This window comes from Phodopus roborovskii, unplaced genomic scaffold (genome assembly GCF_943737965.1).
Source record: "Phodopus roborovskii unplaced genomic scaffold, PHOROB, whole genome shotgun sequence".
NCBI lineage: Eukaryota > Metazoa > Chordata > Mammalia > Rodentia > Cricetidae > Phodopus > Phodopus roborovskii.
Window position 1 is genome coordinate 25965917 of NW_026126459.1, and position 69461 is coordinate 26035377.

Sequence of the window (69461 nt, forward strand, 5' to 3'; positions counted from 1 at the left end):
GGGCCTTGGGAGCTCTGCGGGCAGATTTCGTACAAAAAGACACACACAATGATGATCCCCAGCCCAGAGCTGAGGGATGAGGGCCGGACGGTGCTGCCGGCTGGGCCAAGCTTCACAGGCAGGCTGGTGCCTGAGGCTCATACAGAGCAGTGTTGTCCCTCTCCAGCATCTGTCCTGTAATGTGCTTCTGTTTGTTACAGTAGAACAACTGTTAATATATCGAAGTCACTTAAAAAACCAGAAACCCAACTGCATCTAGTTTTTGTCATTATTTCTCTTCCTCCGTGGTTCTGTGGAGGAGACAAGTGCTTAAATCCTCTGAGGAAAGCTGGAGCCAGAGAAGGGGCTCCCTCTACCTCAGAAGGGCAAATGCCTGCAGCATCTCTCTAGGCAGGGCAGAATGGGGGTGGGGGTTCCAGGGGAGGGGTGGAGGCTGCTGAGGCAGAGGCCTAGCTTATGCCTGCCCCGGCTGGCTGCCTTTGAGTTTCCTAGTGGCTTGATGGAGCGTGTGGGGAAACACTGCTTGAATGGTTTTGCTGGCTGTAATTAATTGTAGTAATTTATGAGTACATGAGATCGGAGAGAAGAGATAGGTGAAGATGAAAGTTGGGTGCTGGGTGAAGGCCCAGGCTGGCTTCTTGCCTGGTTGCTTTGGTGCTGTGGTGCTTTCAGGATTGGCTGAGAAAGAAGGCTAGCAAGATGCTCAGCTAGGAGGAAAGGCCATGCAGGCCTCAAGGGACACTGGGGGACAGGCTTGGTGTGCTGAATGAGAAGGGGAGGAGGAGGAAAGAAGAGATGAAAATACAAGAAAAAGAAGACAGTAGGGAGGGGGAGGAAGAAGCAAGAAGGAAGGAGAAAATAATGAAGAGGGAGAGGGGAAAACCAGATAGCAAAGTCAATATAATAATTTCTTCCCAATGGATTCATTCCCAGCTCTTCTCTCCCCTTCTACTTCCCACCCCCATGTTTAACTTGAATGTTGATAAGGATGACTCCGGTCATGCTTAGTAATACTGCTAGGGAGTGGTGAAGCCAGGCTCCGAGGAAGCTGGTTAGGGATTAGCCAGGAGTGGGATGCTCTCTGGTGGCTGTTGAACCCCAAGCACAGAGGTGTGGTGATATGTACATAATAGCCTAGTAGGGCTGGGTGGTTGCACTACAGCCTTCTCTAGAACCTTCTCTCTCTGAAGCTAGCAGTTTTCATGGGGCTAATCAGAAGCAGACAGGGCTGCTGAGTCTGCCTCAGCCCAGCACCCCTTTTCTGGGAAATCCCCCAATCTGGAAACTATTAAAATTAGACTGTTTGAAATATAGCCCTTTAATATCTCAGGCTGTCCACTCTGCCAGAGACACTACCCGGAGGACATCATCTAAAGGAATATAATTGGGGGTCCCATTTGTTGCTCCCTCCAAAGCATCCCCTGGTAGCATTGGTGGGCACTTGTAGGGACAGCCTCTGCCCCATTATTTGAGTCACCTACCCTATTATTCCAGTTTGGAGGGTTGGAGGAAGGTGAGAAGGATCGAAACTTTTGTTTTTGTTTGTTAATATTGGGGGGCAGGCAACCAAGTGGCAATAACAGATGTGGCAGCCTTTAATGTATTCACTATTTCCTGCTTAGTAGACTCCACTTGCACTCCTGAGCACTGATTCCCTGGTCTTTTGGAAAGATGTTTGCCTAAATTTTTCTTACTACCTTACTCTTCCCTCTGGCCTTTCTGCTGTTCTGCAACCCTGGCCTAAGTTCCTCACTTGATGGAAGCCAAAACACCCTTCTCTCCCTTAGTCTGAACCACCAAGAGCCAGGATGTGGGCTTCTCTCCTGCCTGAGCTCAGCGCTGTTTCCGGGCTTCTACCCCGCCCCTGCTCCAAGGCCCTGAAGCCTCCTCTCAGTCCATCAGCGTGGCCTGCTTCCTGAAGTCTGCCCGCTGGAAAGAGTACCTCAGAGCTTGTAGGACCCAGAAGAAGGTGGGTTTTAGAGGAGGCCCACTCTTTAATCCCAGATTCTACTTCCAGGTTAGGATTAGATTCTATTTTATTCTTTTCCATTTGTGAATTAAAACAACACAACACACATCTGGGGAGAGAAATGAAAGCAGGCCAGGAGAGGGGCTGGAAAAGCCCTCTTCCCCCCATGCTCCCTCCCACCTCTCCTCTGCTCCTTTGTCAGAATCACAAAACCCTAAAGGTTGTCCCACTTGGGAAGGCAGCAGATAGGTACATTTCCGTAGCCCAGAAATGCCACTTTTATGGCCCTGTTTGTCTCCCTGCTCTGGGTTCTGAATGGGGCCGAACAAAACAGCAGCGCGGAGCTGGCTAGACGTCTGGGCTTAATTGTTTTATGGTTTAAATAAGGTGGACACTCTTTCCTTTGAAATCGGATTATAGGAATGTTTTGTCTATAGCCCACAGAGATCAGGATCTCTCTGACTGAGAGGGAGAGGTGAAGAGCGCGTACGCATTAGGGTTGGGCTACAAACCAGGGGTGTGTGTGGGGGATCAGCCTGAAACAGAGTCCCACCCCGAAGTCTCGCAGGCAGCAGCGAAATAGGCTTTGCACCGGGTAAGAGGGATAGACAGGCCTGGCAGCAGAAAGTCCTGAGAGCTTCGGATGGCGTGGTGCGCAAAGGGGTTTCTAGACTAGAAAAAGCCTGAATAGAGGAGATTGAAGCTATTCCTTTGCAATGTCTCTTTATTACAGAAAGGAGGGTTACAAAAGAGGACTGTGTGGAACCTTTCACAAGGTTTATTTAAAGAATTTAGAAAACCAAAGAACAGAGGCAACTACCTGCCGGGAAATCTCTATCGTTCGCATCGTTTTAGAGGCTTCTTTCTCTCAACTTGCCACCTTTCAGCTTGGCCTGGGACCTCTGCTGGCTTTTCCTCAGTCAGGTTGCATTGGAGCAAATGGACACGAGGTGGCGCTGTTGCTCAATGTTAGAGGCAGAGGTGCCCCCCAGACCGGCCTGGCCTACTGACATTTGAGGCCAGATTGGAAGCTTCGGCCAGAAAGCCCCTGGTTCCTGCCATCTTCAGCCCCATTGCCTCTGAACAAATCAACCTTCTCACCTGCGAGGTGTAAATAATTCGTGAGTGGCAGCAGGAGACGGGCCCTCGCTCTACCAGAGAGTTCAGGAGGCGAATGAGGGCAGGCATCAAAAATAATCGCTGGTGGAGATAAGTGAGGAGCAGGTAATTAACCCAAAAAGGCGGAATGACCCGAACAAACGAACATAAATCCGTGGTACCTAAGAGGGTGATGCAGGCCTCGGGCAGAGGGACAGAGCGGCCCGGCGAGGATGGCTGCTTGAGGCTCCTTCATTTCCAGGCTCCGAGAGCGAAATAAAGCAGATACGTGTAAAAGAAAAATAAATAAATAAATAAATAAATAAATAAATAAACGAAAGATGAGAGAAGCTTCCAAAGGGGAGACCAAGTCTGACCAAGGCTTACAGGGCTGATGGGTTCTCCGGACAGGCGGTGGTAATGTCATGCTCAGGCCAGCTGCATTCCAAGACACAAAGACCCAGAAGAATAGCTCTGTAGCAGTGTTTTTTGCTGGACCATAAAATCTGGAAATAGATTCCCCCACCCCCTAAAAGATAAGGCACAGGCCTCAGAGAGGATCCGGACCCTCTGAGCCTCTCTTTCCAGTCAGAGAAGAGAAAGTATTTATGACAGCCCCCATGGTCAGATGCTAGGAAACCAGAATCCACTCTGTTCAGCTCTGCACTGAGTAGACTCTGTCAGATCGACAAGGCTGAAGTCAAAGATGCAGCAGGCTCTGGTGGGGTGAAGATGCTCCGGGGTGCCCCCCATTGCTCTGGATCCTAGTGAGAGCAGTAGCTCTGACACAGCACTTCTGGACCCTTCCCTCCAGCTGCTTCAGAGCTGGAGTTCGGTGTCTAAGAGTTTGGGCAGTTCCTAAGTTCAATAGCGGTGGGTGAGTTCCCTGAATGCAAAAGATCCCAATAGGGTCTCTCACAGGGTACCAGTGAATCTCCTCAAGATTCTGGCTGAGATTAATCATTTCCCCAATAAGTATTTAAATAATAAAAGGACTGCTATTCTTTCCTCTATGCCCAGAGCCAGTTCCAGATGGGGATGGGAAAGGAAGAGATCTAGTTTCCTAATCATGTCCTTCCTTGCCCAACCCTGAAACCCCAGGATGAGGAAGAAAAACAGGTAGATTTTTTTTTGATGCAAAAACCTACAAATGAATATATTTATCAAGTATTCTATGGATGTGCCTGGTGTGCACATGTATGTGCAAGTCTGTGAGTCAGGAAGGCCACTTCCAGGAATGTGTATAGCTAGTGTAAAATGAACATATACTTGATATGCCTCTGGGTATGAGGATAGTATATACAGTGTGTGCAGTGTGTGTGTGTGTGTGTGTGTTCTGATTGTGCTCCAGGGTGGCCTAGTAACAGCCTCACATACTGTGGAGGAAGAAGACAGGAAAAAACATCCTTATTCATCTTCATTCACGAGCACAATGGCACGCCGCGTGCGCCTGTGCACACACACACAGACACACATACACACCACACAGACACACACACACACACACACACACTGCTCCCATGCTTTCTTCTTTCCTCCCTGTATTAAGCCCACATACCCATAGACACTATGGCCAGGGAAGGGTGTTGATGGACCAACATTATTTTTTCCCATTAGAATTAACTTGAATTTGTCCAGTCTTAGGCATAGGGATATGTGCCCCCACCCCAAAAGTGTGGGTAAATATTTAAAGAGTGTCTGTTGACAGTTCCCATCCACATCCTGGTCCCAGCAGGGCAGGCTGCCTGGAGAAGAGGAGGGAGCAGGGAAGTCTGAGGGCCCCTCTAAGTTGAGCTGGCATTTCCTATGGGGTGGTGGTTTATAGAACCAGTAAGAGGCCTACTGCTGCCTTCAGTCCAGCTATGGTCTCCTGAACAGAAATGTCTTGTGTCAGGCTAGGCTGAAGCCTAGGCACACAAGCTATTCCTCTCAGTCCCCATAAAGAGCTTTGCTCCCAGATTCTCTCAGCCATGCCTCCTTGGAAGAGCTTCTGCAAGAGTAGTGTGGTCCTGCTGGGGTACATGGAGGTGCCCCACCCACCCACTGCAGCCAAGGCACAAGAGTCTTCAGGATGTAAAGAAGACAGGGCAGCTTCAGACCCTGGGGAGAGGCCAGAGGCTGGAGGGTCTGCAGCCTGAAGGGTCTGGTTAAAGTCCCCAGACTTCAGAAACCCCCAGGTAGCTGTCTTTGGGGTTAAAGGCTCAGCCCTAACTTACACGGAGACTCACTCAATGGGGTCTTCTACCTGTTGAGATAACCTGAGTTGACCTGCTGGCCCAGGTATCTCTCAAAAAGGAAAGAAAAGAGGGTGCACCTTCAAACTAGAGTACACACCTTGGAAAAGCTGGCCTCGGCCATTAGCTGGGGCTGGCTCGCCACCCCCTACACACACACCACACCCCCATCCCTCCCCTCTCCTCCCTCCCGCTCCTCCAGGTCCCCCCCTAGCCCTGAACCCCTCAACCCTCTCCCCCTCTTCCTCCCTCCCTCTCTCCCTCTCTCTCTCTCTCTCTCTCTCTCTCTTCTCTCTCTCTTGCTCGCTCGCTCACTCGCTCGCTCTCTCGCTCGCTCGCTCGCCTGTCTTCATGTCGTGGATTGATGAACGCGAATCGCGTGTAAGCGCCGCCACCGCCGGGAGTCTGAGGAATTCGCCTGGGCTGTTAGAGGAAAGAGCTAAGTGAGAGCGCGCGCTCTACCTACCGACAGTGAGCAGAGCCGCCGCCGCCCGACCCTCAGCCGGCACCGCGCCCCCACCTGCCCAGCCCCCAGCCCAGCAGCCTAGCCCGGGGGAGCCGGCCAGCTTGGGGTTCGGTCCCGGGGGGAGGGGAGTTTCGGGGATACCGGGCGGGGGAGCGTGAGCCAAGGGGAGGGGGCCGCGGGTTTTCATGTGCCCAGCATGAGCTCCTACTTCGTCAACCCCCTGTTCTCCAAATACAAAGGCGGCGAGTCCCTGGAACCGGCCTATTACGACTGCCGGTTCCCCCAGAGCGTGGGCAGGAGCCATGCGCTGGTGTACGGGCCCGGCGGCTCGGCGCCTGGCTTCCAGCACGCCTCGCACCACGTCCAAGACTTCTTCCACCACGGCACCTCCGGCATCTCCAACTCGGGCTACCAGCAGAACCCGTGCTCGCTGAGCTGCCACGGAGACGCCTCCAAATTCTATGGCTACGAGGCGCTCCCCAGACAGTCCCTTTATGGGGCTCAGCAAGAGGCGAGCGTGGTGCAATATCCCGACTGTAAATCCTCCGCCAACACTAACAGTAGCGAAGGACAAGGCCACTTAAATCAGAACTCGTCTCCCAGCCTCATGTTTCCATGGATGAGACCCCACGGTGAGAAGCCTTTTCTCTTTACCCCTTGGTCTCCCGCGCTCCGGGGTCTTCCCCCCTCCCTCGCCTCCTTTTTTGTCTGCTCTTGTTTTCCTTCCTGGCTCTGGGGGTCTTCCCACTCCATTCCCGTGCCTGGGTAGATTCTTGGGTAGGATGGGGGGCACCTGAGACATTGTGAGTGTTGGGGTGAAGGTGGGGGAAAGGTGATGTGTGGGTGCAAAGGGTTAAAAACCATTTCCTCCATTCCTTTTCTCTCCCTCTCCCCAACTCTAAAGTCAAAGTTGGGGAGATGGCTGACAAGAGCATCCTGGGTAAACTGAGGTTATCAGTTTTTGGGGTCGGTAGCCAGTTTTCCCAAAGACAGCCAGTCTGCCATTCCAAGACAGTGACCAGACTGTGGGTGAAAAAGACCCTTTGCTGCCTCCTCCTAGCCAGAGAGAGGGGCAAGACCCTAAGGACAGGCACTCTGACTCGCTGGGTTCTTTACTTCTTCCCCTCAGAGAAACAGCCTGAAGGCCACTACCCCAACTTTTCTTTACGTCCTCCAGTTGCAGAGAAGACTGGAAACCTGAGAAGAAAATCAGTGCTCAAAAAGAGAGGGGGTTATACAAAGTAGGGGCCTCTGAGGTCCAGGAGACTAGTCAGGCTACCCTCCAACCAAGAGCTATGGGGTCTCTTAGAAAGCTGCTCAGGTCAGAAGCCCCTCCAAGGGTGGCCCCTCATGGCCCAATTTCGAAGTACAGGGGAAGCGATAACGACAAGTTCCGGAAGGGATGGCCCTTGATTTATTTGTTGGTTTCCAGTTAGCAATCAGGCAGAGCTGTGATACATTCCAGGAGATCAATTGTTTTTCTTATTGGAAAAGCATTGGGCAGAGATAGTCAAGGAGGAGGCAGTGGGCGAAGACCCCTCTCCTTTAACCCCACCAGCCCTTTCCCTTTCTCTTGGAAACAGATTGTGTTCCTAGGCCGGCTTATTAAATGTCACTCTGCACTTGTAAACAAAGCTGCAAGGGCCAGGCTGTAGGCCTGAAGGACCCTGCAAGGCTCCCTTGCCCACCTCAAGCTCTTACTTTTCAGCCAGCCACATCCTTGCCAACCCTCCCTTCACCCTGGTCCCAAGGTGAAGGGAATCAAATCAAAACATCTATGGAAACTTTTCCTGCCCTTGGTCGCCTTCTGCTGTCGGCCTCATCCACAGGAGGAAGAATTGGGAAGAGCAGAGGGGGAACTTTGTGGGAGGCAGAGTAGCTGTGTAGGGGTGGGGGGATGAAGCCCCTGCCTAGACATAACCAGACTGGGGTTCTATTCTGTCCAGCTCCTGGGCGGCGCAGTGGACGACAAACTTACAGCCGGTATCAGACCTTGGAACTAGAGAAGGAGTTTCTCTTTAATCCTTATTTGACACGAAAGCGCCGGATTGAAGTCTCTCACGCCCTGGGACTGACCGAAAGACAAGTGAAGATATGGTTCCAGAACCGAAGGATGAAGTGGAAAAAGGAGAACAACAAGGATAAACTGCCTGGGGCCCGAGATGAGGAGAAGGTGGAAGAAGAAGGGAATGAGGAAGAGGAGAAAGAAGAAGAGGAAAAGGAAGAAAATAAGGACTAGCAGAGAGAGAGAGAGAGAGAGAGAAAGAGAGAGAACCCCCCAAGCAACTCCCTTGAAGTTTCGTTTTATGGTAGCAGATAAATTGAGAAGTTTACGACTGTCATTTGCTTTTATAGAGAATAGAATGACACTCACAACTCTAACTACCTGTCAGATACTTGCAGCTCTACTTTTATTACCTTTGGACTTCCCCTGCTCTTTATTTGTTTGGAATCCTTGGGGGGGGGGGCTGAGACACAGGGAAAAGTCCTGTTCCACTTCATGCCCAGCACACACTCCCTCGTCCTTGCCTCCACCTTGTAAGCCCATCCTGGATTTTTAGGTCTAAGCCTTCTCACACACCCCACTTCTCCCCATACCCACTTCACTGCTCCTGGTATTTATTTCAAAGGGGATCCCCCTGAAGACCTAGAAAATGGTTCTTGGCTTTGCTTGTATGTTAGGAATTAGAATACTGGATCAATTTTTTTTAAATGAAAGACAAGGGAAAAAACAGAATAAAGGGGGATGAAAGGGGAAATTTTAAAACAAATAAAAGATAGAAAAGATTCCCTTCTCCCTCTGAGGCTCCTTCCTTAAACACCCCCCCCTTGACTTTCTCCAGGAACCTGAGACTCTAGCCATCCCCTTACTGAGTGAGGGGTGAATAGGGGCCTTCAATGGTCTCTAAAATCCTACCTATCCATGCCATAATCACTTGGGCCCAAGCCTTTCTTGCCTTGTCCTTGCTGTTTGATTTCTGTTCTTTTGGGCCAGCTTCCTCTGAGCTATGTTAATGTTTGTGCTCAGAAATCGCCATAATCATGAAAATAATATACTGATTTTAAAAAACCTTAATATACTACCTAAAGGGAACCTGCAATAATCTTGGGGGGGGGAGAAGAGAGAGAGAAAAAAAATCCTACTACAGGAAGGAAAAAGAGAAAAAAAAAGAAAAAAAAAAGATCCCTTCAACGTATTTTATCACTACCTATAGAAAGAAGCCCTGCTTCGAGAGCATTTGTAATGCAGTTTGTTGTCGTTTGTTGCTGCTTATTTCACTAAGAAAAAAAAAAAAACCCAACAACTGAGACTGCCTAGCCCGCTGGTCTTGTGCGCTTTTATTGTGCTTCTAACCCCAGTAGAGTAGAACTAAACTGCACTGAATGTATAGTTACTCTGTCTTGAATTCTCTGTTTATGCAATGTGCTCGAAAGGAAAAAAAACGTTAAAATATATCTATAATAATAATTTTTGGTCATTTGTCTTTATGTCCAGCTATGAATGTAGATTTTGTGTCCTGAAAGCCCTGTTCCTGGTCCAAGTACTTTGTATTGTATATGTGAGTCATAATAAAAAAAAAATGAAAGAAGAAAAGAAATGGAAGCTGGAATGACTTGCTGTTTCTCTACAACTCTCCCTCATTTTCTACTCCTCCCCTCCTTACTCCCTTTCCCAGCCCTGCAAAAGGCCTACACTGATCTGGCTTGGAACTTACAAGGGGAGAAGCTTGGGAGTATGGTGGAGAGGATAGGAAGAGCTGGGAGGGCAGGTGACTGACCAGTGGGGGTTAAGAGGAGAAAGAAGGGAGGAGGGAAAGTCTACTAGAAGAAAGAAGGATTACTTACACTAAGTACCAATGCAAGACAAGGTTTGTAGGTACCAGGAATCCAGTGGGAAGATGGAAACTCATGATTTAGCCCCTTCATTTCTGGGCTAGTTCCATACAGAGTCTGCCCCATGCTCCTCCAGTGACATATGCCCTTCCTTGGGCTATGGGAGAGATGGTGGGGTTCTTTTCTGTTTATGTTACATGTCTCTAGCTTGTGGCAACCCCTTAGCATCCAGTACATCATACTGAAATAGAGGAGAGGATGGGGACATGGGAGTGGAGGTGGGGGGTGTTAGTGTGAAGTTAAATGTAGCTGAGTAGTCGGGAAAGTTTAATTGCAAAATGCCAACGTGTGGGGGGAGGAAGCCTTTGCCTAGGGCAGAGAAGAAGAGAAGGCCAAATGAGTAATCTGGTAGTCCAGCCAGGGTCTGCATCCTGGAATTCAAATTCAACCAACACAAGGCTCACACTGCCACTCAGCCCCCTTGTGTCCACTTAGCCTCTGTTCTGGCTAGCTGGCTTCATTTCGACAATTGGGCAGCTTGCCTGACCACCACAGTGAGGACCACTGATTTGGGAGGATGGGCCTGTTGAGTGGACAGTCCCCAACCTGAGCCACTGTAGGATAAAGGGAATCTTTACATTTTCTAAAATAAAGAGTTCAATGCCTTAATGCTGGGGATCCATCTGGGAAAGGGATCATTCTGGAGGGTCCTAGGCAGACAAATCTGTTTATGCCAATAAAATTCTGCCCAAACCATCCCAAATTCCAGAGATACAAGATGTCTGGCTCAGCCAGGCTAGAGGGAGGGAGAGGGGATGAGAGGACTTCTGGTCTTCAAAAACAGACACCCAAAGGCATACTTTTGAGACCAGGTCAATGATTTTTGACCTAGGCCCAGGCCAAGTGTTTCACCAGGGTCCCAACCTCTGGCTCCCATAAAAGGGGTCAATATTTGTCAGAGGTTTTCCTAGGGGCTGAGAGGCTGCATGGTGCAAGGGCAGGCTGGGGATACTTTTAAGTAGGAGGGGAAATCTGTGAAATTTGGGGTCCCTGCTGACAACCAACTGATTCTGTTTGACTTGGGAGGAGGCATAGGTTCTTTGGCCAGGGGGGCCTGAAAGCATTTCATTTCCTATCAGATTCTGTGGGAGAGCCCTTTCATTTTTAATCGTGAGATTATGATTGTTATTTGTAAAAATATCCTGCCCTGAAGCAAAGCGAGATGAACCCCTCATCAAGCAGCACTGAGGGGCCTCGCAGCTTCCCCTCACCCATCAACACACACACACACACACACACACACACACACACACACACACACACACACACACACACACACACCAAAGCACCAATCCCCCATTCATCCCCGGCCCTGCAGCCCTGCTCAGCAATGTCCGTGGCCCTAAGCCGTCGCGTCGATGGGCGGGTGCGTCTGGCGCCCGGCTTCTCTGGAAAAGCCTGGCGGCGGGAGGGTCAAACCTAAGGAGCCCCAGCGCCCCCGCGTGCGTGTGTATCCCCTTCCCCTGCTCACTACTTCTGTTTTCTCGTTTGGAAAGAAAAGGAGGTTAAAACCCCGTTTTATGGGGGAATGTAATTGCAAGAGCGGGATGCGCTGTTTAGAAATGCATGCTCCTAAATGTTGCTGCCGTCCCATTACTGAAATGGGTACCATTCGGCTGCTGCAGATACGACTTTCTCGCAATCTTTACTTTTTTATTAGCCAATCAAAGTGGCTTCCGAAAGCTATTTGTGATTTGTGAAAAATAGTATCTTTCAAAATGCTGAGTTGAAGCATCTCGCTCATTTCGCCTTGGATTTATTATTCTAATCTCAACGGTAGAGACAGGATGATGCAGCTATTAAGTTGGGGGGCAAATTCGTTTCTCGGAATTAAAAAAATACCTCTGCATTTTCTGTCCCCTCTTTCACTGAATGCCCAAGGGAGATGGGGGTCTTGGAGAAATCTGGGGCGCCAAAGGAAGTAGTGTGCCCCTGAGGGGCTCCCCAGGGATCCCTTGAAGGAGAGGGTGGGTTGGCCTTTGCATTCTCATATTCCTGATATGAGATGTCCCCAGAGAATGCCTGAAGGTTGAAAAGTTACCTCCGCCCCAATTAAAGAGGATTCAGGACAGGTTGTGTGTGCCATAATCTGGAAGTAAAATTTCCGGTGAGCTGCCGGGCAGTGCAGTCCCATTCTCCCTGCTGTCCATTGTGAAAAGCTGGGCCAGCGCTTCCTCGTCGTAATTTTTAACTACCTGTTATAAAATTTATGGGTGGGTTTGTAAAAGAAACGAGGTCTCTGCATCCGGCTGAGGGAACCGCTTAAGTTACTATGGAGGAAGTTTGGGGAAGGGATGAAGGGTCTCCTGTTGGCTGCTCCAGCACTTGAGGTTCCCTTTCCAATTCAATGCCGACCAAGGAGAGAGCTGCCGCCTTTAGATCTCCAGTCAGTGGGGAGTGGCTGGGCTACTGTGAAGTAATTTATTCTGGTCTCCCCACACTAGCCTTACTACCAAAATTGGAGGCCTGGGAAAACGGGGTGCATAGACTTTTAGAGCAGAAGTCAGAATTGACTCTCTTCTGGGGCCTTCGAACTCCGAAGCCAGATCCCAGATGCCCAGATAATGAAGGAGAATCTTTTTCCCCAAGAAAAAGACAGGTGAAAGGGTTTCAAACGTGCCTCGCTCCTTAATTCAAAAAAGGGGTAGCTGAACCAAGATCTTAAACCTTTAACAGTATCTTTTAATTCTCTGAGGATTACAAGTTGCCATTGGAAGCCAGAAAACAAGGAGACCTAAAGCTAGGGATGTCCATCTTGGGGGCTGGGAATGTCATCCTTTCTGAGAAAGGGACCACTTGGGGAATGAAAGTCATTTTAAGGGTCCTTGAAGCTGCTAGGAACTCTCACCCTTCTGCTTCCTCCAAAGAATGGCCAAATCCTGGTCCAGTTCTCTGTCATTTAGACCCTGTCTATGACAGGCTAGGTTGGGAGAGCTGCCAGCGTTCTGAGACTCCAATTCTTGTCTGGTGGGTGGGGAGTGGGGGCTTGCCTGGGGCACTTCGGTAGGAAAGATGTGTTCTCTTTCTAGAAAACAAAGGTATGAGTAGGCACCTTACATTTTCAGCTCCTTCATCTGGCCAGCCTTCACTGCCCCAAGGCTACAGAGCTCTGCAAAGCTTTGATTTTCATCAGATCCAACATTATTATCTTCATTTATTAAGAAAAGTATTTAAAATCGGGACAGCAAGAGGAAGCAGCCGACCTTCAGCATCCGAACCCTCTTCCCTCCCTTCCCTACACCCCCAGTCTGTTCTTGCTGTGATAGCTTGGAGCAGCCAGGCCATAGGGAGTGGGCGGTGGGTGAGGGTGGGGTTGGGGGTCGGGGGATGCTCCCTTTCTGAGAGAATTGGGTAAACATGGCGACCGTGGCGCCCATTTGCACACGCTACACAAATGCATCGCATTCCCGGTTGTTTGCAGAAAATTTACAGCTGAGTAATAAAAGTTTACGATCGACTCACAAGTTGGATTGGCCACAAGAAGTCATGTGGATTCCATCCATGAACGTGAACTTTTTATTGTGGTTTGTCCGTTCCGAGCGCTCCGCAGAACAGTCCTCCCTGTAAGAGCCTAACCATTGCCAGGGAAACCTGCGCTGGGCGCTCTGTTCATTACCAGTAATTTTTTTATTAATCTGATTAATAATTATTTTCCCTGTTTAATTTTTTTCCTTCCAGGTGGAGTTGCCGGAAGCTGGGGGCACCTGGGGAGGGCGGGGTGGGAGGGGAGAGGCAGGAGTTGAGAGCACCTCTCTCTCCCTATACCCGACCCTCTGGCCCCCAAGGGGCAGGAGGTACGCGGGTGTGGGAACAGAGACCCAGAGCTGCAGACGCCTCCACCCCTCCCCTCTCCCAGTCTCTCCCTCTTGCCCCTTCCCCGCAACTCTCCTTATTTTATTTGGCTTTTTTTTTTAATTAGGGCTTTTCTTTTTTTTTTTAATTTATGTAAAGTATATGTGTGTGTGTGTGGAGCTGAGACAGGCTCGGCAACGGCACAGAATGAGGAAAGACGAGAAAGACAGAGAGTGGGAGAGAGAGACAGAAAGAGAGAGGGAGAGAGGGAGAGTGACAGCAGCGCCCGGTAAGTGTTTCCTTATTGGTTCAAATATGTAACTAATGGTCCGTAGCTGGGTGGTGGTTTCAAGAGAAGGGCAGCCACGGCTTGGCTGGTCTTGGTTAGAGAGAAGGGGGCTGGTGAGATGGCGGGAGTGTGGGTAATTAAGGGGAGGTAAATGGGGGGGGATGACGGATTAACGCTAAAATACTGGTAACTGGTAGTGGGGAGAATATGTTGTCCTGATATCGCTGTGCGCCGAAGTTGGGGGTCCAGGGCCAAAGAATCTCGACCAGCGGGGCTCAAGTTCTAGTCTGGGGCGCGGGGCCCTCTGCCTGATCCCACAGTGTCTGTACCTGCTCGTTAGAGAGCTTGGCTGATGGACCTGGGATGTGGTGGCCTGGAAACTCAAACTTCAAGGCAGTAGAAAGAATTTGCAGCCTGGGCCCATTGCTCCCTAAGCAACGCCAGCCCCTCAACCCCCAAACAAACTTTCCAGCGCCCCCTCCCTGCCCGGCAGCCCCCTCCTTCCCGGAGAGCTAGAAGCCAGACCTCACACATGCGCAGTGTGAGCCCAGGGCTGGCCGCTGAGCAGGAAGCCGGCGCAGCTAGGCGGGCGGCAGAGCCTGTTAATTGGCAATTAGGGGGGAGGCTGGTGGCTGGTGCGCGTCAGCCAAGGGGAGAGAGTCTGCCCACCCCTGCTCCCGCCCCTACCCTGGCTCGTAGAAGGGTAGGAGGCGCCTTGCGCTGTGGGTGGAAGGGGTGGGGGTGGGGATGCAGCGCTCAAAAGCCATCTTGTGCTCGGAGAAAAGCGGCCTATCCGCCCCCCCTCACAAGCCCGGACCCCCAACCCCCACTTGCGGCCACTCCACCCAGGATGCCACACTAACTTTCTCGTGCGCCTGGCAGACCTGCTCTAGATTAGGACCTGCCTTGTCCTGGTGGCGGTGGGAATGAGAGAGGCCTCAAGTTGGGCGGGGATAGACCAGGCCTTGCCCACAGGGCCTCGAGGGTGCTGCAAAGCCGAGAGCGTTTTTATGGGTGGGGTGGGTGGGGTTTCCATGGTAAGGGCGTCAGACTAAGGTGGCCCGAAGAATGCTGGATCTTCCTAATAATTGGTGCTAATGGTGTGTTGTATAGTCTTAACTTGACACATATGGTTTCATAACACAGTGGCTTAATTTCTTCCAAATGTACGTGGCCCCGACTGTGTTGCAATTTGATATATGACCCCGCCCTGCTCCCAGGCCGGGGTCCGAGGCGACCCCGTAAAGTGTGAGACTGTGTTTATAAAGAGCGGCGTGCACACAAAATGCTTACATACCCAAACAGACACACCTTAGAGCTGGAAAAGCGGCGTTTTCCTGGCGAGGGCCCAGGCACTGGGAGCCAGACTCACCTTCAGCCTGCGTCAATCCCCCCTCATCTCCCAGAAGCTCGACTGAGAGTCTTCGCCTAGCTGTGTGGGGGAGGGGATAGCTCGATTTCCTGTTTAAACCCAGACCCATCGCCTGCGCGCGGGGGTGGGGTGGGGAACAGTGGGTAGAGAACCCTTTTTTTTTTTTTTTTTTTTATCAAATTGTTAAAAGTACAATTCGACTTCATTCAAATCAAATCCCTTGGGCCACAGCCGATGGTGAATCCTCTCTCCCCTCCCCCCACAACCACCTTCCTTTCCCCAGCCCCCCCAAAATTTCCCTTTTACAGTCGACATAAAGGCCTCTGAGGTATTCTCCCGGGGGAAGAAATGGCATTTTCTCTCCCCTTTCCCACCCCACCCCCCAATAGAACTGATGTGTCGGCAGAGGCGTCTGCCGAGGGGCTAATTTCGCGTTCCTTGTTTACGACCAAGAAAAGCGCTTGGCTCTCCCCAAATGGGCCCAGCCTGCTGCCTGCTCCGGCTGCTGCGCACTCTCCTGCCGCCCGAGCCTGGCCCCGAGGCGGACGCCGGGGGAAACCAGGCTAGGGCTGAACAGGACCGGAGTCTGTGGGACCTGAAAAGGGCCAAGGGAGTGCGTTGAGACAGTGGAGGGGTCCTGGAGGCCAGAACGTGAGCCTTTCTCCTGGCGTACAGTGGGAACCGCGATCGGTGAGGCCGCTATTTCTCTCTTCTGCCTGTATTTTTGTCGGACCCTGTCCCTGCGAATGACCGCAATGACGTGGGAGGGGATGTTCAGGGGACACAAATCTCCTTTGTTCCACCCCAAAAGAAAACCGTTTTGGGAGAAGGCTGTTCAGACCAGTATGAATTCATTCACCTGGGATGTTAGAGGCCCCCTCCCATCCGAGGGGCGGGCCTGGTCTAGGCTGGGATATTTCTCTGGGCCTACAGGGGATCTACTGAATGTGCTAATAGCCATATTAAGGTGTTTGGGTGCGAGAGCTCCTGTCAAAAAACACTAGCTTGACATGTCTTTGTAATTTTATTGATTTCATGTTCCTTCTTGGCTATAGCCCTGCAGCCTCCCCCCTTATCTTATACCCTTCACCCCTAAACCCTTCCTTGGTAAGCTGAGAAGCAGATCGCCAGTGACAGGCCCTGGTTTTCCACTTTCCCCGGACCTGGCCAGGGAATAAATCAGACCTCAACACAGCACTCTGCTCGCCAGTTACTTTCGCTTTTCTGTCCCTTGGTTCTTTCTCTTTCTGGCTCTCCAACAGAAGCCCAAGATGGGCCACCAGTGGCAATCCTTAATCTCCTTGCAGGCCAAATTCTGTGTGCATGTGGGTCCTCACTTTAGGAGAGCTCTTTTGATCATCTAATAATAGCCAGGGGGACCAAGAATAGAATTTTGCTCAAGGACTCTGCCCACTCAATGCTGAGGCTAGGCAGTCACTGGATTCAGTGGATCGAGGCTTGGCAACCTCCCCAGAGCCTAGAACCTAGTAGCATTCCCTCTGAGCTCACTTTTTGGGACCCCTCAAGTATACCCCTAAGAGGCTTTGTAAACCCTGCCATCCTTTGTGTTGTATTTCACACCAGGTTCCTAGCAGAAATGGGCAGAACAAACCCTCTCTCTCGATGGTTGTCTCTGACAGTTGTGATCCCTACAGAATTCTACGTTGGTTAGAGAAGGCAACCTTGTTGAGCTGGCTGTTATATTCTGAAACCAGGCTTGTTGGCATTATATATTTATTATACAGTCTCAAATACACAGATTCAGACTCAGGGAAAAATATATAGACTCATATTTCCTCATGGTTAATTGTATATTACGACTATATTTGATCAACAGCGTTTTATGTGCATGCAAAATTTTGTTTGCCTTCACTGGATAAGAGTGGGCTAGGGGAGATATGGACACAAGGAGGAGGCCCTCTGTGCATCTCTGCTGGAAAAGGGTATTCTGGAATCGGAATATGTGGCTTTCAAAAATCCAAAGCAGCCACAGGGCTCTGGTTTATTGCTTTTGCTAACCAAGCCTCTGGCCTGAGAAATAGTACACCCTTCTGCTGTCTCTCTTCATCTCCCTCAGATATGTGCCAACTCACCGGCTATCTTCCAAGGAGAAAACCCAGTCATCTTGAAACTGAAGTCTTTGGGCTCTTTCATAGTTGTTGTGAGACTGTGAGCCATCAGGACTGGACCCTGGAGACTGGAAGCCTCCAGGGTGGTGGCAAAGGGATTGTAGTGGCTAAGCTGATTTCTGGGCAGGGGTCTGGGTGGCTGTAGTGTAAAGTATTTGAAGGGGTTGTGGAGAAGGCAAACCTAAAGGGGCAAGGGTATTTGTGAATAGCTCTCCCTGGCTTCAGATTTGACTATCTGATGGGCTTATTTGTTCTGAAAGGTCCCAGATCTGGAGACTGATGGGGATGCATTTTAATCTTGTCAGTGACTTGAACCAGAGTGAGGCCCACTAGGAGAGAAGGCTGGTGGAGTTCCCTCTAGAATGCAAGTGAGGCTATCTGGCCTGTGGGCCTCCAGCCCTGAGTATGAACCACTGTTGGCAATTAATTGGCCTCCTTTTGCAGCTTTTCTGGGGGGGGGGAAGAGCTGAGAGGAAATCTAAATGTCAGTGGAAAGTGATGACAGGAGCAGGACTGGACTGGGGTTTTGTGACACTCCCAGTATACTCAGGTTCCTCCCAAGAATCTCCTGCCCAGACTTGTGGTACCAGAAGGTTCACAGCCTTTCTGCCTTGTTTCTACCTCAGTGACAGAGGGTGACCTCAGGCCTTCCTGCTCTGGCCACACCGACTTTGGGGTGACACCACCCCAGAATCATGCCCCTCAAGTAGGCCATAGCCTCTGCAGATGCTATCAGACGTCCTTGTTTATTGTGTCTGTGTGTTGTTTACTTGTTTTGTCTGCTGCCACCCTGCGTCAGAAACCCGCCAAACCAGCAAATTCGCTGGGGAGAACAAAGTATAGGGCTCTTTCAAACTCTCTCCCCCTTTCAAACCCCTCCCTCCTACCTTCTGCTGTTCCTCATTTTCCCTTTCCAAAGGAAGGAAGCAGAAATTGTCCTAAAGTAGGGCCGATGTTTATGGGACAAGGGAATTATGGAGACACCATAAACCTCCAGGTATCCTCCTGGTGTTGGAGAGATTTCCAAACATCCATTCTCTTTCGTATATCATTTCTTCCTCCTCCTCGGTAACTGGTTAGGTAAAGTGGCCACAAACCATTAGAACATTTCAGCACCTCTGCCCCTACCCCTCACACCCCCCCCCCCCAGTTCCTCCGTTCCTTTCTGCTTGAGCTTCTCCCAGACATAGATGGTTGGGTTCTCAGCTAGGGTAATGTTGGTAGATTCATAAAACTAGATAAAGCATGTCACCTTCCCCCCTTTCTCTTCTCAGCCCCCCCAAAGTATTAGTGAATTTTGGCAAATCCTACAAAATGAAATTGTCCCTCTGTAAGGGTCCTATACATCCCCAATCCTGCAAGGCATAGAATCAGGGAAGTTGATGTTTGCCTTTAATTTTGCCCCTGGCTATCAAATCTAAAAGAGTATCATTACAGTAAGTAATATTCTTGTTTCTGAAATTAATTTCCCTATCCCCTTCTCTTTCACCAGTATGAATTAAATGGCTCTTTCAGATCTGCTGACAATAAAGGATAAACTTATTTATAGAGAAATGATGATGATGTTTCATTGTTGGCTTATTGTTCTACAACATAATAATATTTTATTTCCAAATGGGAGGAGTTAGACCAGAAGAAGAGGGAGGGGGTGAGAGGAGACTTGGTGTTCATAGATACAACTCTTGCCATACTTTTATGACTTTCACAATTTCCATATGACAACTAACTGTGATATCATAAATACCAAGTTCTCCAATCTTAAATTCTCATTAACTTCCAAATTGGTCCCAACTAAGGCTCTGCATTGAGAAGCACAGGAGAAACCAGAGAGCTGGGGGCTCCTTTGGACTGACATTGAACAGTTCACGTTCACTCCTTGTTGTCTTCCTTCCTCACCTGACAGTCTCCCTGGGCTCTATTTGGGCAATGCAGAGTACCCTAAATATTCTAGTTCTTGACTTGTAATTCCAGTCCAAATAGGGCCACCTGCTTTGCCCTCCTGAAATGTCCCAAGGCAACTGAACTCTCCATTCTTAGTAGGGATGAGATGCTCTCCACAAGCCCACTCCTAGCTTGCTATTTCTGGTGCTATGGTGTCAAGGTGGAAGGCTTGAGGGCCTGGCCTCCAAAAGCCAGAAATTATTTTTTTCTGGATGAAGCTTGAAGGGGTCTCAGAGCAAAGTGTGATAGAATCTGTTTTATTTTTTAATTTTAAGCCAGTGTTGGAGAAACCAGACATGCAAAAGTGGGGTTTTTGTGTCTGCTGATGGTAGTAGCAGTAACTGAAGGGTAGTTAGGAAAGGTCTGGCAGAGAGTCACAAAAACAGAGGAAGGAGAGAAAACATGCCATCATTTAGCAGAGCCGCTCTGTGTACCTTTCTCCAGTTCTGAATTGCAGTAAAGATACAATCAGCTACAGTAGGCTCTGAACCTCTTAGCTTAAAAGAAGTAATCACAGCACAGGCCTGAGAACTATTTAGGCCAGTTCTCAGCAGCTGAACATCCCCTTTCTGGTCCTTTTCTCTTTCTCTCCTTCTTTACCACCCAGCTCCCTTCATCTGGTCAGCCTGAGCCTTGTCACCAAATATCAAGTACCCACAAATTGGATCTATTTCCGAGTTGGGTGTGTCAAATTTCATTTTTCTTCCAGTGTGTCTAAGCTTGACTTTTAAAAGGAGCATTCGTTTTTTTTGGAATGCACTGTATGTACAGAGGGTGTATATATTAGGAAATCTTTCCCTACCATGTCTAGCAAAAACTGGGAGCCCCTTGGGTGAGCTGTGCTCTGGCATTCCCAAGCAGACCAGACCTTGTTCAGGTTCTTTGGCGGCTTGAACCGCTCTCTTTGCAATTCTTTATCTCCGAGGTCCATGGAGATCAAAGAGGCTTGTTCATAAAACACCAGACATTTGGAATAGGCTTATTTTTTTTAAGTTTTTTTTTTTTAATTTAGCTATAAGCCGGTAGAGCTAGCTGAACTCTAGAACAGCAAAGCCTTAACCAAACAGTGCGATTGTGAGGTGAGCTGAACAATTATTGAACTCAGCTTTCTCGGCAAGAGGGATTTCAGCTCCCGCCCAGTGGCACAAAAGGGGCCAACAGGGGTAACAGTTCTGTGTCGCTGGAAATCAAGAACTAGAGGTGGTGGAGGGGCAGAGTCCTGCAGCTGCGGTATCTTTTAGGCTGCCAAGAGCCCAGGCAGGCGAGGGAGCTTGGAGTTCCGCGGCTCTGGCTCCAGCGTTGGAGTGAGCTGTAGTTGGCCTCGGCAGCCAGGAATGGAGTACGTGCGTCTGTGCTGGAGTCAGTCACAAAGATCTTCTCAGAGGTGGGGGGGATCTAGGGAGAAAGGAGACCAGCAGAACACAAAGGAGGACATTCCCCGAAGAATATCCCCAAATAAAAATTTCAGATCTCACCAGGCTCATTTCAAATGTCTGTATACACACGAAATCACGAAATTACCCTTTTTTTTTTTTTTTTTTTTTTTTTTTTTGGCCAGAGCAGAGAAGAAAGCAAAGGCAGGCAAGGTGAGTCCCGCCCATGACATCATCCTAGAAGCTGGAGTCCAGTCTCCCCTCATTCCCCCCCCACCAGTTCAGAGCCATAGGGAGCCTCCAGCCTTCTACTGGCTTAGACTCGGCAAGACTGAAATTCGGGGAAACCCCTAAATGCCCAAACTCCAGTGTAGCCCTTAAGCCTCCAGGCCAGTGATTACACCCACTCAGGCCCAAGAAGCAGGCAGTAAATTCCTCTCCTATAATTAGTGCTCCTGGAAGGCATGTGTTTTGGATGCTTGGGGGGGGGGGTGACTGGAAAGGCGAGTGGCAACTTTCCCCCTATATTCCTTTTCTCAGATTTTTAGATTGTTTTTGAATCCAGTAATTATAGCTCCCAAAGCGAAAATCTGCTCTTGACACCGAGTCTCCTCTCAGTGCCTAATTCAGAAGGCCGAAGGCCCAGGGCACTGCATAGACCAAGCCCGCCTGATTATGGGGGGGGGGGTGTCTCTGATTTCTCTAGGCTTGTTTTGATGGAAACAAAGAACGGAGCCTCCCTCCTTCCCAAGACTTGTGCATATTTACAGAGCTGCATTGCAGTTTTAATAAAACATCTGTTCTTGCTTCTGCTGATGAGCTCCCATAATTGTTTTCAGACAAATTTAACAGGAAAATATAAATATATTTAGAAAAATTCAAGTCCCAGCCCCTCCCCCATAGACAGCCAGTCTTTTGCCAAGGGAGGAAAGAGTACAAGATGGGAAAAGGAAAAAATATTATCCAATGGAGGGAAGATCCAACTCATCTGACCTGTTCTCCCCTTGGAGTGAATCCTCCCAGTAAATTTCAGCTGCATAATTAGAGGACTAACTAAAAGAAATGAGATCTTCCCCCTTTAGGGGTAGAAAGGGATGCAGGAGAGTGTTCTGGAAGTTAATTTCCCCCAAAGTCTTGCAGTAGTGAGAAGACATTTGTGTTTCTGCTTCCCCTGGCCTCCCCCTTCCAGCGTTTCTGCCCCCACCCCAGCAGCTGGTTTCTGTTCATTATAAATCGGTGAGACCTTTCAGTCCCTGCCCTCTGTTTAGGGACGTAATAAAACACTTAACTTTTCCGGGCCTGAGACTTACATTCTGTTCCTCAAGTCGCCCACCCCTGAGTCTACCACCTTTAGGCCCCAAAAGAGAATCTCCCCAACTTTGGAGTCCCTTTTATCTCTGGATATGATTGAGAGAGATGCTCCAGGAAACTCAGGCATCCTTGTTAGGGGGCTGTAGCACATGGTTCCCTCAAAAGCCCCTTTTTTTTCTTTTAAGGTCCCTCCCTTCCCCACACACTCATAAAAGAGATTTTAAAATACACAAAAATCCACACTCATGGAAAGCAAACTTCATTAAGACATCCTATCTTCCATCATTCAATTTGTTTTACATTGCAACAATTTAATATCTTGAAGGAAGTACCACTGACATGATTTATCCCTCTAGCAATCTCATTCTGAAATGGGGGGGGGGATTTACTCTTTTCTTGCCTGGGCTTCTACTTGTTACACCACCGCTATGCTACCCCCAGGGCAGACAGGAGGCTGGAAACTTTGAGAGAGGCTACTGGTGTCCTGGGGTGCACTGACTTGTTCCCTAGCTCAGCCAACAGGATACCCTCCCCTCAGTGAGCTCTCCCCCTACCTTTTGCCCTCCAGGGGGACTGGAGCCCCAGCCAGCTGTTGGGAACCTCTGCCCAGGCACGCCATGAATTCAAGTACAGATGGATTGGAAAGCAAAACTCTACATACTGGTGTCTGTGTTTGGGGGAGTAACTGCCATGTTACCCCCAGATGAGATAACTTTTTTAAATCTCTTATTGGAAGCCTCCTCCTCTGCCCCCTTCATCTTGGAAAGAAAATAGTATAGTCCAAGGGGTAGAAACTTCCACAATTACAGGGATCTTTCTTCTACTCTCCTAAATTCCAGCCAGTTTCCCTCCTTTTTCAAAAGCAGGGGCTGGATTTTTAAAAGCCAACACAAATTGTCTGGCAGGAAGACTCAATCCCCTAAAGAGGTTCATGTGTTAACTAACATTTTGTCAGCACTAGCTCCTACACACTGTCTGCTTTTGGGTTCTAAACTTTATCCCCCCCAACACACCCCCTAGTGACACTCCAGGGAAACCTTAACGTTGCTAAAGATGAATAAACGAGTTTTTTCCCAGCATAGTCCTGTTTATGGCTTTATTGCTACCCATTGATTACTCCGCTTTGTTACACAGAAGGAAAAGATCATAAAACCCGGCGACATCCGGGTTCTTGTTATAGTCAGTCTCAAGAAAAAATTAGTGAGGGGAAAATATGAGCTGCTTCCTGCTTGTACCTCTCCATCCTCTTTGTCAGCTCCAAATATTTCCAGGCTATGTTGATATCAAATTCAGTTTGATTTAATCAGAGGGAAACCCCAACTGCACACCTTCTGCTGTTTTGGTTCACCTAGTACAGCTCGCTGAAGCCTCTACAAAACCGCTCTAATCTTCTCCCTTTTCTCAGCCTCAAGGTGGGGGAGAAAATGGAGGTCAGGGCTGCTGAGAATCCAGAGGTGACTGTCTGGGTGAGAGCCCAAGAACTCCTTAGGAATCCTTTCCTAGGACTTCTAGCATTACAGCTCAGGTCCAGGGGCACCACTCTCCACAGGGCAGTAAATCCAGAGCCTCTGACCTGCACAGAGGCTTGAGCCTGTGGGAAGGTAACTGTTAATTGGAGTAGCACCAGTTTTGTCTTTCAGGCTGAAGCCTATGTGGTACCCCACTGGCCTGAGCTGGTTCCAAATCATAAGTTCTCACCAACATAAACAGGAGTTGATGTCTTTAGAAAGAATCTCAGAGTCTCTCTCTCTCTCTCCCCCCTCTCTCTCCCCTAATGTATTATTACACATGCTTTTTTTAAAAAGCAAAAATGCTGCAAGAATTTCCCCCCAAAGCGAGGTTCTGGGGAACAGCAGTAGGCTAAGAGGCAAAAGAGTGCAGATGCTTACTCTAGGATCTCCACTGTACCCCATGGTCTCATACTCACCCTTTAGATGGACTTGTTGCCCTTTACATCAACACATCCTCTAAGCCAAGACACTTAGCTACACTGCACCGAGTGCACCATGTTTCAGGAAATTTCCCTTTCTTTTTGATTTTTCTAATTATTGGCAAAATATGCTGTCTAGTGATGGGGACTCACTTCATTAGGTGTCAGGCCAGAATGTCTTGTAGAATTTCTGGGAACTTCCTTCCACTGGGAAGGGTTACCTCAAATGAAGCAATCAGGATGTAATTTTAGAAAAGGAGCAAATACTAAAGATGAAATCCGACTGAAAACGCAAGGATTTCACTCGCCCTGCATTTGGCCACAGCACAATAAAGTTAGCAGGGGCGGAGAGATTTCCTGGGACTAGACCCTTCCTTCCGCGGTGTACAAGACCCTGCCCATGGACCTGCACCCCCCCCCCCAGTTCCCTTACATATATATTCTTAAAAGAAACCAAGTCTTACTTTCAAAGCACACACTTAGTCTCAACTAGGGAATCAACAGAGGCAGAAACGATTTTTTTCCCCCTTCTTGACATCTGGCTTGCGATTGGCTGGAAGGGGGTCAGCTGACTTTGTCATTTTGTCTGTCCTGGATTGGAGCCGTCCCTATAACCATCTAGTTCCGAGTACAAACTGGAGACAGAAATAAATATTAAAGAAATCATAGCCCGACCAGGTAAAGGCAAAGGGATGAATTCCTACTTCACTAACCCTTCCTTATCCTGCCACCTCGCCGGGGGCCAGGACGTCCTCCCCAACGTCGCCCTCAATTCCACCGCCTATGATCCAGTGAGGCATTTCTCGACCTATGGAGCAGCCGTAGCTCAGAACCGGATCTACTCGACTCCCTTTTATTCGCCACAGGAGAATGTCGTGTTCAGTTCCAGCCGGGGGCCGTATGACTATGGATCTAATTCCTTTTACCAGGAGAAAGACATGCTCTCAAACTGCAGACAAAACACCTTAGGACATAACACACAGACCTCAATCGCTCAGGATTTTAGTTCTGAGCAGGGCAGGACTGCGCCCCAGGACCAGAAAGCCAGTATCCAGATTTACCCCTGGATGCAGCGAATGAATTCGCACAGTGGTGAGTTTTACAGCTCCGAGATATAAATTAAATAAACTGAACTGGCTTTATGACCGGCTTCCCTAGAAGAACGGGCGGAGAGAGTTTTTTATGGCCCCATAAAAACAATCATGCTCGTCTCCTCGCCGACACCGAGACAGGGCCCCCTCTTCAGCCCCCTCTGCTCACCTCCCGCGCTGGCTCGCTGGGGCCTGGCCCCCTCGGTCCCTGACGGATTGGAGGGCTCCAAGAAGAGCTGAGGGGGCAGGAACAGGGCAGGGGAATGAGGGGAGGGGACAGGAGGTGGGGGAACCCCCCAAAGTCTAGTTAGGCTGGAAAAAAGGGAGGGAGTTAGGAGAGGTCAGAGGAGTGGGGAAAACTTTGCAGCGAACTAGGATGTTGGGAAAGGTGGGGGAACACAGTCCTTGAGAGATGGGGCCCTTATCCCCAGCAGTTGGGATTTTTTTTTTTTTAAATCAGCTTTTAGATGCCCAGCTTTCTATTTTTTGCCCCGCCCCCAGCTTTCTTTGGGACACACATCTCCCACCTCGTGGGAAGACTGAATGGAATTGGGGTCCTGGCTGTACCCCCAGTGGGGGTGGGGCAGAGCAAAAGCGAGAAGGCTAGAGTTCGATGGGGCCTCGAGCTATGGGCCAAGCTGAGAGGGTCTGGACTTGGCTAGGTGAAAATGTCTTCAGAGGACGTCTTGCTGATTGTTTTTAGTGTGTTTTGTGCCCGGATCTCTAGGGGTCGGTTACGGAGCGGACCGGAGGCGCGGCCGCCAGATCTACTCTCGGTACCAGACCCTGGAACTGGAGAAGGAATTTCACTTCAACCGCTACCTAACCCGGCGCCGGCGCATCGAGATCGCTAATGCTCTGTGCCTGACCGAGCGACAGATCAAAATCTGGTTCCAGAACCGCCGGATGAAGTGGAAAAAAGAATCTAATCTCACGTCCACGCTTTCGGGGGGCGGCGGAGGGGCAGCTGCCGACAGCCTGGGCGGAAAAGAGGAAAAGCGGGAAGACACAGAAGAGGAGAAGCAGAAAGAGTGACCAGGACTGCCCTTCCACCCCTCTCTCCTCCCTTGCTCACCCAGCTCCCCGAGTCACACACTCTATATTTATCACTGGCACAATTGATGTGTTGTGACTTCCTAAAACAAAATAGGGAGTCAGACTTGGACCTGAAAGTCAGCTCTGGATACCCCCCCCCCCCCATCACCACTGCACAACTCTTCATCAGCCTCCTCCTCTAGTTCCCTCTAGCTCCTTCTCGGCTTGTCTGCAGGCCCCTTCCCTCGCCCAAGCTTCCGGGTCGAGGTCCCTGAACCTCGCTTCAGACTCTACTGTTGTCCCTCCAAGTGAGCACTAGGCTCCCTCCCCACCCCAGACGCCCTTAACCCCCGCCCCCGCGCAGAGAGCCGGCTACCGGGCCTGGGGCCTTCACTTCAGGGCCTCAGGGCCCGGCCTGGCAGCCGAGGGCGGGAGGCCTCAGGAGGGCGCGCCTTGGCCCCACAACACCCCCACCCCGCCCCGACTTCTCCCCAGTCCCTGCCCGGCCCCTCTGCCCTAGCAAATGCCCAGTTCAGGCAAATTGTATTTAAAGATTCCTGGGGGTCATTATGGCATATTACGAACTGTGACCGTTTCTGTGTGAATATTTCTAGCTGTATTTGTGGTTTCTGTATTTATATTTATGTTTAGCTCCGTCAGTGTTCCGAGTTCATTTTAAAAAGAATTAAAAAAAGAGGGAAAAATAACAAAAAAGAGGAAAAAAAGTGAATGACGGTTGTTTAGCCAGTAGGAGAAAATAAATAAAGAAAAAAATACCCCCCCCTCGTGTTATCCTTCTGTATAAATCCGACCTCTGGATCCGTTCTCGAATATTTAATAAAACTGATATTATTTTTAAAAGTTTATAATCCGCCTGTCTGTTCATTCCCCGCCTGCTGGCCTGCAGCAGAGCGCGGCCTGCTGCCTGCAAGCCCCCCAGCCCTCCTCACTCGCCTGCCCCGCAGCCCAGCCGGGCGCCGACCCTCGGTCTCTGGGTTCTCCTGACCTTGCTGGGGTGCTGAGAGACCTCTGGGACCTCCCCTACGCGGAGCAACACACACCCCGGAAAAGAAAAGGAGGAAAAAGGGCCGCTTGGACTTTCGCTGGGGGCGGGGAAGCCTGAGTGAGCCCGGTTGGGCTGCAAGCCCCACGCGGGCCTTTCTTCCTGCCTGTAGAAGCCTGGAATCCTCTGCTTCTGAGCCCAAAAAGAGAGAAAAGAAGCCTGATCCGAGCACCAGCGTCATCTCCCCCACCACTGTGCGCCCACTTCCAGCAGTGTCCGGAGAAAGAGCAAGCCCCCCGGCCCGCCAGGCCGGCTGGCTGTTGCGAAACGTGGCTGAAGCGCCCTGGCAACCCAAGGACGGCGGGATTTGAGTTGGTCCGCAAGGACTGAGCGATCCAAGGACATCTCTAAGAGAAAGACTGGAAACTAAGCTCTGGGCCGCGCTGGGACTGCTAACATGCCAGACAAAATTCTTCTTTCTTACAGTCCTAGCTTGCCTTGTTCTTGCATCTATTTTCCTCAAATCAAATGTGTAAGGGGAGCAGGAGGACCCTAACTGTTTCTAGGCTCCAGCCTTCTTTCCTCAGGCCTCGCCAGGGAAACCTGAGTGGGCCTAGGGGAGAAGTGGGGTGGGAGGTCTCCCGCAGGGGGAAAAATTCCTCCCGAGTTTCCCAGACTCTCCAGATCCCTGCCACTGCCGCCCCCCTTCCTCCAGAGCCTCCACCAGCGGGGAGGGGGACTTCTGGTAGAGGCAGAGGCGGAGAGATCCTAAAGAAAGGCAGACAGCAAACAGTAGGTTTTGGGACTAAGAAAGCAGGGGAAAAGGACCCAAAGGTTGAAGAAACCCTGGCCAAAGACTGTCTAGGTTGCCCAGTCTCCTGGCCTCCCCACCCCATCCCAATAACTCTGAAGAGTCCAGAAAATGTTCTATGGACCTTCTAGATTGAGGTTGCTGAGAAGCCTTGTCTAAGGGCCTACCCCCAAAAGAGTGCAAGCAGGCCATTATCTCTGCCTTAATCATAATATCTGTGGAGGTTTGAATATTGCCTCTCCATGCCCTGGAGGGTCCTCTATTTGCTATCTGAAATTTGGGCATCAATACCCCAGGAGGATCACACATAATGTAGGAGGGTCCTCTAGACCATTGTGTCTTGTTACACTCATGTGAATGTTGCCTCTTGTCCCTCTAGAGCTCCTAACTTAGTAAAGTAACCGAAGTCCATCTGGCCCCTCCAGTCACATCCCAGAGAGTCCCCAGGACTCGCCTCAGGACTTCTTTGCCTGCATATGCCCACTTAGGAACCCTCCCTCCTCTTGGGTAACTTGCCTACCTCCCAGAGGTTGAGTTCGTTTTTTTCCAAGCAGACAAGACAAGCAGCTCTTCAGCAGAGCTGAGTCCAACCCTCCCAAGCGAGAGGCCTTGATATTTAGTTTAGGTAACTTAAGTATGCCCACCCTGTTGGTTCTCTAGTTTGGACTTTAGCTACCCCAACCCCCTTTCTCTGTCATCTTTGAAGTTTGGAAGGCTCTGGAGGTAGGGAACTGGCACTTTCCATTATAAAAACGACCTGTGTAAATCCTTAATAATTCCTCATCTTTTCTCAAATTTAGACAGAATTTTAAGGTCAGGTCAAGGGTTAGTTTGTCCAACAAGCAACTTCTCAACAATCCAGCTACTAGAAGGCCAAGCTATGCTTCAGGATGCAATTCCTCCAAGTTGACACCAGGTGTCGCTGTGAGCTCGTTGTCCCGACTACCCCCCAATTCCAAGAACCATTTTTTTTTCTCCCCCTTGCCTCTCTTTCTCTCTCAGTCCTCCCCCCCCCCCCAATCCCCGGGTTGGGCTTTGCCAACATATCAAGATGCGTTTCGCCTGCTTCCATCACTAACCTCCCGGAGGTCATCAAGCCAAATTTATGAGTGGCCGCTCTAGTCACGTGACTCTATTTAAGGCTCCCTTATTTGGGAAGAGCGCATAGGATAAAGAAAGAGATATCTCCACCTATAAATTGTGCACTTTGGAGAACAAAAACCCCCTCAACTTCAAAGAGTCACAAATCACCCTTAATCAAAAAGGGTGCAGAAATTTTTTTGGGCCCACCCCGCCATGAGCTCCTACGTAGCCAATTCATTCTATAAGCAGAGCCCCAATATCCCTGCCTATAACATGCAAACTTGTGGGAACTATGGATCGGCCTCAGAGGTGCAGGCATCCAGGTACTGCTACGGCGGATTGGACTTAAGCATCACTTTCCCACCGCCTGCGCCTTCCAACTCTCTCCACGGGGTAGACATGGCTGCCAACCCCAGGGCTCACCCCGACCGCCCCGCCTGCAGCGCCGCAGCCGCTCCGGGACACGCTCTGGGCAGAGACGAAGCGGCTCCTCTGAACCCCGGGATGTACAGTCAGAAGGCGGCTCGCCCAGCGCTGGAGGAGCGAGCTAAGAGCAGTGGGGAGATCAAAGAGGAGCAGGCGCAGACAGGGCAACCCGCCGGACTGAGCCAGCCACCGGCCCCGCCACAGATTTACCCGTGGATGACCAAACTGCACATGAGCCACGGTAAACTTTAGGACTTCATTTTGCGCGCTCGGGTCCGCCTGGGTTTTATAGGCCATGCGGGGCAAATAAAGAAAAAAAACCTGCGGCCATAAATTTTACGATCCAGGCATCAATGGCTCGTAAAACTGTCCACTAAAAGGCTTAGAGGCTGTGTGCGCCCAAATTTACGACGACATAATTGGATCATAGGAACAAAACGTGTATAAAAGGCAATATTCAATTTTTGGGGGAGAGGGAGGGAGTTAAAAAAATAGAGGGATCTAAAGGGTGAGGAGCACGGGGCTCCAGAGTGGGGATCCCCCCGCGGGCTCCCTCCCTCCCCTGCGGAGCCCGCTCGGCTGGTGCTCGCGGCTCCGGAGGATTCCAGCGACTCGGGAGGGGCGGGAGGGGGGTCCCCGGTGCTCGGATCTCGAGGGTGCTTATTGTTCGGTCCGAGCCTGGGTCTCCCTCTTCCCCCCATCCCCCCTCAGCCCCTCCGGCCCGCAGAGTGAAGGCAACGGTGGAAAGTTTCCTGCCCAGGCGGAGGCGCTTCTCCCGGGGTCGGGCCTGCTTGCCTGCGGCCCTTCTGGCCTGTCCCACCGCGCTCACCTCCACTCTCTCCGACCACGGGTGGGGGCCTGGGACAGGGGTGGGACGATGAGGTGCTGCATGGTATTCACCCCTTCCTGGCTGGGGGGATTTATGTTCCAGAGACGGACGGCAAGCGGTCCCGAACCAGTTACACGCGCTACCAGACCCTGGAACTCGAGAAAGAATTCCACTTTAACCGCTACCTCACTCGCCGCAGGCGCATAGAAATCGCCAACAACTTGTGTCTCAACGAGAGACAGATCAAGATCTGGTTCCAGAACCGCAGGATGAAGTGGAAGAAAGATTCCAAAATGAAGAGCAAAGAGGCTCTTTAGAGGAAAGCGGGGAGCCCGCAGAGAGCACCCCAGTCGGCTTTGGTCCCTGCACCCTTCCTTTTCGGTTTTCTTCGTTCTAGATTTTGGGGTGGAGGCTGGAGCACTGGCCCCAGGCCTCCAAGACAAAAGCTCATTTCCTTGGCATTCCTAATCCCCATCGACCCAGGGTTCCGCAGGACCGCCTGCACTGCCCATCTCGCCTCAACTCAGTTGAGCACCCCAGACCCAGGATACACTCTTATAGGGTTTGCCCACAGAGCTGCGGTGTACAGGCGGGCGGGCCGGTGCTGGATGAGCCTCAACCTGGGCTGCCTCTCTCGCTCTCCTAGCCAGAGCTAGGCCAGCCTGAGTTAAGGTGAGACAGACCAGCCTCAACCCCTTAGTCCCGACCTCCACCTCACCCTCTTTGTTCCTGCCTAAGGTGGCCAGGCTGCTAAATGCTGGTTGTACCAGGCAGAGGGTATGACCAGACTCGGGATACTTTCCAATAGCAACTAACCTTTATAGCTTCTAAACTCGTCTTTACTTATTAATGATTTGCATATGAAAGAGGGAGATGAGTGAAAGTGGGCCTGTAGACCTGGAGGTTGTCTCATGCTCTCCAGACCTTCTAATCCTTTCCCCCAAAGCCTGGGAGCCTCCCCAGCGTGGCCTGCTGCATGCACTCAGGTTCACAGCCCCAGCCTGCTACCTAGCTCAACTATTGGGGTCTCTTGCCTTTGGACCCCAGCAAGTGGTTCTTCAGGCTTTTTGCTGTCTTATATATCTTGCCATGACTTTCTCACCCTCCTGCTCCATTGCAGTCGCCCAACTATTTATTGACTCCAGGTCCTTCCTGAAACTATATTTTGTCATATCAAATAAAGACAAGGAAAGAACAAGATGCAATGACTTCTGTCTATTTAGGGCATGCATTAAGTAGACCTGTCTAAATAGGCTCTGAAGTGTATGGGGAGGTCCAGTCTTTGAGCCATCCCTTTAAAAATACTTTTAAACACTTCCAGGAGCAGCAAACATAGGGAAATGTAACTGCGTTCCAAGAAGGGCCTCTATGTTGAAGGGGAGGGTACTTGAGGGTGCTTGTACTGGTGTTTCCCCATGCTGTGGGTGTTTAAGGCACCCAGACCTTTCTATGCCCTATTCTTACCTTGACTAAAAGACTTGAGGCTTCTGGGCTGTCTGTAGTCAGTACTTAATGCCAAAACATGGGAACCGGCTCCGAGGGACGGCTGAGATGCAGGCCCTTCTGGGCCTCAAGATCTCTACTAGGTCTAGGTCATCCCTGAGAGGGTTTACTGCACATACAAGGGAGACTGAGTTCTCAGTCTAGAGCCATGTCTGACCCCAGAAGAGCTCCCAGCAATAGTTGGTGCTGCTTGGTACATAGGTGTGGAGGAGGGGGAGTTGGTTAAGGTTTGAGATGTGCTTCAGTTTCCTAAGATAGTGGATGGGGTGGGGATAGGGAATGCAACCTGCACTGTGTGCATTCCTGCCTCAGAAAACATACAAACAGCTCTCCTGGTTCTAGGGTCTAAGCCAATGAAGGACAATTAACTGGAATAAGAGCTGCATAGACCAGTGTGGGAGTCATGTCTGTTTGCCATCATTTATCACAGTCTGAGATTTTGTATGGAGGGGGAGGGGGCACAGCTAATTCAGGTGGAGCTGGCCTAGGTTTACACTCTGCTCAACTCCACTCTAGGCTCTTGGGCTGGGCTGGAGGAGGAAGTACTTTACAGGGGAAACAAATGTGGGATAGGTCCATAAAACTTTACTGCATTTCTTCTCCAGCCTCCCACAATGGGGTGATTTCCTGGAGCCAAGCCTAGGCCCCTCCACACTGGAGGTGTGGGGATCTGAAACTGGGCTAGGGTTGCTCTATACTAGGACAGAAAGGGGACAGAGTGACTCTGGGGAGGGGAAGGGAGATTTCTTTTTATGATTATTAATCTTGATGCTCCTTAGATTATTAAAGAGCTGGCTTCACTGCATCCCACGTTCTAAGCCATTGTGTCTGTCAGTTTTAGACCCAAGAACCTGTCTTTATCCCACGCTAGCCTGTAGGAGGTCTCAGTGGGTGTTTGTTGAACTGTACCCATTCCCTCCCTTCCTTTCCCTCTGAGCTCAGGCAGGGTTAGAGCACTGTTGAAGTCTCCCCTCAACTTGCACCCTGAAGGCTGGGCAGCCAATCCCCAACCAACTCTCTTCCTCTCCTCTTTCTCCCCTCCCCCCCTGAAATAAAATGTGTGATTTTCTTCAGGGAGTTATTTTAATTTTTTCTACATGCTGAGTTAAACTATTGGGTGAGCACTGAAGCGTGAAGAAGAGCTTCTGCTCAGATGGGTAACAGTTAAGTAAGGAAGAGGCTATGGCGCCCACACTCACCGGTCCCAGCCTCCCGGGCTTCAAGAGGCCCTGTGCTTCCTCCTCAGGGGGGACACATCAGAGCTTGCTGAACCAAGGGTTTGATGGAGAGGGAATAGGAGTGATACTGATCGAACCGAACCTGCCTGGCAAAGTTCACCAGTCCTTCGGTGGATGGTTTGCCTCCTCCAGGCAGGCCTGAACTTCTTATTCCCTGGAGGAGCTAGCTGAAGGACTGTCTCAGCTTGTCCAGGCTTGGGGAGGAACCTGTGCCTACCAGCTCTCCTCCTTTCTGTCACAGGCCTGAGCACTTGTTCAGCCACAGCACCAGCAGGGCTGCTGGCAGAGGCAACCAAGACAAGACACAAAGCCAGAAACCTCCGACCTCTCCTGCATTGGGGGTGGGTGAGGTCTAGACATTTACTTTCTCTTTGACCAGAAGCTTAACTTTTACCCCACACAGCTGCCCCTGGACCAGCTTTCAAGTTCCAGGGCTTAATATTGCTCTGGGGCAGTAAATGGAGGGGCTCCTTGTTCCCAAAGAGTGATAATAGAGCCAGAGCCCACCTCTCTACTTTGCCCTAGAACCCACCCACTCTGGCAGCAGGAAAGAAGGGGAAGAATCATGACTTACCTTCCGGGGGAGTGGGAAGAGGGGACACGGCCCACTCTGAGCAATTAGAGAGGAGGAGAAAATAGGAAGAAAAATATCAACACGACCTCGAAGGCATCAGGTCCTTCTAGAAATAAGTAAGTAAATAAATAAATAAGGATCCACCTTTTCCCCCCTCCCCACCCTGCAAGGGGTACAGGGGAGGGGTAAAGGAGCAGCTCCCGGGCTTTTTAATGTAACTGAGCATTAGAGAAATAGGAAAGGCTTCTATGTGAATTTAGGAGTTTGAAACTTTTGGAGGTTATTTATGTGAATGGCCTGAAGGCAAGCCCGTGAGTGGCTCTTGGGGGACCACGTGATGTCATTAAACCAAGTTTTATGGTGTAGGGAGAGCTGACAAACCCACAATATATTTACATCATATATAATCTTAACTGTCCAGCCACGCAGCTGCTGGTGAGGTTTAATGCTAGGACAGAGGGCCTGGCAGTTAGAGGGGATTACGGCGCTGGGGATGATGGTGAGAGAGGTTACATCTTCGCAAATGATTCCCAGGCGATCGCTGTAAGTTAATTCTCTCCCCCGTTTCTCTTTCAGGCCCTTTCTCCCATTTACCTAATTCCCTCCCCGATCTGAAAGAAGAGGATTCTCACTTATTAAGGGGAAAAAGAAAAAGGCTTCCCTAGATCTCCTCTGATCCGGGTGGGAGAAGAAGGGGGAGCTCCTGGGATGTAGAAAGACGGAGGACCTTGTCTCCCTAGATCAGGCCTCTCCTCTGCAGCCTTCATTCTGCCTGGCTGCTAGTCAGCAGGGTTAGGAAGAGGCCTTGCCTCTTCAGAGTTTTGCAAGGTCTTCCTGACCCTCTGTGGGCTGGGAAGAAAGCCAAGCCAGAGCTAGAAACATGGCTGTTTGGTTGTGGGGCTCTACAAACCCTAAACATGAGGGCAAAGTGCCTCTGGGGTCTCCTTTTCCACGGAGAGGCCAGTTGATCTCTTGGTCATTAGCCAAGAGTACATGCAGAGGAGAAAGCTGGGAAGGAAGGCAGGGAAGGACGGCTTTGTGACTTCTGAAAGAACAAACGAACATACAGGCTGCTGCTTGGACTAATCTCAAAGTCTCACTACTGGGCAGTTACCCCAGCCTCCAAAGTCCAGGGCCTGAGTGTGTCTGGGGCCCTAAGGGCTCATATCTTCCCTCAACTCTAGCTCCTGGGTCCCTTCCAGCATCCCCAACCTTGCCTAGGTAAAGCTAGGCCCTGGAGACCTAGGGGTCTGTGCTTTAGTGTGAAGCAAATGTATGTTGGATGTGGTTAAGCATGGAGACAACTTATTTGCTAGGCTCTAGAAAGCCCCTACCTTGGGGGATGGGGAGAGAAGAGGATGTGGCTCCCTAGAGAAGGAACTAGTGGGGCCCCAATTGTGCAAGGCACCCTGGAGCTCCATTCAGGTTTCTATGGAAGAGTAGCAAAGGAAGTAGGAGCTGGAGGCATGTGCCCACCACACCTGTGAGGTGCACCTCCCTGGTGTTATGAGAGCCAATCCAGAAAGTGACTTGTGAACTGGGGTACTTGTGAACTAGGTGGGAATAGGGAAGGTTTACACAGGCCAGCAGTTTCAGGAAAGGGGGAAGGGGAGTGGAGGGGGCAACCTTCCAGAAGAGAGGACTGCAGTGCGAGAGGGGTCTGTGCACCTGCTTTGTGGAGTGATGCAGTTGTGGGAAAAAGATGGCATGCTGTTTGCACAGTCCAGGGTGCCCTACTACAGAGCAGTACAGCAAGAATCAAGCAGAGGTCAATCACTGGGCAGATTTGGGGATGGCAGAGGCTCAAAGGCAGGGAGAGGCTAAGCCAAGACCCAACTTTATTATATCCTACCTATGCTTAAACTCTCAAGCACTAAAAGCTCAGGCCCTAACCAGGAGGGCTTCTCTGTTGGCCTCTCTCAGGACCCCACCTTTTATGTCTTGCTGCCAAGGACGTTAGACTCTCTAGAAGAGCACTCAGGAAGTTTTCCTCCTTAGACTCTTTGCCTACCCTCTGCCTTCTTCCACTCTCTGCTCTCCCTTCCAATGATCTGTGGTTTTGAGCATTTCTGGAAACTTTCTGACCCAAGCATCAGGAAGATGGGAGTTTCTCTGGATGCCTTGAGAGACTCTTTCCCTCTCCAGTGCCTTAGTGGAATCCAGGAACCAAGAATTTAGTCCCAGCCAAAGCAGCACTCCCTGGTAATACTCCAGCTTCCTCCCTGGCCCACCAATCTCGGTCCTTTCTCTTTCTCTCTGAGTAGAGGGCGAGGTGAGGGTGTCACTGTGTTTTATGGATTTACACAGCATCTCCTGGGGACATTCAATATTCCCCCATAATCTTCAGACTCAAAGGTTCCATTTCAGTATCTTTCCTTCTTTCTTTAACAACAGTTCCTCTCTCCCTTCCCATGTTTTGCTTTGGTCAGGTGTGTGTGTGTGTGTGTGTGTGTGTGTGTGTGTGTGTGTGTGTGTGTGTGTGTGTGTGTGTTGTATGTATGTATGTATGTATGTATGTATGTATGCATGCATGTATTATTGATGTTTTGCTGGTTTCACCTGGAAAGGGGAAATACAAAAGGGAGCTGAGATTCATGGTTTTCTCACCCTCTTTTCTGGACGAATTTGAGACGGGGGATGGGTAAACAATCGGATGCCAAGGATGCCCTAGCCTACCCAGAAAGCTTTTAATTTTGTTCCTAGGTCTTTAACCCAGAAGAAGCAAAACAACCAATCAGAAAAGTGTTTAGCAGAGTCACATGCCCCCACCAACCAATCAGCAAAAAAGTGCTTGGATCAGTGTCTAGATCTGGCCCCCTCCATTAGTCTTCCTCGCTTGGTTTTCAACACTGCCTTAAAGGACCTTAGTGGGCCCTAGCTCTGGCGGCGGCGCTCTGGCGTGAGCCAAGAGTGAAAGGGAGGAGCTATATTAGGCAGATTACAGTCCCCGCCTTCAGTTTTAGAAGCTGTTCCTAGGAGGCTTTTGCATCCCTAGTTTCTAACAAAGTTGTTTGTGGAGTTAAGTCCCAGTTTTTCAGAAACCTGTTTAGGCATCTGGAATCATCCTTGTTTGCTGATGTGACCCTGTTAGATTATCTGGCTTCAGGAGGTGACTCTGAATTAGGCTTCAGCCCCGAATTCAAATTCTGAGTTGCTTCCTACATACTTAGCTTTTTGAGTTTTCATTCTTTTGTAATCCTCTGGTAAGATGGTTAGATGATTAACTTTCTGGAAACGCTCCAGAAATAATTGGCTTTATCAGACTGCCTCAAGCGTGCGTAGTTGGACACGGGAGCGACCCGTGGTTTTTGAAAGTTATGCTTGGTACCTCTAGTTTGTTAAATGACTTTAACCCAGGTAAGGGGGTCTAAACAAATAAGTGGACTCAAAGAACCTTCCTCTATATTCAACAGTTGATGGGGTTGACTAAGCCACCCTCCTTTCTTTTAAACAAGGTATAATAAAATTGGCTTGAAAGTGTGGCTTAAGTAGTAGAGCATTGCTTAGCTCTGAGTTCAAAAATATGCATATATTAATACATGTAATGATAAATTAGATGACTATCCTGTGCTTATGCTGACAGGAGACACAGTTGCTGAAGGTGTGTGTACCAAATTGACTAAGCAAATCAGAATAACTTCTGATCAATAGCTCTGATAGCATAGTGTATGTATACAAAGGAAATACTTATGTTTGTGAGTACTTGGACACTAGTATGTCTAGCCTAGGTATTCTTTTCCTATCTGCAGGGTCTTGCTGGGGGTTAGTGGAGTTTTTCTGCCTTCCCTTCACCTCTGATCTTCTGCATTCCATGAACTAAAGGGTAAGAGCTCTCCATGGACCTCTACCTAACCTCAACAGGTATTAGGGATAGGATAGGATGCACAAGTGGGAGGAACACCCTGTCTGATTGTCTTCTGGGCAGGGCTGATTTGGAAATAATGACATAGGCTATGGTGTAGATTAGGGTGAGGAGTCAGAAACAGAGACCTCTTCTAAAGCACAGGGTACCATTTGCTTCTTTTATGAACTAGTATTTAAGCACATTTCCCTAGTAGAGCCATGTCTAAGACCAACCCTCACCTTCAGTGTGGACCTGTCACATTGGGCTCACTGGGCTTATCATATCCCTTGATAATTGAGGAAAGACAGCAGATGTGCTCTGTCTCCACAGGCCCTAAGAAGAGAGATTTCTCAGAGTGACCCTTCCCTCTTCATCTCCAAGTGTACTGTCTCTCTTAATCCTAAAGCTTTTGAGTTGTTTTCAGCATTTGGAGAAAATGCTGACATATCATTCATATCATAGCTTTAGTTTGTCTTCCTCTTCCTCCTCCTCTTCATCTTCCTCTTTTTTTCTGTATTATTTTGTTGAGAGGATAGAACTGTCACTCTGAGCCTCCTCCAAAGTACAACTAGAGCAACTGAAGCCCTTAGAAAGTGAGAAGAAAAATATGGAATTAGAGTGCCAAGTTAGGGTTTTTGGGTTAGGGACCTAATACATGTGACTATTAGAAGGTGAAGAAAGAAAGCCAACCCCCCTCACCCCCACCACTTTTGTGAGACCCTGGTAACTCCTAGTGGGGTATTTGTTCTGAAAAACATCTCTCTGGGCTGCTTTGATGGAGTTTAGGAGTTCCCCCTCACCAAACTGAAGGTTGTGTGGGCTGAGTATTAAAGTGATGGATACCTTTGTTCTTGAGTCTCACAGGATTTTGGAAGTCTTGTCCTATTCCAAAGACTAAAGGAATGAAAAGCTAGGGAGATTCTATCTCTCTGTCTCTGTCTCTCTCACTCTCTCTCCACAACATGAAACTTAGGAAGGTTGAACTGGGATATTTGTCTAGGGCCTTGGTCAACCTCTAATTGACCACCATTAGAAGCTATGGTGAAGTCACATAAAAGGTTCTGGGCACCATGTGAGGTAGTACAGCAAGGCCTATCTCCCTAGTTCTGCCAAGATATGAGAAAGAGAGAATGTGGAATGTGTAGGGTCACTTTCCTGGGATACTTTCCTATTGCATCCTAGATCTCGGAGAGATAGACCAGACTAGTTCTGCCCTCCAGGATCCTTAGTTCTCTAATCACCTGTCCCTGAACATTAGGTTACCTAAACACAGAAATATATGTATACACCCAAATTATACTTTGATAGAGGTGAGAAGCTTGGTTGGACACAATAAACCAGCCTCCAACCAATTTCCCAGTCCTTCTTTCCTTCTGTTCTTTTCCATTCCTCCTGCTAGCCCAGGATGAAAACCATTTGTCCACACCCCACCCCTCAAGCCCTCAGCTTTTGCTTTACTTTTCTTCTCCCACCTCTGGAAAACTCGGATATTGGAACAGACCCTAATGGTGGCAGCCATGCTCTTGGTGACTCTCAGCATCTTGTTGTCCTAGATTGAGTTTTGAACTATGTGACACTGGGGGGCTTGGAGTGGGGGCTGAGAAACCCCACTCTTATGTAATAGAACACCTTTACTTTCTACTCCAGCAAAGTTTCTTTGCTCAGACTTTAAAGAAAAATATTTTTTAAAAAGAAAATACTTCTTTAACTTTAAAAAGTCAATGTTCTAGTTGAAAAACTTTCAGTCTCTGTCTGTGTTAGTGTGTGTGTGTGTGTGTGTGTGTGTGTGTGTGTGTGTGTGTGTATGTGAGAGAGAGAGAGAGAGAAAGGGGGTCAGGTCTTCCACATCAGATTGTGTATGTGTTCCCCCTCCCCTGTGGAGGATGGGGGTAGCTAAGGTTTTATTGGGGGAGCTTTTCCTGTTGGGAGCAGAGATGGGTCATAAACACCTAAGGAGGCTGTTTTGATCTGGTGAATTCTCAGGAAGCAGCCTGTAAGGTTTTGCTTTGTAAATCACTCTTCTCCTAAGCTGCCTGTTAGATAGGATTGCACTTCCCCAAGCCCACCTAAGGCTCCTCCTAACCTCCCTTCTCCAGTAAACCAAAGAAGAAAAATAAAAGGACTTTCAGAGTCCCCCAAATCCTTTGCCTCCAATAAGAAAAGGGCCAGTCGGTGACTTCCCCCTGCCCCCAAGACACACAGAGTTTCAACTTACGTAAAACTCAAAACTTTCATTTCCTTTCCCCCCATGCAAGCCTAATCACTGAACACCTTAATTACCAAGGAACTAATTTTGAAGACTAACAGCTTCAGAGCCTGAAAAGGAGCAATCCCATGATCCCTGCATCTCTCTGTTAGCTCTGCTTTGGTGTGTAAGAGACAGAGAAGGGAGTGGGACAAATGCAGACCTCACCTGGTACTATAACCATGGAAAGAACATCAAGTCTGTGTGGAAAGTCCACAGCCTGCACACAGATCTTGCTACCAAACTGAATATATTTTACTTTAACAGTTCTATTTTGTAATGATGATTAATGACTCTTCAGGTAACAAATACACCCAAGCCCCCACAGTTTTTTCTCCATCCTGAATGGGTCTACTGAGTTAAAGAAAAATAACAGTCCTCCACCTCTCCCTAAGTTTGAGCAATAATTTTTGTTTTGTTTTTGTTTTTCATAAAGACAGGGTTTCTTTCTCTATGTAGCTCTGACTGTTCTGGAACTTGACCAGGCTGGCCTTGAACTCAGAGATTTCCCTGGTCTCTGCCTCCCAAGTGCTGGGATTAAAGGTGTTCACCAACACACCAGGCTTAGGAGCAACATATTCTCTGGACACTTTCAGAGACCCAGGCATCCACTACCAGTGAAATGTCCTTACACATAGGAAATAAAGCCACTCACTATATAAATTCTTGGATTCTTTCAATACTACAAAGCTAGTTTGCCCTCATCCATTTCTCAGAGAAGTCTGAGTAGGACACCCCAAACCTACAAGCACCAGAAAAACCTTCTAGTTCCTAGAACAGAGACACTGCAACTCATGTGTCTTTATAGAGAGGAGAGTGCACCTATAACACATATAAAAATGTCCTTCTGGACTCCTCTGTGTCTGTATCAGGATATATGCTGCATATTCTTCTCTGCTCCATATTTGTATGCAGATTTATAGAGCTTTAGATTTATAGATCCACAGTGAACCTAACAGTCCTCTGTCAGGTTCTTGTGTGCACATGACCAATCTTTCTCAATAATGGTTGGAGGTATGTGCTGCCCTGTGTTAGGACAGCTCTCTCTAAACATCTAAATGAATATTTGGAGTTTGTCCTCCTTAGAAAGTGTTGTGCATGTATGACTCAGTTTCTATTTTGAAAAATTTTATCTAGATTTATTAAAGATCCTCAGCACATAAAATAGATACATATTGAAGCTATGTGTATAGAAATGTTTATAGATGTTACAGTTTTTCTTCAAACTTAAAATATTTGAACATATGTATCGAGATAGTTCCCACAATACATCTAGGAGTAAGGGCATGAATTTCCCCTAAAAAAAAAAAATAAATAAACTTTCTACAACTGTCTGTCCTACCACAAGCACCTTCTGATCTATAAAATATATGTAGTGAGTGGTAATGGGGATCCAGTATCACTTGAATGTGTTGCCTATTAAAGCAAATGATTTTGTCGACTATCACTAAGATTAGCTTCAACTCTAGTCCAGCTGAGTTATGCGACTTGTGTAAACCCTCTGTGGGGCTCATAGCCTCCTTCTAGGCTGTAGCTGGGACCTAAGATCCCAGCTCTAGCCTCCCAATTTCAGTACCACCCGAGAAAGCGGCCTAGAAGAAATCCAGTACAGTGCCTGTGCTCATAGGGGTGAAGGCAGGCACACACACACACACACACACACACACACACGATATTTGAAACTTGGAAGGAAATGTGTATAAGCCCTAAATATTTTTGTAGGTGCCCAAATGATACCAGGTCACTGTACAACCCTAAGCTCCCCTCCCGCGTTGTTCTTGGTGCCCAGGGCCCAATTAAGCTGGCCGCCTGCTCACGGCAGCCGCGCTCTTATCGGCGGGATTGATGCCTTCTCAGCTCCTGTATATCATTTCCAAGATTTTTTCTGTCCAACTCCTCGGCTGCTTTGGCTTCTGCGGCTTTGACTAATGATTGCTACAGATGCCAACGTCTCCAGAATCCTAATAGCCAGGCAGACGGACTCTTATTTACCCGGCGATGCTACTGTGCAGAAGGGATGGGAAGGGAGGTTTCATAGGTCGGGGAGCAGGAAACGGGTTGTCACCAACCCGAGCTTCTCTGAACTTCCACATGAGAGAGGCGTCCTGACCCCCTTCTCTCTCTGTGGAAAAATTACATAGCATTTAAAAAAAAAAAAAAAAACCCTGCTATTAGTGACTCATCAAAGAATGAACATGACTATGGGAGAAGAAGCAGAGAAGTGTTTATTAGTTGTAAATAAAGAGATTGAGCAGAAGCCCAGCAGTTTTGGGAGGTTGAAAGTTTCTCCTTCCTGATGGGGAAAAAGGAGCAAGAGGTCATTCGGCCTCCTCCTGGGAAGAGGCTGAGTTCTTGACTCTAGTCCTCCACTCCCAACCCAACCCTAACCCACTCCTAAGTTAACACCCCCACCCCTTTCCCTTTCTTGCCTCACCTGCGGCGCCTGCAGTGGAAGAGGCTGGACCGCGGGTCCCGGGGCTTGGGTGACTGAAGCCACCCGGAAAGGATGCTTCCTGCTTCTGGGGCGGCCAAATAGAGTGGCCTCCTGGCTGTGGGAAGACAATAGGACCCCATCGCCTGATGCGTGTTGGGGTCCGCGGCCGGGACCTCAGGGCCTGCGGTCCCAAGGGCGCCTGGCGCATCGAGTTGTGGTCGGATTTGCTTCCCTGGGTTGCTGTTCGCACTCCAGCGCTGAGCCCAGGTGTTCGCTAGGCAAAGAGCTGGGAGTCCGAGTCCGCATGCTGCTTCCTCCAGTCTCAGCTTAGACTTTTTCACACTTTCTTGGGGGTAGATAGAAACACAAACCCACAGAGCCCGGCTCCCAGGCCAGGCGCCAGGGAATAGCTCAAATGGGGAGGATCGCGCAGCACACAGTGACTCCCAGACCGATGGGCAGGATCAAGTCGTCGCCGCCTCGGCGCGCCCCGGACGGTGTAACCAGGCCATTTCCTTGGAGTGTAAGGCGAGGCGGGCCTAGGAACCCGGAAACGCGCCTGCCGCCGGCACATCTCGGGAGGACTCGGGAATACAAAAAGGAAGCCGAAAGATTTAAACACTCGGAGACAGAGTCGTCCCGAAGCAGTCCTAGAGAAAAATCAATCAACGTAGTTAAACAGGGAGGGACGAGGCTTGGGCCCAGGAGCCAGGGTTCTGTGGTCTAGGTGCAGGGGGCCGAGGTGGCGAGCACGCAGTTTGACTGGCAGCCCGCCTGGTGCGCCCAACCGCCGCGGGAAGTTCAGAGCTCCTTGCTGCTGGTCCCTGCTGGGCTAGGAACAGCAGAATGAGACCCCTCCCAGGCCGATCAGGCAACTGCCACAGCCCTTTCCCAGGCTTCCCAGTTTTTATGGGATTAAGACGCACAGTGGCAGTTGAAGCAGCTCCCTGATCCCAATGGTACCACGGATATGCCCAGGCAAGTTTGACAGAGAACCGGGGGTGGCACCTGACTCCTTTGTGTTTAAGCCGAAGCAGGGAGGTACCTTACTCATCCTCTTTGGCGTTGTTTCCCCCAACCCAGGATCCAAGGCATACCTTTAGGATGACTCCGGTGATAGACTGAGGCTTGGAAGGAGACTTGAGGCCACGGGGCTTTTTACAGAGGAGATTTTGGGCTGAGCAAACTGGGCCCCTTTGAACAGGGTAAGAGAAGGAAAGGCACATAGAGGAGAGAATAAGGCGCGGGTGAGCTCCGCTCTGTATAAAGAAGATGCATGGTTATTATTGAGGTTAATAATGGTAATGATCTGCTGTGGCCGGGTCAAGGACCAAAGAACTGTTCAGTGCAGTCCCTTCTAACAGAGATCTCTGGGGGTGCCAGGCGTTCTTCACCTTGGCTGTGGTTGGGAAGAACAAAACATGCCTTCCTTGTCTTACTGTGACCTTTCTTCTTCCACCTCCCAAGCCTCCAGAAAAAAAGCAGTCCTTATAGTCTTCACTCCTTCATGTCTCCTTCTCCAGTCCTCTAGCGCTGGTGTCTTTGGTCTTTCTTAGAGGAGCAACTTTCTGGTTCTTTGAGTAATCACCCAACTAAGTCTCCACGAGTCCTGCTGTGACCTTAGAGGAGACAGAGGATTCCCTTGCCCATCATGAAATATTCCCTCTTAGTCTTTGCATGTCTTCTTGTGTTGGTCCTTGAGTACCTAATCTCACATATGACTGGAAGCTCCGAGGCCAAGAACATATCACAGTACCTTGAAATACCCTATCAATGCCCCAAAAGAGTTTCCAATTTCCTCAACTGTGGGAGTCACAGAGCCCTCTCTAAACTATGGCCAGCCCAGTCTCTATATCTTTTCAAGACATATTTAATTCCCTTTGAAAGTTCTCTTAACAAAAAAGTTCAGGTTTCAAACCTCCAACAAAGCAAGCTTCCAACATCCATATGTTTATAATATTCATAAGTAAGGTTTGCATCAGAGAGAAAGGGCTACCTCAACACAAGTCTTAATAGAAGATATAATCCAACAGCTTTGAATGGGAGTGGGGGATCACCCAAGCTGGGATGAAGAGAGGGTGGGGGAACCCAAGCTCTAACTAACAATTTCTCCAGCATAAAAATGAAGCATCAAATTCGTTAGCCCAGGGCCTTCATTTTCCCCCTTCCACATTATAACTAGTTATTGAACTCGCTGGAAGATCTAAAGGCCATTTGCGAAGAGACAAATTTCAATGGAGTTTCCCCATCAATAACCCCATGGCAGTGACCTATTGGAACAAGTCAAACACCCGAGGTGAAATGCAGGTCACTCTGTCTAACCAATATTAAAATGCGGCCACTTTTTAAAAAGCCACTTTAAACGAGATTTGAGGAAAATTGAATTCCAAGGAAGGCAAGGCGGGGGAGATCCACAAGAGGATCGTGCCTATGGTCTCCAAACAAACAAGAGAAATTCATCTTTAATATTTTAAAGGGGGCAAATTAACATTCCATGATTGCTTTTTCTTTTTCTTTCTCTCCCTCTTTTTATACTAAAGTGATTCCAGGAGGAAAAAAAGGTTGAGTATTTTCTAGTGACATGTCCAGGTTATTAAGATCATTTTAGACCAATTCATTACTTTCACTGACAAGAGATTTAAGGGAAAAAATCAATTAAGCATTTGCATATTCTTTTGCATGCATTAGTCCTGCCTGCTGGCTTTAGGAAAGGACAAAAACATACATGTACCTATATACACACAGAGAGATGCACAAAGGGAAAAAATAGTATAAGAACCTTGTTTTAGTTTGGGGTTTTCAAGTTGCCCGGAGGAGAAAAAAAATCAAAATGAAATGAATTGCCTGATTGCATACCATCTAAAATTCAATTTATTTGAAGAAAAGGAGAGAAGCATGCTGTAATTTTTAATCCCTAAAACAATAGCAAAGCACATACTTAGAAGAAAAAAAAAAGATCCTGTACTTCAGAGAGTGGGAAAGAGTGACCCTTATTTTCCTTCTTTTTACAGTTAAATCCTGAATTGTTTCTCCCATTAATTAAATTAATTAATTAATTTTGCCCCTCAGAAAATCCAGGGAGTATGAGGTAGGATTTTTACTTCAGCACAGAATACATGGAGCCACTAGGGTATCTCAGCCAGCATCTTGTTACTAGGGAAGGGAGGAATATGGGTTAGCCAACGGTCAGTATGGTAATCCAGGCACAATAAGGCCTCTCACAACAATGGACACATATTTTTCTTCAGTGGTGTCAGAAGGGAAGCGCTTTGTACTGAAACATGTTTCCGAAAGAGAAACCAGACCGAGAGTTAGAAAGGAGATGGGGTGTGGGGCAGCTCGCAGGGAGCATTTGGATGCTGGCAAAAGGTAGTCAGAAACTGTAAAGAATGAAACTGGGAGAGCAGAGAGCCTTTGGGAGATGGGAGGTGGGAGGCAAGACCAAACACAAAGATTCATCACCGGGGAGGGCCTCCTTCGTACCCCTTCCCACACCAGTAAGCCCCTGCTAAGTGCAAGAGCCCTCTACAGGAAAAGATTGCCTTATTTGTAACAATGTTCAGGTAAACATGTTGTATGGGTATGTGTGCTGAGGTATTTAACCCCATGTGATAGTCAACTTCTTTTCCTAAGTTCCTGGAGCACCTGGAGAGTTTTTGTTTGTTATTTGGTTTTATTTGTTATTTTTATAATTAATGTAGGTGAGATTGGACACATTTGGGGGGTTTCGTAGATTTTAGTTTCTAGCTATTCATGCTGAATATGTGAGCAAACCTGGAAAGGGAACTCCATTTATTAATGGCTGCATAAAAGGCATTTAATATTTTAACAAATCTTAATAGCATGTATATGTATGCATTCGTTAACCATAATGACCAAAGACAAACTTGACATTCAGTTTGAGGCATCTGAACCTTGTGTCTATTCATTTAGAATGACCATAAAAGAGTTTCTTGGATTCACCTGCATGAGCTAAGACATCTAGGAAATGTAGGGTTATGGTACCATGGTGGGTAATATCTTAGGAAGGGTACCTTAGTAAGTTCAAGAGGGTTAGAAGTGAGGAAAAGACGGTTGAGGTGAGAGGCAGGGCTGGTAGAAGATGACCTGAGTGGTGCTGGGAGGAGGGGAGGCAAGCAGACAGCTCACCTAAGCAGCAGAGCAAGAGTATTCCCAGGTGGGGCGCAGTGAGGCAGCCAGGCAGGTGCAGGCCTAGAAAGGAGGTTAGGTTGAAGGGCCGAAGGAGCGAAGGAGCACTCCCCTTTCCCTTGCCCTTTCTATTTTACCACCTCTCTCTGGAGTATTGGGTCCTCAGATGGGGCAGTTTGGGGCTGTTGCTCAGAGCTCTGTAGAGCAGGGATTCAATACTAGCTTCCCTTTATCCACTCCCAGCAGCAACAATACAGAGAGAGCAGACAGACAGACACACACACACACACACACACACACACACACACACACACACACAGAGAGAGAGAGAGAGAGAGAGAGAGAGAGAGAGAGAGAGAGAGAATAAAAGAGAAATTTAAATCTTCACACAACTCCCTAGCCACCAACAACCATGTAGCTGCTTTCCCCTCACTCACAGCTGAGAGCTCCTCTTCCAAGCACACAGCCAGTCCTCACAGTCAGGTTCAGGTCCAAGTGAGCAAGGGTTCTCCAAATGCTTTGGGAATGAGTTTGGGAGTCTCCTGTAAGAGATGGCTGACCTCTAGGGAATTCCTGCTCCCTCATTCAGCTGATGGGGGGTGGGGTGGGGGTGGCTGTCTCTTTGGGAGAAAGTATCTAGTACTCTAAAGCACCAAGTCACGGGTGCCAGGTCCTAGTGAGCTTAGACTGGGGCCAAGGCCCTAAGCATTGAAATGTGGATAGCAGCCAGAGGCCCAGGCCCACCCTGTGTCTTTGGGCTTTGCTTGTGGCTCCCTCCCATTCCAGCCCTTAAAGCGAACCCTAAGTTGGAAGTGGGGACCCTTTCCCACATCCCAAAGGTGGTGAAAAAAGAATGCTGGGAATCTCCTCTTTTCAGTATCTCTCTCACGGGGCTTTATTATTTTTTCTCTTCCCCCTCCTCATTCCCTTAATTGCAGATGTTCTAATTAAGCCCTCAAATAGTTGTTATGCTGTTTTAAAAGGTACTTATTCAAGTGTCAACCAGGCTGGGCTGGGAGGAGGTAGCATAGGGTGGCGAATTAAAGGTAGATTGACTAATCACGGCGGCGATCATAATAATAAAATCAGAGGGAAAAAAATCACATTACGACTTTTCGTGGAAAGGAGGGAGCAGGCAGCCAGCGGCCGCCAGCCCTGCGCCGCCGACACAAAGAGTGCGGGCGATTCCGCGAGACTGATTTATGACGTTTTACAGCCCTATAAAAGCTGTAGCGACGAGGCAAGCGCTCCTACCACCGCTGGCAGATTTAGTCTAATAAATAAAACATAAACAGTTAACTTTATGTGTCACTTTTATTGTTATCAAGTAAAATATAGCCGAGCCCCGGCAAGCTATGATTTTAAACTATAATTGTTATCAAGCACAACACGGGGACCTGGCTCCCTCCCTGGGCTTTCCCCTCTGCTGCCCCCCACCAACTCTGAGTTATAGAAGATCAGTTCATTGGAGTCCGATGAGGAGGCCACCCCTAGCTGAGGAACCAGGGGCTGGAAAATAGCCCTTCCTGGCCCCATCTCTCCTTTCTGGCTCTGCCACCTCCCCTGGGGCTATTTTGTGGGTGGGTGACAGAGGAAGGGGACAGGGTGAGAACAGGCTGGACCCCCCTGCCCTGCCTCCAAAACTCAGGGACTTTACCTCTTCTTCTTTGAAGGCAGCCTGGAGCTGGCCCTGGGGAATAAGTGTTTACATGTAAACACACGTGTTACACGGATACAGTCCCTGACTGGAAGCTAGCAGACTCTACCCACACAGGCCTCCCTCCAGAGTAAGGCATGGAGTAAAAATCCTCAGGACTTTAATTGGGCCTCACTTCAGAGCACTGACTCCTGGCAGAGATCTCTGTCTATTTTTTTTTTTTTTTTTTTTAAACCAGAACTGTTCGGAGCCAGTCTGGAAGGTGCCGTGAGAAGTCAGCAGGCCAGGGAGCAGGAGTCACACATGGGTCATCAGTAGGAGATATCCTCTACTCTGGGGCCTGGGCTGGGAAGGACAGTGGGTAGCAGGGAGGTCAAGGTTTCTGAAATGTGCCTTTGCCAACCACTTCCTGTCTTTCTTCAGCGGGGGCTCAAGCCCTAGACCTCCAGAAATGACGTCAGGATCATTTGCATCCCGCTGCCTCAACCTGCCTAGTACTGCTGGGACGGTCCCTTGGCCAAGAGGGTTGGGTGAGTTTGTATGGGGGAGGGGAGCTGGATTTTCAGATCCTTGGATGGGGTGAGGTACCTCAGGCTCTCTAGCCTTCTAAGCGCAGCCTGGGCCCCTCCCCATCCAACCTCTTCTGAAGCCCTCGTTGAACTTCCTCTTCCTGCGAAAGAGGGGCGCTGCCCTGTGACCTACACAGACTGCAACACCATTGCCATAATGGAGACCACTGGAAAGGCACTGGAGCCGAGGCCCACGGGGCGCACTGCAGGCCGGAAAGGAGACCCTGGGCCGGGGTTGAATCACAGCCTCCCGACAGCCCTCAATGCCCAGGCATTGGAGCCGAGCTGGGAGCCTCCCATCTCCTTTTGCAGGGGAGGATTGTCAGTTTGGCGGGGTGTGCAATGGTGAGCACCCCAGCTTCTGTCAGCCATCCCCCCACCCACCCCACCCCCCCCAGCAGCAGCACCACACACACAAAAAATTGGATACATTTTGAATAAAGCGATTCGGTTCCTTATCCGGGGACTGGGTTGCTCGGTGTGATTGGCCGGCGGAGTCACATGGTGAAAGTAACTTTACAGGGTCGCTAGCTAGTAGGAGGGCTTTATGGAGCAGAAAAACGACAAAGCGAGAAAAATTATTTTCCACTCCAGAAATTAATGATCATGAGCTCGTATTTGATGGACTCTAACTACATCGATCCGAAATTTCCTCCATGCGAAGAATATTCGCAAAATAGCTACATCCCTGAACACAGTCCGGAATATTACGGCCGGACCAGGGAATCGGGATTCCAGCATCACCACCAGGAGCTGTACCCACCACCGCCTCCGCGCCCTAGCTACCCTGAGCGTCAGTATAGCTGCACCAGTCTCCAGGGGCCCGGCAATTCGCGAGCCCACGGGCCGGCCCAGGCGGGCCACCATCACCCTGAGAAATCACAGCCGCTTTGCGAGCCGGCGCCTCTCTCAGGCGCCTCTGCCTCCCCGTCCCCAGCCCCGCCAGCCTGCAGCCAGCCAGCCCCCGACCATCCCTCCAGCGCCGCCAGCAAGCAGCCCATAGTCTACCCTTGGATGAAAAAAATTCACGTTAGCACGGGTAGGCAACTTTGCTTTTTGCCCCCCTCCCCTCTTCCCGGCGCTCCCCACCCTCCCTGGCCCCCTCTGGCCCCGTCCTCCTTTCTCTCCTTCCCCCCTCTCTCTCCAGGAGCGACTCTGGGTTAGCACAATTGAACTGGATTTACGAGCGAGAATGGGTAATTACATCCCCCATAAATTTTATGGCTTAGCTACTCTGGGCAGTCCGAGCCATGTGCTACGATCTGTTATGTATGTGTGAAAACTATGCTCGCTTTCTAAGGGCGCATAAATAATTCAGTGTCGTTACAATGAGGATTCCCCTCTTATTACACTACAAAGTCTCCAGCTTCCTTCAACTTCTTTATAACCCATTTAGCTTGATGACTTTATTTCCACCACTCCCTCCTGTTCCTCAAAGCTGAGGATGGGGTGAGGGTGGGGGCGGGGAGTCTGCTGCCTCTGAACCCCACTATTTGCTTCCCCTACCCTACCCCCAGTGAACCCCAATTATAACGGAGGGGAGCCCAAGCGCTCGAGGACAGCCTACACTCGGCAGCAGGTCCTGGAATTAGAGAAAGAGTTTCATTACAACCGCTACCTGACCCGAAGAAGAAGGATCGAGATCGCCCACTCGCTGTGCCTCTCTGAGAGGCAGATCAAAATCTGGTTCCAAAACCGTCGCATGAAATGGAAGAAGGACCACCGACTCCCCAACACCAAAGTGAGGTCAGCGCCCCCGGCCGGCGCTGCGCCCAGCACCCTCTCCGCAGCCACCCCTGGTACTTCTGAAGACCACTCCCAGAGCGCCACGCCGCCGGAGCAGCAACGGGCAGAGGACATTACCAGGTTATAAAACATAACTTACACCCCTGCCCCCACCCTGTGCTCCGTGACCCCCTCACACACAAATTGACTCTTATTTATAGAATTTAATATATATATATTTTGGTTTTCTTCTCCCTCTTCCTCCTGCCTCCTCCCTTGTCAATTCCAAACAGACAAAACAGATAAACAAGTCCCTTGCCCTTCTCCCTTCACTGTTAAGAACCCTTTTAAGCATGTGGTGTTATCTTAGCATGGTACCTGCTGGGTTTTGTTTTGTTTTTTGTTTTTTAAGGCCATTGGGGGGGTATTTATTTTTTAAGAAAAAAAGCTGCAAAAATTATATATTGCAAGGTGCGATGGTCTGGTTTGGGTGAATTTCAGGGGGAATGAAGAAAAGAAAAAGGAAAGGGAGATTTTTAAGTGGATTCTTGTCCTGTCTCCTCCTTCTTCCCCCCTCTTTCCTTAGGCCTTTTGCATTGAAAATGCACCAGGGGAGGTTAGTGAGGGGGAAGTCATTTTAAGGAGAACAAAGCTATGAAGTTCTTTTGTATTCTTGTGGGGGGGTGGGAGGAGGGGGGAGGACAGCAGACAAAGCTAAATGCATCTGGAGAGCCTCTGGGAGCTGTTCAGTTTGAGGAGCCAAAAGGAAATAAAAATGAACTTTCAGTTCAGAGAGGCAGTCTATAGGTAGGTGCTCCCTACCCCATTGTGGTTATTGTGTTTTTTGGACTGAATTTACTTGATTATTGTAAAACTTGCAATAAAGAATTTTAGTGTTGATGTGAAATGCCCCGTGATCAATAATAAACCAGTGGCTGTGAATTAGTTTTACGTCAATGTCTGATGGTTTCTTTTTAATCCCCCTCCTTCTGGCCTGGGGACATTCTCACCTTCTCTATAGTCGCCTAAGTTTACTCTGAACAAACACACAAACCTTAACATTTGACCTCAGGTGTTCAGGGCCTATTGAAAATTCAGTGAGGAGTCTGGGGTAAGGGATGTGGCAGACTATGGAGGGTTCCACTGTCCCTTCTCTCAGAGAGACCAGGCCTGCAGCCCTCATAGTGAAGCTGAACGCGGATTGGGAGTCCTCACTTTTCCTTAGTCAGGCTTGTCCCGTTTTTTGACTATTTCTTTTTCATACCCTACCCTCTCTGTCCTGTAAGCCCGCCAAATCTGCAGACTAGAAGGCAAGTTTAGAGAAAGGGAGGGGAAAAGTTTTCCTCTTTCAAGACTTCTTGGGGTGAGACTTTGAAGGTGATGTCTCCTAAAGGGATGAAGGGTTTGGAGCTGGTAATTCTGAAGCTGCAAAGTGGCCTGTCATGATGGCATATCTGTTTGTTTAGCCTTGGAGGAAAGGGTGAAGGGGAGGCCAGAGAGGCCTGTAAGGCCCCTTGCATGGGTAGGGCCTCAAAGGCTGATGCTTGGAGGAAGGAAGGACTTGCATGTTTTCCTGGAACTTTTGACTGTGATCTGCCAGGTGTTAAGGAAAAATCTTAGAGATTCAAGGACTACCCTTGTCCTACAATCTTCCATGTACTGGCAGAGTGTGGGGACATACTGAACAAGGCTATGTGGTTGTAAGATAGATAATTGTTTTCTCGGGTATGGGAAGGTGCACCACCAGGAAAACTAGCTTGGATTATCGGAAGGACTAATTCAATCCAAAGGACACCAAGTGGATCTTTCTGGACCTGAAGACCAGGCCTTAAATTTAGTCTGCTCATTTCTTTTTCTTTTTGTTAGAGGAAGATGAGGAGTGCAGTTGGGAACTTTCCCTTAGGAGATTTATCTAAACTTTGGGATGAGGGTACTCAGGAATGGGAATAGGAGTAGGAGAGCAGGCTAACTCTGAATCCTGGAGTGAGAGTTAAGAGCAGGCAGAGAAGACACCAAGTTGTGAAAATCTATTTGATGTGTTTTAAATTTCTTTTCTCTTGAACCACTTGCTGACTGATCCTGGGAGCTGACTGATCATGCTCTGGAGTTTGGCTATGTGTTGGGGGGGGGTGGCGTTGCTTAGGCCTTGAGGTAGGTCTACTTTCTCCTTCCTCAATATTACTCGGGAGACAGTAAAACATGCTGTCTACAGTGTGAGAAAGCAGAGCCAACAATTATCTGGAGTTATTTTATGTAATCAAGCAAATTAGGGGCCTGATCTGACTGTAGCCCCAATCATCTAGAGGCTACTGCCTTTGCTAAGGCTGGGAGAGGGCAATAACTGTGTTTGGAAAGAGAGAGAGAAGGTCTGAGGGATAGGTCTGGGGAGATGGAAAGGAGTGAGATTATCTTCAGCGCCACAGTTTCTTGCCTGGCTTTGAGCTTTGGAGAGTTATGGGGAGAAGGCTGCCACTACATGTTATTTCTGAAGTTTTTCCTGGAACTTTCTGAAGGGACACTCCTGAACTCAGGGAAAGCAGCTCACAAAGGGCCAGGCCATCTATTTCCCTTTATTTGAAGGTTTCTGTTCTCTTTCTTCTTCTGGCATGCAAAGTCATTATCTTGGTCCTTCTTGATTTGCAAAGGGGGGCACATCCCAAATCCATATATTCTTGACAAATGTAGCAAAATTAAAAATCTCTGACACTTGGAGTTTTGAAGAGTTAGGCCTCTGACCTCCAGTAGTCTCCCTCTTCTCCTTTCTCCAAAGCTTTCCTTTGCCTGGGCCCTGACCACCCAGAAAGCCTGCAGCCTAGCTGGGCAGGGGTGAAGCATGGGCTAACCTGGGCCTGGGCTCCAAGCTCTAGCAGTTCTGGTCTCAATGCTCCTGATGCTTCCTCTCTGGGAAGTAGTGGACAAGGCTTTTATTGGAGGTTGAGTAGAGCAGTGGGAAAAGGCTAGGGGGAGGACACAGCCCAGGTTCACAGGAAGGACACAGCATTTTCTTTCCCATTGCCTTTATATTCAGCAGAGCCTCTGACCTCTCTCCCACCCCCTTCTCCGACCCTCCTAAGCCCAGCCTTTGCTCAGCCCCTAGCCTCCAGATAGGGTGCCACAACTTTTGTAAGACTGGGGATTTCTTGCCCAGTCTCATGGGAGAGGAAGGTGCATGAATGCCTGCTGATCCAGCATTGTATCATCTTCAGTGGCCAAGTAAAATGAAGACCAGTGAACTGGGGGGACACCAATCTTCCAGGGTCCTTCTTTCCAAGAATCAGGAGATTCCCACAAGTTCCAAATCCCATCGCTGTGTAAGTAACTAGCACTCAATCTTCCCTGTGGTAAGGAGCACAAGCCTAAACTCTGTCTTCCACTAAATTTGTGTTTCAACTACAATTGTTTGAGAAGGAAGGTGGGAAATCAAATGTGGATGGAGAGGGTCTGCTTGGGGGGAATTGGAAGTCCACACATGGGGAGCAAGTTGTGAGAAAACAGCTCAAAAATTGAAAGACAACCTGGAGAAAGTAAGGCGAAGGGGGAAGGCCTGGGCAACTTTGTTTCCCTGAAGATCTCTTACAGTTTGTGTGAAGTTTCTTACAGTTCTGAATGTCTCAGTTTTCTTCTGTGGAATTGTATTTTGAAACCCAAAGTGAGAGAGAGAGAGAGAGAGAGAGAGAGATTGAGAGAGAGAGAGAGAGAGAGAGAGTGTGTGTGTGTGTGTGTGTGTGTGCTAGGTGTCCTCTGCTAAGGAGAGTTTCTCTGTTTTCCTACATTCAGTACTAACCCATAAAAGGCTTTTAAGAGGGCAACATGACAAGGAGGAGCAGTATACTGGGCACTGCAATCCTTTCTCGGCTTTTTGCCAGCCCCTGGGGTAGCATGGTGCTGTATTCACAAAACCACTTCTCCAGGCTTTCCTCAGCTTTTATCTGGCACAGCTAATTCGAATTATAATTCCTCCTTTCCTAGAGGCCTCTCCTAGGCTTAGTTTTTTTAAAAAAGGAGAGAGACAGAGACAGAGATAGAGAGAGAAAGAGATAGAGAGAGAGAGAGAGAGAGAGAGAGAGAGAGGGAAGATCCCCTAATTCCAGCGGCCACCAAAGCAGATGGAATATTTATTGCCTCTCTGGATGTCATTACCTAAGAATACAATTTTATGAACCTCCTAATCTGTTAGCTTGATTTATCTGGATGGGCAGAAGCCCAAAATAAACATTTGGAGAATTTAGGTGGGAAAAAATGTCTTTGCCTCTGACCAAGCTTCCTCATAGAACTAACTGCTCTTCTCAGACTGCTTTTACTGTACCTGGAATCTCTAACACCGTTTCAATCTACCCCCCCATGTGGTGTGTGGCAGTTTTGGGGTGTACCTCTTGAGGATTAAAAAGATGGGTTGCTGTGTGTGAACGATAGACTTTTGAAGCCTTGCAACCGGCCATTCCCATTGTGGCTTAGAAAGCAGATAGAAACTAAGGCCACAGGGAAGGAGGTTGGGCTATAGGCTTCCCAAAGCCGGGTCAGATCCGCTCACCCTCCATTTCTCAGGTCGGGTGGGCTCACCCCTACCCTATCCTGATGTCAGCTCTGCATCTTCTCACCATACAGGATCCAGGGAAACACACATCTATGCAAGCTGCTAGAAAAAGGCCACAGCGGCTCCCCTTCCCGCCAGGCCCAGAGAAAGATTCCGAAGGAAGGCGGGAAAGGATCAAAGAGGGGAAGAGCATTACAGAGTTCAGTGAAAGGAAGGGTTCATTTTAAATGTCCAGTTCTCCTCAAGATTGCCAGACCCTCTAATTTGTAGTGTCCTCGGGGCTCTGCTCCTCCTGCCCCAGGGGTAAGTTGGGTGAAGCAAAGGCAGCCTCATTTCGTCTCACTTCCTTGGTTCAGACTCCCTCATTTCCCAGCCCTAGTTTAGAGCCTGGGAGAAGAAAGTATATTTGAATTTGGTGGTGGTGGTGCTGGGGGTGCATATATCCCGAAACAGAGTTTGTGCAAGCCAAACCACCAGCCAGACCCTAGCTTTTCCTCGTTTCCAGCCCCTGGCTGCTTGGGAAGCCCCGCGCAAAAGAATCTGGCAAAAAAGCGACTGTTTCTGTTGGGGGATGGCGGGAGAGGGCATCTTTTTCTCTGGACCACCCGAGGGCGTGTGAGTGTGTGTGTGTGTGTGTGTGTGTGTGTGTGTGTGTGTGTGTGTGTGTGTGTGTGAGAGAGAGAGAGAGAGAGAGAGAGAGAGAGAGAGTGTGTGTGTGTATGTGTTCAGGATGAAGAAATGGAGAAATAGGGCCAAGCTACTCTGGCCTCCAGGCTGTATCTGCCCTGGGTACAGTTTCGCCTTTGCCTGGGTCACGACCCCCGAGCTCTGGTTGCGGACAATAGGGCTCTGGGTGGGAAGCCAGCGGGCTGCAGGGCAGGCTGGGCGGGTTCACTGCAGGGTGAACTCCGAAGCCAGAAGGTCTTGCCCTGAGGATCTCAAACTCCTTTCTGTACCCTATCACACCTTCTTGCCCAGCAACTCCGCTCTACCTCAAGGAAAATTGAGCAGACTCTCAATTACTCCTCGACTAATATGCCACCATTTTACTACAAAATAAGGATATTTCATTTTTTTTTTCTTTAGAAATGATAGTTTTCTCCGAGTTAACCAGCAGAAAATAGAATCCTTTGGAGATCTTTGTGGGCATGAGGAGGGCGGAAGGACTCATTTGAGTGGCACCCAGGGCTGTCAGAAAGATTATAGGCCATCAAAGCAACCATCATCAGGTCAGAAAGCCCTTCCTGCAAGAGATGGCTGCTTAGATGCTATGGCCTTTGTCTCTGTGCCAGATTAGGATTTGGTCTTTTATTTAAAAGGGAAGCATTCTCACACCCTATGGACTATTGATACGGGAATGGAACAAGTCCCCCAAACCGGTTTGTTCTTGTTGGGGGTGCTATCTACCCACCACAGTAATAGTCAAGCTCTTAGCAGGACTCTACTCTTTGAGCAACAAGGTGCCTGTAAGTTTATACATGTGGAGTCTTTCCACTCAGATGGAACAGATTTCAGGAAATAAGATTACAAATTGGGTTTTGGATTCTAGCTAGAGGAATGAAGTCAAGCTCCTTCGGGAAAGGGGGAATGGGGAAGGTATGGATGTCACTGAATGTACTTTCCCAGCTTGGGCCTCACTACAGTCTGCTGCACCTGGCTCAGGTGTGGTAGGGACCTCCTGGGGGGTCGGGGTGGGGCTCAGAGAGTTTCAAACCCTTTTGGAATGTGACTGCCTCCAACTCTGTCTTTTCTTAACTATCTTCTGCCTTCAGAGCCTGAATTCTACCTTACCCCTCTCTTTTCCTGCAGTAATCCTCTGGGATAATTGCCAACCCTAGCTTCCCTCCTAGGAACCCTACCCCCAACTGTAAAAGTAGAGGAAGAAGAGCCAAAAGGTGACAGTTTTGGAGGGACAGCTGACATTCAAAGTTTCCTGGATAGGCCTCCAGGCCTGGCCATCTCAGACCGGATCTGCCCACTCTAGAGTGGTCCCTGGGCCAGCAGCAAAGAGAGCAAGGTTTTATAGCAGGGCAGATGTTGGCTCAGCCATCTCACCAGATCTCCCTTTATCGCTTCTCCAAGGCAAAGCCTCCAATCTCCACTATACCTTTGTTCTTCTTCCTGTTCTCCCTCCCCTCCTCTTCTGTTTGATCCTCTCCACCACCCCTCCCCAAATTGTTTCTTTAGATCTGGAAGCATCTGTTCCTGCTCCTCCCCCCACACTCTCTTCATTTTCTTCCTCCCTCCACCTCAAGCAGTTATAAAAAGGTCAGATATACCACCATCCAGATACCTTGAGGCTAGAACTTGTGCCCCCCTTCATTCTCCCAGCTAGAAAGGGTCCTGGATTGTCAGGACCCATCCTTTTCTTACTGGGACAATTGTCCTTTAAGGTAAAAGCTAGGAACCCTGGATGGCAGCATCTGGCTCAGTGTGTTAGGTCACTAGTCTGTCCTTTGCTGGGCTTCCGTGAGCTCAGCTTTGGGCACTTCTTCACACTCTGGCCTTTCTAACATCTCTACCTGGCCTTGCATTTCTTTTTGTCTTCCTTCAAATCACAATTCTTTCTTTTAACTATTTCCTCTTCACCCCTTTTCTTTGCTACAAAGTAATTTTATTAGCAATTACAAAGTCCCCAGTCCCATTCAGAATTCTCCAACATAAAGTGGCCAAGGCTTTGCTCACAGTCTGCACACTGGAGGTCCCCCCTTCTCTGTCTCCTAGAAAAATTAAAAAGTATTTTAAAATAACTCCCTTTTATAGCCTGACTTGCATCCTCAGAGAATATCTGATCTCAGAAGTTTGGAGACACTGGCAGCTCCAGTCAGGTAGCCAGTCTCGTTTCTCTTGTCAATCTGGTTGTGTGTAGTCTAGATAACTCAGGTGCAAGCTCTTGAGCACTGATAGACCTACCTCTAGCAAAACCAACTTTGGAGTTCCAGGGCACCTAAGTAGAATAATCCCAAGTTCTTTGTCCTGATGTCCAGGCCTGATGGGATCTTGTCTCCTTTATCCTAGGAGAGCAGCAGTTGGTCAAGAGCCCCAGATTTGTGCTCCTAGTGGTTTGTCACTCAGTATCCATGGTGACAAAAGGCAGCTGAGCTACCTACCAACACACACACACACACACACACAGAGAGAGAGAGAGAGAGAGAGAGAGAGAGAGAGACAGAGACAGAGACAGAGACAGAGAGAGACACAGAGAGAGAGAGGTTAGGTAGACTTTGATGACAAAAGTGCCTTTTTCTGTTTTGAAGAGGGATGACAGTAGAGAGAGTCTTGTCTGATTAATTATCTCATAATCCTTTCTCTCACACATATTTATTTACAGGCACACCTTCAAACATGTGATACATACATGCAAAACCCAACACACACTTACGTCTCTGTTCTTATATCCATGGGTAGGTAACTTTGCTGAAGGCAGCATCTGTCTGTGTGTATGTGTATACAGAAGCCTTCAGTGACATAGAATAACATCTTACCAGGCACCTAGGAAATGAATTCTTTCACTTACCACTGATGTCCCTCGTAACAGACATCAGTGTTGCCTGTATGTTGTGTACCACGTAGCCTAAGGACTCAGCTTGGTGTTCTATTTGATTTCTTGGCCTGGGTGGCTAAAAGGAAGGATACAGGAGTCAAAGGACTGTCTAGAAAATCAGAATCCTTACCTGCCCACTTGGTTCAATGTTAGAATTAAATAAAATGCACTAATGTTCATTTAGCTCTCCAATCCTCCTATTACACCCTGGGTCAGACCTTAAAAACAATCACCATTACAGCAACACAGAAAGGGCCATATATAACTATGAGCTAGGCCTGTTAGCTATCTTCTTATGGTGCTGCAGGGATTAATGCGTTAATGCTCAAGAAACATTTGGATTTATACATGGCATATAGTAAGTATTCAGGAATGTTATCTGTTATTAAATTAACAGGTACCTACTTAAGTACTTGCTATGGACCAGGCACTGGATTAGATTCACTATCTCATTTAATAAGCCTTAACATGGTGAGAAGGTGATTACATTTCCATTTGACAAAAGAGATGCTGAAGCTGAGCTTGGTGGCACATGCTTTTCATCTTAGCACTTGGGTGGCAGGGCTAATTATGAATTTGAGGCCAGTTTGGTCTACATATTGAGTTCCAGAACAGCCAAGACTATGTAGAAAGACTCTGTCTGAGATAGATAGATAGATAGATAGATAGATAGATAGATAGATAGATAGATAGGCAGGCAGGCAGGCAGGCAGGCAGGCAGGCAGGCAGGCAGGCAGGCAGGCCAAGCAAGCCTTAGGAAGCCAAGGGTGCAATTCACTGGGAGGGCCCAGCATCCACTTGGATTTCCTTGACCTCTGCTTGGATAAACTACTTATTAGTCACATAGTGAGTTTGAGATCAGCCTGGGCTACAAAAGGCCATCTAAAAATCATGTGTCTCTGTGTGTATACTAGAATTCCAGGGACCCCTGGGCAGTGGTGGTGCACACCTTTAATCCCAGTACTTGGAAAGCAGAGGCAAGTGGATCTCTGGTCTACAGAATGAGAACCAGGACAGCCAGGGCTACACAGACAAATTTGAAAGAGAGAGAGAGAGAGAAAGAGAGAGAGAGAGAGAAAGAGAGAGAGAGAGAGAGAATTTCAAGGAGCATTTATTAATACATAATATGTATATGTTCCATTTTTGGTTTTCCAAGACAGGGTTTCTCTGTGGCTTTGAAGCCTGTTCTGGAACTCATTCTGTAGACCAGGATGGCCTTGAATTCACAAAACCCACCTGTCTCTGTCATCCAATAAACCTTTAATGGAAAAATGACTGTTTTCTAAAAGAGAAACACTGTAAAGCAAATGCTGTCACCCTCTCACATGTTTTGCATATCTCTCTGGTTGAAGTGTCTGAGATGCACAGCCTGGTACAGATGGAAAAGTGCGAATGTTGCAGAGCTCCCAGAACCCTCAGGGATCCTTGTACAATCAGCGGAACCCACACTATAATAATTATGTTGGGCATCTTTTTAGGTCTTTAAGGATGCTTCTAACCTTCAAACTCAATGCCATTTCACTATACCATGTGATATGCAATTTGAGCTATCTTAGGCAAGTCTCTAAATTTTTCTAGTTCATAGAATGACTTAGGTAATACATAGATATATGCATAGATGGTAGATACATGCACTATGCAAACCACAATGCACTTTTCATTATTTTAATAGAACTATATAGAGTAAAGTATAAATTAATGGGTAAAGTAGCTTTCATACATTTGGGTAGGAGCTCAACAATTAGTATCACCTTTCTCAGAAGGGGAAATTGAGCCAAAGGAGAACTATGTGATTTGTTGATTACTGAATGGTCATCAGATGGCGGGAATAGATTGGACTTCCAGTACTCTTCAAAGTGAGTTCCAGGACAGCTAGGGCTCTTACACAGAGAAACCCTGTCTCAAGAACAAAAACAGAAACATAAAACCTCCAGTTCTCTGGCCCTAGGTCTGTGCTCACCTCATTTCAGCCCTTTCTCTAGAGACATTGGTTGTTTAGAATGTCTTGGGAAAGCAGATGGGCACAATGTGCAAACCATTTGTGAGAGTATGTGATGTTTGTATTATTTGAATATATTCATGAAAAGAGAGAAATATGTTTCCCACCCCTGCATGCTAAGTTACAGCTCTGCTGAGAGGTACAGGGCACCAGTCTGTTAATGTTTTTCTTTCCTTACCAAATTCCAAATTCTCCATGTGCTTATGGTTCCAGACTGATATGTGTGATCTCAGGGACACCTTTTTCTCCCAGGCTCACCACTGGCATATTCTCAACAACATTACATAGAAAGCCCAGCTTTTCACATGAACACACAGAACAAACTCACTTGGGGATAACAATCTGATTTCCACTGTTTTTCCTGTCCATCGTGTTTGAGACATTTTTCCACCTAAATGGTCTACAAGCGTGCTACCCAGGCAATCATGTATGTGTGAAGGAACCCTCAGGTGTCCATATACCTGCTTAGGAAAGCCCCATACAAATATATGAGCAACTGGAGTCTTCGTCCCTTTATGAATCTGAGATGGGTTTATACTGTGTATTTTCCATGAAGCTTAGAAGCTAATGTTTATGAAGGATACAATGAGAAGAACCCTCAATAGAAGTCAGTCTTCCCAAATTCAGCCAAGCTTTCTGCTCCCAGTTGCCTTGAGGGAATCTGTTGCTGGGTAGGAGCCTCCATTTTCTCATCTACCTAAAGGGGCAGGGGCAGTTATATAGCATCTTAAGGTAGTAGGAGACTCCTGAATGAATATTATTCATTTCTCTTACAAAAGTCGAGACAAAACTGTGGGGAAAATAATATAACCAACTCTTCATTTCAACAATGGCCTCCCCACAACCAGGTTAGCTCTGTCTCTTCCCCTATCTCATACTGCCACATATATTTTGAAGCAAATCCCAGACATCATATCACTTATTTTGAAAGTACTTGTACTGAGTATCTCTAAAAGATTTTTTTTTGAAATAGGACTATAATATGATTATGATATTTACCAAAAATTAAAAATAAATTCATTGACTTTAAAGAGTAAAAAATGTCTAAGAAATGCAAAGCATCTAGCTCTCCTCTGTGTCATGCTTAGAGCTGATAAATGTCAATAAGAGAAAATGAAAACAGTGGGGAAAGGATGACATTTCCATGTTTATCTCCATCTTTAGATCCCAGACAATCACCAGCTCTTCCTCTTTTCTCATTGGATCTATCAAAAATGGGCTGAGAGGAGACCTGGGAGGTTCAGATATGGGCAATGCCAAAAGGAGCTCTTGGAAGATACTGCAGATTTCAACCTGGAAGGAAATAGGACTTGAGCCAACAGGAATCTGAGCAAAGGGCATGCCCAGCCATTCTTTAGCATCAGATTTCTTCCTTGGCTTGTCAAAAGCTTGAGAGATGTCTTAAGTCACCTTGGTGTTAATGGCCCCTACATGTCATAGCATCTTCACACCAATGCCCAAAAGGAGACTGACTGCATGGAGGCACAGGAGAGCTCATCTGCTCAAACTGAGGTCATTTACAAACACATGCAAAGTCTGAGAGATTGATGCAAATGTACAAATGCCCACACATGCAAACGCCCAGGAGCACATGCATGTGTGATGAGACAAGCATACCAGTCCTGGAACCAAATGTAAAAGCCAAAGACATGCAATGCACTGGAGCCAAGCTCCATTCTCTCTGATCAGGAGCCTTATTTTGACCAAAGCTACACTTTGAGGGGTGCATGAGTATGTAATCGAGCATGTGTATGTGTGTGTTGGGGTGTGTGTGTGTGAACATTCATTTAATATTCCTAACAACGTAAAGGTTTCTATTCTTCCTAATACCTAGTAATACAAATTGCATTTCTCTGACCACAAGAAAATATTGTTTCTTCATACTTCTGAGTCTTTTGAATTGTTCTGTTATTCATGTTTCCCATGGCCTTCCCATAGCTCTTGACAGTACACATTCTTTATCCCTCGGGTCTCTCTCTGGAGGCAGAAATGGGAGTGGCATGTGTGGTATGGTGTGTGCCATGATTACGTGAACATGGTACCATTCTAAACACAGAGACAGCTAGGTGAGGGGAGGAAGGACATGACCCACACAGGCCTCAAGTCATCCAAGGGATTGTTGTTTTGCCTACAAGGCAGCTGTGGGTTAGACTAACTTATCATTGAACTGACTGACCCAAGAGGCATTTTATATAGGTGCTTTCATCAGGCCTGAGTGAGGCTAAGTCAGTTTTGCAAAGTGAATGTACCAATCAATTAAAAGAATAAAGGTGGCTGGGCAGTGGTGGCATGCTCCTTTAATTCCAGCACTCAGAAGGCAGAGGCAGGTGGATCTTTGAGTTTGAGACCAGCCTGGTCTACAAAATGAGTTCCAGGACATCCAAGAATACAGAGAGAAACTCTGTCTTGAGAAACCAAAAAAAAAAAAAAAAAAAAAAACCAAAACAAAACAAAACAAAAAACAAACAAACAAACAAACAAAAAAACCCACAAAAACAAAGAAGAGAAAGAGAGAATAAAGGTGATGTCTGGATTGGGCCAATGACTTGGCCCTGAGTAGCTACAGTGTGAGTCAGAAAGCTTAGACAGACTCTGACAATACTAAAAACAAGATCCACAGGTTGAAGAGAGAAAAACCAGTAAGACCAGCTGGTGCTGTGTCTCGTGTTGGCCAGCTAACTAAAAGGCTCTCTTTTCAGCCAGTCTTTATATTTTGTGCATATATGTGTGGGTGTGTGCATGTATGTGGACAACTTGAAGAAGTTGGTTTGTCCTTCCAACATGTAGGTTTCAGGGATCAGCCTGGGGTGACCAGGCTTGGCAGCAAGCACCTCTTTACTCACTGAACCCTCTCACCAGCCACTTTAAACCTATTTTTGAGCGATGAAAACAGCACCTGACAGTTGCAGGACCTAAATATGTTTGGTCCCTGAACCTCCACTATCATTGGGAAAGAGGGTGGTAATACCAGTGGCTTGTATTTGGAAGGATAAAACAGTGACATAAGTTGTGTCTGTGATCACATGAATATGTGATCACATGCAGTCTAACTGAAGTTAATGTCACAACATTAAAAGTGTGGAAGAGCTTTGGAGATCTTGTAGAAGCTGAATTTGGAGAGTATCTCAGAACAAGCACATAGCCTAGACACATATAGAAACTGTGTTAGGTTTCTTGGGTTAAACTAACAGACTACCACAGGCTGAGAGGCTTAAACAACAGAAATGTAGTTTCTCAAGTCCTGGAGGCTTGATCTCCATCAGGATGTTAGCTCCGTTGGTCTCTTCAAAGGTCCCTTTCCCAGGATTGGAGGTGACCGGCCTACTCTTCAGTCACCACTCAGTGTAGGTACGTGAACTAGCTTTTTCTAATAAGGACACAGTCCATCCTGGATGGAGGAGTCCACCTTCAAGATCTCATTTGAAATCAAAGACCTCATCACAAATCACAGTCACCTTTGAAAGCACTGGAGAGACGGCTCAGCAGTTAAGAGCACTGGCTGCTGTTCCAGAGGACTGAGTTCAATTCTCAGCTCCCAAAAGGTGGCTCACAACTGTCTGTGACTCTAGTTCAAGGGAATCTGACACCCTCTCACACAGGCACACATGCAAGCATAACACCAATGCACATAAAATAAAAATAGATCTTTTAAAAAAATAGGAATTCAGCATATAAGTTTTGAAGGGAGAGAGCTGAGCCCATAATATCACAGTATTAAACTGATCAGGTGAATTTGACTTCTGAAATAGTTAATTCTTATTTGTTTCCTAGTGCTGGGATTTTGTGGTTTGTTCCTTAATTTTTAAATTGAGCCAAGTGTGGTGGTGTGTGCTTGTAGTCCCAGCACTTCGAAGGTAGAGGCAGTGGATCTCTATTCAAGGCCAGCCTGATCCAGATAACCAGCTCAAGGGCAGCCAGAACTGCATAGCAGAGAGACCCTGTCTCGATAAAACAAACAAAAAAATTTAATTTTTTTATGGTGCTAGGGATTGGACCTAAGGCCTTGTACATGCTAGGCAGGTTCACTACTATGTACCCCCGTCTCCTTTTACTTTTTGAGATGTGGACAGTAGTATGTGTGTCTCTCTAAGTTGCCCAGGCTGGGTTTGAACTCACCCTGTAATGTATGTAGGTAGACCTTGAACTTCCTGCTTTAGTCTCTCAAAAGCTGAGATTCCAAATCCATTCAGAATAAAAAGAGACTGAAAAGCATTTCTTGGCACCAAGGGCCAGCAGAAGGCAGAACAAACCAGAGGAAGGCTCTGTGACTAGATAGCCACATTTATTTATTTGTTTATTTGGCTTTTTGAGACAGGGTTTCTCTGTGTAACTGTCCTGGCTGTTCTGTAACTCACTTTGTAGGCCAGGATGGAGATAGCCACTTTTAAAGAACTATTTATTTTATTTCTTATGTGTATATGTTTTGCCTACATTATATATGTGCATACCTGGTACCCAGAGAGTTCAGAAGAAGTTGTTGGTTTTCTTGGAACTGGACTTAAGGATGGCTGTGAATCACCACGTCGGTGCTGAGAACTGAACCTGAGTCCTCTGTAATTCCAACAAGTGCTCTTAACCACTGAGCCACCTCTCCATTAAAACACAGATGGGTGTTTTAAATCAGACCCATTTGACTGAAATAAACTCAGTGAGAGCCCACCTGAGATGCTCAGAGAACCCAGGTATCTGGCAACTGTCAAATATGACAAGTTCTTTCTAGAATGTAACCCGAATTCCCCATGCTAAACTCAACCCTATCATCTGCCTGCCTCCAGACCTGAGCTGGACAGGTCAGTCTTATTCAGAACCAGGTTCTTTTGTTTTGAAGCTTAAAGATGCTCAACAACTTTGTGGGGTTTTTGTTTGTTTGTTTTGTTTTGTTTTTTGTTTGTTTGTTTGTTTGTTTGTTTGAGATAGGGTTTCTCTGAGTAGCTTTGGAGACTGCCCTGGAACTTGCTATGTAGACCAGGCTGACCTCGAACTCACAAGATCCACCTGCCTCTGCCTCCTGAGTGCTGGGATTAAAGGCATGTGCCACCAACATCCAAATGCTTGGCAACTTTTTATGTCTCCTTTCTTCTCAGTCTGGGAGTGGGGAAGTCAGAAACAAAAGAGCTGCCCCCTGTCTGCTCTGGAACCCTAAGCCAGTTCTAGGAAAGGTACTATGGAAGGTGGCACAGACACAGTAGGAAAGTAGCCTTTTAATGTCACAGAAATATAAGATGGACCCAGGTGGGGTTGTGGAGTATCATGTATGAATGGCATGTGCCCTAGGAAGTGGACACAACCAGGAATGAGGGAGGGCCCATGGCCTTAGGATAGTACCAGTTCCTCAGCCAATTGAGTTTCTGTTTGGGACCTTGATGGGAACAATTCCAGAAGCTATCCAGCTGAAACACAATGAAAAGCACATTCAGGGGTGAGCTTTGGGGAGGACTTACTGGAATCAGAGCATGTGGTCTCCGTCTGAGCCTCAGTTTCCCTTCCTTCACAATCGGGTGGATTGATTAGGCATTGCAAAGATCCTCCCAGCTCTGAGATTTAGCAAAGACTGGAGGATGCTGGGGGGCAGGGAGAAAGAATACTCTTTGTAGCAAATCAAATGATGGACTATGTGTCTCTGTGAACCAAACCAGGCACAGAAAACTCTCCATCTTCATTCCAGAGTTGGTGGGGGGTGGGGGAGCTGGGTGTTTGCTGTGGTGTCTCCTCATTTGACGACTCAACCTTTCCCACAGAGCTCCTGCAGACACACCATAGGGAGTTGCTTCCCTTAAGGACTCTACTCACTGGAGAGAGAGGCCAGGGAAGATGGGGTGGGCAGCTGGGAGTCGGTGTGTCTGTGTGATGCCAGCAACCAGGTGAAAACAGAAAAATCAGCTCGCTATCTGCTTAGCTTCAAATAAGAGAATAAAGGGATCCAATTTTGTTGCTTTCATCTGAAGTTCGTGGATAATGAGATACAGGATCAGCCTTATGAGCGATGTGTTTAAAACCTCTGGGAAAGCTCTTCCTCCCCCTCCCCAATTATCCTGCCACTGAAATGCCTTAAGTTCCACCATTAGAGCACATGGTGTTAAGTACAGCTCTCTGCAGATCACATCTTTAAAACCCAACTGCACCACCGGGATAGTTTATCAAACAAGGATAGAGTCAGAAAAGTAGTGCTGGGGGAGTCTTGGGGTAGGGGTGGGGGTGGGGATGCTGAAGATCAATCGTTATTTTCACCAGCTGACCCTTTGTGGGGAAGCTGAGCTCAGAGGAGGAAGTGAGAATTCAGGGACTCTCCTAGAAAACAGATGCCTGCAATTATGGGTGTATTCGATGTCTGAGGAAGGGGTGGGTTCAAAGTGGTTACAGTAGTGATCAGGCTGAAAAATGGCAGGGGCTGTGGTAAAACTGAATTCAGGGAAGCAAAGAGTCCAACAGTATACATGTTCCTGGGGCAACCACCAGAGAGACCAGTGTAGAAATGCCTCCTGGAGTTGGGTGGTGGTGGCACACACCTTTAATCTCAGCACTTAGGAGGCAGAGACAGGGAAGTCTCTGAGTTTGAGGCCATCCTGGCCTATAGAGGTAATTCTAGGTAGTTCCAGGATGGCTAGGGCTACACAGAGAAACGATAATACACACACACACACACACACACACACACACACACACACACACACACACCTCTACCTCCTGGTTCCCTTTGGGCATGCCCACAGAATGTAAAAGTGTTTTTGAACAAAAAAATATATTGCATCCCCATGATTATTGACATTTTATGTAGCCCATAAAGCAAGATTTTAAACACAGCAGATAGAGAAACAACCAGGGTTCAAGTCCCACCATGCAACCTTGAGCAGGTAACTTGAACTTCTGAGATTATGTATCTTCATCAATGCAGCATAAGGCATCTAGCATATATCAATCTTTGTAAGCGGAAACTATTATAGCTGTAAGTGTTAAGGGGGCTGCAGGAATGCTATCTGTAATTTGGAACTAAATTATGGAGTAAATGACCACCATGGTCAGAATAAACCAGAATCCCTGATCAAGTAATGTATAGTCTTTTTACCTGGATGAGTCTAGGCAACTGAATTTTACCTTTTGAGATCTGGAAATAAAAGAAACAGAAAGTTCTATACTTTTCCATATAAACCTGAAAACTTTGAGTTGGGGCAACATTGGCTTAACTCATTGACAAGGTGGGTGGCTATGCTTTAAGGAAAATCATAAACTACCCTCATTCAAATTTGTATCATGGAGAATATAATGTATGAAAAATTATTTTCAGTTAAAATGTTCTTATCATGGCTTTTGCCACAGGAATATAAAATTCCATTGTTGTAGCTATTCCCCTCCTCCTGGGCAATGGTTTCTGAGGACTTTCAGCCAAAAAAAAAAATTGCCTAGGAGAATGTGTGTCAACACATTAGTGAAGGTTTCCTAATGTGGCAATCTGGCTGTTAACCAGTGCAGAAGAGGAGGCTGGGACTCAGGACAAATTAAGTTTGAGTAGGACTGGGGTTATTAAAGGGCCAGAGCTCAGGCTTCTACTGTCCAGGAAGCAAACTGTGGAATGCATGGACAAAAGAAAGTCTTAGGGAAAGAAAAAGAAAAAAAGACACCAAATAGGAATGGGACCCACCAAGCATGCCAGGGATGCCACTCCCCTGTGATTTAGGGGGATGTGGATTTGATTCTAACTTGATAGTGACTCTACTTGGCTCTTGTGCTTTCTAGCCTGGACTGGCTTTTTCCCATGGTAGGATTGTGCTCTCGGGCCTATTGGTAGGAGCTGATCCTGGGGACCAGGAAATCAGCAGCACTCAGGGGCTCAGTAACTGAGCTAGGCAGCACTACTTCTGCTCAGACTCTTAGGACAGTAGCTTCAGTCTCCACCTGGCTGTAGTCAAGGAAAGGAGTAACAGAAATTGTTTTGCAGATCACTGAGACTCTAAGAGTTCCTTAACTGGTCCAAAAGTCCAGCCAGAATCCATCACTCAAAAACATGTGTTTGCTCTGTGTCACCATTATAAGATCTGAGAAGATACAAATTTATATTCTACAATGCAAATAAATTAATGCCTTATTATTGGGGGGGGTTGCTGAGACAGGGACCCACTTTGTAAGCTATGCTGACAATACTCCTGTCTCAACTTTCTGAGTGTTGAGATTATAAATATGAGCCACCATGCCTTGAAGAAATTAATATTCTAAAAATATAACCTGGAGCTAAGGACAGAGCTTGGTGGTAGAGTAGCTTGTCTAGCATATATGAGAGCCTGGGTTTGATCCTCAGCATTGTGATGGGATAGCCACTTTTGTGATCATATTCTCAGGAAAAATATGTTATGTCCCTAGCAAGGAAACACAGATGCACACACACTCATTCGTCTTCCTCTTTTTCTCCCTCTTGCTTTCTTCTCCCCTCTACTCTTTCCTTCTTTCCCATTGCAAGAAGAAACCATTAAGATATGTGGGATCTGGCAGGTCTGAAGTCTGACCTGAAAACCTGAAAGGCACTGAGTGAATGTTTCCTTTGTAGGACTGACTACAGCCCCAACCTGCCCATACATCTTCACATCATGATAGCACAAGCCTTCTGTCTAAAAAGCAGCCAGAGGAATAAGAAATTGTTTCTTCTCCCAACCACTATTACAGTAACAGGGAAGCAAAAACCACAGAAAAGTAGATGTCTCTGAGCCTCATCCTCTCCCCTTCCCAGCCTTTCCTCCTGAATTGTGGGAATGACCCCTACCCCAGAGGAAATGGGAATAGGGGAGAATGTGTTAGGCAGTTATAAAACACAAGAGGGAGTTCTGCAAATGCTCTGAGAGGACAACTTTGTGGATGGAAAGAGAAGGAGCTGAAGGGTGGTAATTAGCTTATTATGGGTTCCCCTGGGTGTTGTGAGAATTCCTTAGGAGACACTTGTGAAAAAGCAGAGGGAAAACAGTAAATACACATCTAATGATATGCTAAATAAATTATTATTGTTATTATTATGACTATTATTGTAGCAATTGCAACTTGCCCCTGGCATCGAAGTTTCCACTAGAGATGGGAATTGGTTCCCCTACAGCTAGAACTCTACTGCTGCCAATATGCCCCTAGGCACTCCTCCACCTCAGGAATCAGTTGAATAATTGGACCATATAGGCCAGTCTTCAGTTAACAGTTACTCTTCTTGTTCCCACAGAAACTAGCAGGGCCTCTGCCAGGTGCCTGCTCTAGTAAAGAGAGAGGAAAAGGACCTTGTCCAGAATGACAGGCTATACTCAGAGAAGGAGAAGGAATTGTTGACATCCCCTTGCCCCAAGCAGAGACTGGAAGGGGAGAAGGGGCAGTTACAGAAAGAAAGGAAATTTTATTAGCTAGG

The 69461-nt window shown here is 48.0% G+C and overlaps 4 protein-coding genes across 5 annotated transcripts; all 4 read left to right on the plus strand.

The window, feature by feature from the left end:
• Window positions 1–5915: 5915 nt before the first annotated feature.
• On the plus strand, window positions 5916–8227 carry Hoxc8 (homeobox C8). The gene is made up of 2 exons (XM_051190071.1): window positions 5916–6399; window positions 7714–8227. Exons 1-2 carry the CDS (start codon window positions 5964–5966, stop codon window positions 8004–8006), a joined length of 729 nt encoding a protein of 242 aa, XP_051046028.1. The 5' UTR covers window positions 5916–5963; the 3' UTR covers window positions 8007–8227.
• Window positions 8228–15787: 7560 nt separating this feature from the next.
• Window positions 15788–26323, plus strand: Hoxc6 (homeobox C6). Of its 2 annotated transcripts, XM_051190073.1 has the most exons (3): window positions 15788–15804; window positions 24665–24890; window positions 25617–26323. In XM_051190073.1, the coding sequence occupies exons 2-3, from the start codon at window positions 24737–24739 to the stop codon at window positions 25922–25924; spliced, it is 462 nt and encodes a 153-aa protein (XP_051046030.1). In that variant the 5' UTR covers window positions 15788–15804; window positions 24665–24736; the 3' UTR covers window positions 25925–26323. The 2 variants fall into 2 exon arrangements, with proteins under 2 accessions (XP_051046030.1, XP_051046029.1); XM_051190072.1 differs by lacking the exon at window positions 15788–15804 and having other exon boundaries at window positions 23823–24890.
• Window positions 26324–28763: 2440 nt separating this feature from the next.
• Hoxc5 (homeobox C5) lies at window positions 28764–31276 on the plus strand. Its single transcript, XM_051190082.1, has 2 exons — window positions 28764–29488; window positions 30179–31276. Exons 1-2 carry the CDS (start codon window positions 29035–29037, stop codon window positions 30391–30393), a joined length of 669 nt encoding a protein of 222 aa, XP_051046039.1. The 5' UTR covers window positions 28764–29034; the 3' UTR covers window positions 30394–31276.
• A 17407-nt stretch (window positions 31277–48683) lies between these two features.
• Window positions 48684–50965, plus strand: Hoxc4 (homeobox C4). Its single transcript, XM_051190069.1, has 2 exons — window positions 48684–49328; window positions 49807–50965. The coding sequence occupies exons 1-2, from the start codon at window positions 48890–48892 to the stop codon at window positions 50160–50162; spliced, it is 795 nt and encodes a 264-aa protein (XP_051046026.1). The 5' UTR covers window positions 48684–48889; the 3' UTR covers window positions 50163–50965.
• Window positions 50966–69461: the final 18496 nt, after the last annotated feature.

What these genes read in the sequence shown, in the direction of transcription:
- Hoxc8 (XM_051190071.1), top strand. Translation starts at nt 5,964, where the DNA reads ATGAGCTCCTACTTCGTCAACCCCCTGTTCTCCAAATACAAAGGCGGC. An exon ending in TCCATGGATGAGACCCCACG is followed by an intron (nt 6,400 to 7,713) that starts GTGAGAAGCCTT and finishes TATTCTGTCCAG; the next exon opens with CTCCTGGGCGGCGCAGTGGA.
- Hoxc6 (XM_051190072.1), top strand. Translation starts at nt 24,491, where the DNA reads ATGAATTCCTACTTCACTAACCCTTCCTTATCCTGCCACCTCGCCGGG. An exon ending in GCGAATGAATTCGCACAGTG is followed by an intron (nt 24,891 to 25,616) that starts GTGAGTTTTACA and finishes CCGGATCTCTAG; the next exon opens with GGGTCGGTTACGGAGCGGAC.
- Hoxc5 (XM_051190082.1), top strand. Translation starts at nt 29,035, where the DNA reads ATGAGCTCCTACGTAGCCAATTCATTCTATAAGCAGAGCCCCAATATC. An exon ending in CAAACTGCACATGAGCCACG is followed by an intron (nt 29,489 to 30,178) that starts GTAAACTTTAGG and finishes TTTATGTTCCAG; the next exon opens with AGACGGACGGCAAGCGGTCC.
- Hoxc4 (XM_051190069.1), top strand. Translation starts at nt 48,890, where the DNA reads ATGATCATGAGCTCGTATTTGATGGACTCTAACTACATCGATCCGAAA. An exon ending in AAAAATTCACGTTAGCACGG is followed by an intron (nt 49,329 to 49,806) that starts GTAGGCAACTTT and finishes CCCTACCCCCAG; the next exon opens with TGAACCCCAATTATAACGGA.